The sequence below is a fragment of the Triplophysa dalaica genome, chromosome 6 (genome assembly GCF_015846415.1).
Source record: "Triplophysa dalaica isolate WHDGS20190420 chromosome 6, ASM1584641v1, whole genome shotgun sequence".
In the NCBI taxonomy this organism is placed as follows: Eukaryota; Metazoa; Chordata; class Actinopteri; order Cypriniformes; family Nemacheilidae; genus Triplophysa; species Triplophysa dalaica.
In genome coordinates, this window is record NC_079547.1 from 17724538 (window position 1) to 17785485 (window position 60948).

A 60948-nucleotide genomic window follows, 5' to 3' on the forward strand; every position below is an offset into this window, starting at 1 on the left:
TGCCATCTCGCAGGTTCAATCAAACGGTACGTCGGTGTGACCGTGATGTCATTGGAAATTGAAATTGTGCATGTATAACTTTAAGGCGAGGCAAACCAGAATATATGTCTGTTTTACGTTTAAGTCATTACATCTTTTTTTCTTCGATCGTTTATAAAAACGTAAAAGTTCATATTTTATATTCTGAAAGCAGTTGCTATAAATGAATTTGCATTCAGGGGAAAACAGTCGCTTAAATAAATACCCGTATCAGGCCAGTTCAAAGAACATAACAGAAGCCGGTAACAAGCATAATAATGATGGCAATAAGCCGTACTAAAACATTGACTTAGCATTCATTGAGTTCATTTGCGAAGAAAAGGAGGAGAACACAGACAGAGCAGAGCGAGAGACCTGGGAACAGAATGAAAGGCCGTCATTTGCTTCTTAGCAGTAAAACCTTGCCCTCCCATTGGTAAGCAAATGCAACAGTCCCACCCCTCCACATTGTGTGGGGTAAACGTTGCGTGGTGGGGTTCGTGCGGATTAGCAAACCGACCAGCGCTATCAATCCTGGTTAAGGAGGTTCTGTTGACAGGCCGGAGAAACGGGGATCCAGCTGCTCCCAATAGAGTCCATTGGGCTTCACTGAACCCTTTCTTCGCACATACACACTTACGCCCATCCATACCACCACGACAAGGCCATCTCTTGCTCCCCTCCCCCCGTGCATCACTCCAAATTAAATTTACATTAGGCCGTCCTCAATCAGGGGCCCGGCGGAAAAACCTGACACCATTAGACGGAGCGCGTGGCCGCCATCCATTACGCTCTTATTATACACATGTCTGTGGATTTTAGCAAAGTTCATGCATACCTAAGTGCAAGTTTGTGTTAAAAATTAAAGACTCTTTTAGGAGGACAAAGGAGTTTCTGAACTGTTGACTTTGAGAGAGTCTTCATTACCCCACAGACGACGGATCAGCGCCAAAGGACCGTCTTCACCTCTGTCGCATTTCTTATTTTTTACCACAAACTGGATTCTTCAGCTCTGTTTTTGTCACTCCCGGAACAAGAAGGCAGAAAGTGACTGCTAACAGGCATGCGCATACCTATGCAAACACATTTGTTTCCCCTAATTTCTCCATTAAAGCCATATCTGTGAAGTAAGACCTGATAGAAGGTGGTGAGAAGACGGTGGGACCGGGCACCTAAGTGCTTTACTCTTTAATTGCTTCATTAGCATCAACGCTAATCCCCCTCTAATTTCCACTCTCATTTCTCACAATCATTTATCACATCTCCCTCTTCCCCTCCCGCCGTAATCACATGATACCTATTTGCTTTCTAAGAAAATGATAACAATACACAACTCGGTAATGCTTATTTCATTGGACGTATTCTCTAGGCAAACACGAAGCCGGTGATAAATAGATAAGAACGGTGGGGTTTATTGCGCCAGAGCACAATTTTTCTCTCTAATTATGGTGTCATTATGGTTGTGGATGCTGAGACGCTAAACATTTGCACAAAAAATGCTCAGCTTCTACTTTTTTGCATGACGCAATGATGTTTTCCTTGTGAGGATGCAGTGTTTAGTTTCAGAGGTTTAGTACCAAACAAGTTTTCCTTAATCTGATTTTCCAGATTGTTTGGTGCATCACCCCCCAAAGAAAACTTTATATATTTACACTTAGTACACTTCCATAAGTTGGCATTTAATGTAGTCTTTAGAACTTATATTCACGGTGTCTCAAATCAGCACAGTTCAGTACACTTAGATCTTCTTAAGTTTATCTTAAAAAGTACTAAAAACTAATTTTTGATAGCATAATTTAAATTTAAATACAAATTTATTGTAGCGCTCTTTTTTTACCTGGGACAGCTTTTTGTAATAGTTTAGGCTAATAAAATGGAATGTTTGAGTGACTGTTTGACTGTAAGTCATGTTGGATAAAAGCAGGTGTAAAAAGGTGTAAGCTGCAACGTTTTTATTAAAAAAATATGATTTTTAATTGTGTCTGTTAAGTGCCAATTTGTAGGTAATGTCAAATTGGTTTCATGACTCAAGACAAGCAAGTATAGTAAACTGGAATATTATATTTATGTGTAGAAAGACAAAAATCACAAACTGCAGCTTTAATAAATAAATAATTAAATCTTAAAGATTTGTTTATATTTCAATGCTAACCTGTATTTCATGTCATATTAACTGTTTTTCCAACCTGTTCCTTTTACAAAGTTAATCAAACAGCATACTTTTTGCACTTTAGGGATATTTAATAGACCTTTTATGTCATTTTGACATTTGCCAGTCCTCATCACTTATGTACAAAATAAAAAAGTGGACAGGATTTTCTTGTATTCCACAAAATAAAAAATCACGCTGGTCTGAAAAAAACATATGGGTGAGTAAATGATCTGGCATAATAGTGTCAGCAAGCCCATTAAAACATTTATTTCCTAAAAACAGTAACTAACAGAAGTTAACTGCAGCTCTAGAGAGGTGACGAATTACTCTATAGGTCTTTGTGAGATCACACACCCACGTTGCACGTACTCTCCTGCGGTCAATGACCCAGCGTGAGGATTCGAACCAAGACGCTCATCCACACACCTCCATGAACTGCATGTCATTGAACCATTAACATACAAATGGCCCCAACTTAACACGTGATTAAGATTCCAAATGCCATCAAATGTTAAAGAAGTACCAACTAAAGAATAAATAACCTTAATGGAGTCCCATAACATGCAGTAATTTCTTTCTTATGCCGCCTTGGTTATAATGTCCAGAATTTAATTTCTCGACATGCGACAAATCATATAAAGCGAGTTGGGCAGGATTTCTTGGATATGAGCTCTTAAAGATCTTACCCTTATACATAACTAATAATGTTGTATGCTAAGTTAAGTCAAATGCTCAAACAGCATTATTCCGACTAATTGTCTATAATTGAAGAGATTGTTGAAGAGATCAAATTGTGAATGTGTAATGTATGTATTAACAAATGATTTATTTCGATCAAAACATCTTTGAAAGGGAAACAAAAAACCTCATAATCATATGGTTTGTCATGGAATGGAATGGATGACATAACTGGTCTCTGTTTTAAGACTTGATAAACTCCAGCTCACAGTCACAAGAACTGCCTGTTTATGTGAATAAGCGATGACTATTCTGGAAAATGAATGGTGACCACAATGAGAATACTGAAAGAACATGGACTGATTCATCTTCTGGTAAGTATCCGTCACCCATACATATCTAGAAAGATTAATGATCACAATTCTGTAAGTAATTGGAACTTATGTACATTCAAAAGCTAAAACATTTGGATTTATATGAATGTGATGGTGAACTAAATATCAAATTTCACAACAAATACAGCTCTTGATCGTACACCCTCTTTTAAATATATAGTTCTCTCCTTTATTTTCAGGCCCTAGGTGAGCTACAAGGGTCAAGTCAAAACAGGGAGGAAGAAAAGATCACCCTTCCCATCATTTATTTTTATCTTTCTCAGATGTCACACACAACAGCTTCTTGGGACGCAGCAACACGGATCAATATCTATTTAGTGACCTAACCCCTGTGTATGTGTACGTCAAAGCAGGCGATCTAAAGCGGTTTGAAGTATTTCATCTGGCACAGTCCTGCCCCCTGACCTGTCCAAAACACCAACCTCTCCGTCCTAAAGGCATCCTGCTCTCTCCAGCAATAAACAAGGCTGGGAAGTTGTTGCACACTTGTCACAATGTTGGTGGCAAACAACCCCCCCCCCCTCTGAATTGTCTCTTTATACACCGCACTCTTTCTCTTACTCTTTCTAATGTCTTACGCCGTGTCAAAATACAACAGAAACTCCTTAAAACCCATTATAATTGTACATTTTGTCCACACGGATTGTTTTAAAAGGTTTGTCGTGTCACGTCGGTCGCTTCCGGTGCAGAAACGACGTTAGAGTAGCCTGCGTGTACAGAGTGAGGTATGATGTGCCATATATTCCTTGAACTGAAGGTGAAAAATAGGGTAAAACAAATGAGACATATTTTTTTAGAGGGAACAAATAAGACGGATGCTATTAAACTTTGTCAAAGTGGAATTAAGTCGAATAATTTAGACTCAATTTAATGCAACCTAGTCAAGCACCAGAGCACATGCAACCTATAAAAATCTATTTTCAGTGTTACATGCATTGTTAATAGGTTCACTTATTCAAAACATCTGAAGTTTACTCGGTTGTACTTTGTGCATTTAGACATACACTACTTTTCAGAAGTTAAGGGTCACTTGACTGAAATTTTAAACAAAATACATTCATTTTACGGCCAGAAGTTGAAAGTTGGTAAGATGTGCTGAAATACAAAAACAAAGGAAGAACGATAAACACGTAATATCTCTGCTGGGCTTATTGCTCTGACAGGCTAAGGTCTGAAAGAGTAAATAAGCAGACATATACGCCAATCGTTCATTCAGCAGGCAGTCATCCATCCAGTGTGCACCTCTTAATCTGGCACTGCTAGCACTGGGGAAACAAAGACCTTCACCAGATAAAACAAATGATCCTACTGAAAATGGGAAACAACTCACAGACAACAGTTCCATTCTCAACATAAGTCAGTGCTTTACCATTACTGGGTGATTAAGCCATGTACATCCACATAAAAACACAAAACAAAATCTGCAATAGAAACATCTGTAACAATGTTTGCAACAGCTAAAATGCACACATGGTAAAATCCAGTTTAATCATTTCTGGTAAAATATGAAAATGATAGTAAACAGCAAATAAATTAAATTTTTGCGAGCGGTTACACATGAAAGGCCTTGGTATGCTAAATAATCCTGTTTATAGTTACACATTATTCAGAGAGAATGCCACAACATTTTAACTTTCATGCCAAACAGCATAATTATCTAGCATATCTATACCACATCTCCATGATGCCCTTTGAAAGAAACAACCAATCTGTTCATATGATGCATTATTTAATCCACTATAATGACTCATTTCCCACAAGGCAACAGAATAAAGAACCTCTAATACATATCCATCCACCCAACCCGATTCATAATTGTATGATTATATATGACTCTGATTTTCAATACACTTAATATTACTCACAACATGATTTAAATATCGGACACATTGATGCCCAAAGCTGCCCATATTGTGTTTTGAGGGTTTAAGACCGTGGCTTTTCATTTACAATGATGTCTCTTACCCGTGACCTATCCTAACTTTACTGTGGACATATCTATCTCATCCTCGCGTGAGGATGAGTAAGGCCCTGGTCACACTTGCCTTTTTACTCCATTGACTACCATTCATACACCGTAAAATTTTTCTGTAATTTTGCAGCAGGTTTGCCAGTAACTTACTGTAGATTTAATGTATAATTTTGTTTTAAGCATAAACTTATCTAGTTTATATACTTTTCTTTCATAAAACAAGACTAAATATCTTGGGTCACTTTTCTTGTTATGTAAATGTATCGTAATTTAAGAAGTCTTAAATATTTTTACCTAAAATAAGAGAAATAAATGAGAGAGTCGTTTTTTTTCAGTGTTGCTGTGCGAATGCCAGTCTCTTCTTGCTCATTTTGAATCTCAAAAGTCAAAGTGTTTTCATTTTGATTAAAGTAATTTAAAACAGTATTAATTTAAAAGTATATAAAGTAGTTATTAAATCTACAGTAAGTTACTGGCAAACATGCTGCAAAAACAACATGCAAAGTTTTACAATATATGCATCCGAATGCAACAGACTGGAAACAGAAGCCCGTTCAAAGATATTTTTGCTGCGAATTTGCGTTGAGACGTGAGACCAATAGAAGATCAAAACATCATCACAGGAAGAGAAGGAGGAAAATCTCCTGCACATTTTTGCAGCACCGTCGGAACGAATTTTGCATAGTCAAAGTCATGGTGACCGCTGGAAAAGGGGCATGAAAATACAGTATCAAGTAAAAGGGTGTGGTCGCCTTCCATTGGTGGCCAAAGCGAAGAAACACAAACAGCGCTGACAGACCTGAGGGTTTCGATAATGAATACTTTCAAAGTGCGATGCAGCGTATTCCAAATGCGACCTCGGGTCAAGAAATTGACTATGCTTGTACAACATTAGCAAGTGAGGGAAGCCACTCTAATTTTCTAAGCAGCTCTTTCCACATTTACTTCTTTTTAAACTGTGGACTCAAAGTATGTAAATCACAGGCCAGCTTATCTAAATGAAATATAAATGCAGTATGATCAAGCCGTAACACTAAATATAACTATGAGTAAATTGTTTACTCTTTCGGTGTCAAACCCAACTGGTGATATGATTCAGTGAGACAATGACACCTCTGTTATTGTTTTTCGCTCTGTTCACACTCTGCTAATAATCTTCTGACTCTCTGATGTATGCAGTAAACAAGTGTGCAATATTACATCCAACATAAACACTGTGAAATAACCTCATAATATCAGTATGAGTCATTCAATTTGTCATTACAGCTAAGATGAAGCACTTTTCACAACCTCAAAGTTTATAATGCATGTGTCAAAACATTATGTTAGTGTCTCGATGCAAATTGAAAACAATAACATAGTAAACAAATGATTTTGCGTGTTGAATCGGAAGCGATCAATCTAACGCTAGCAGGGATTATGAGGTCATGATTTACCATCAAGTGGCAACATCATCCCCTCTTCTATAGATTCCTAAAGGAAGTGGAACAAAACAGAATGACACAGTCAACAAAGCCCCGAATGTATGTAACTTCCTCAATATTATGCTTCACTAGCTTTCTTTGTGTGAGATGTGTGTCCTTAGCATGCACATGCATAATTGACCTACTGAGGAATTTCGCCGAGCGCTAAATGAAATGACTTATGCCAGGCAAATTTAATATGTGGCTTCCACAGACTGAAGTGATGGGGGGGAACCACATTGTTGCCCTTAGGCAGGGTGATAAAGAGAAGGAATACTGGAGGAAGAATGAGATCTTTGTAAAGCCAAAAATAAAAGATGAGCAAAAAGTTTAGATACACACAGTGGACTGGTACATTGGTTAATGCAGCATACCTTCCTGACATATGTGACAGGCACAATATTTCATAATGGTTCACAACCTGAAAAGTGAAAATGTTAAACATTGTACTGTTTAGTAGGAAAGTCACAGGAAATGTATTAACATACTATTTTTCAACCTACAAAAAACACTTACCTTTGACTGATATAGTAAGTGATGATGCTATAAGAAGTCAATCACAAAAAGAGCAAATAAACAACGTAGAAAACCAAACCAACCAAAAAAATGGCATTTCATTTTTCAAAAGACATGGTTTATTGAGCCATGCAATATTTGCTTGTGCTTAAATAAAGATCAAGGCATCTCGAGGCGAATGCCGGGTGCGGACACGGGCCCAAAAATCACTGCAGGCCTCACTGTTTGCATTTATCAGATTACGCACTTTGTAAACATTTGATAACAGTCAAAGAAGGAGACGGGTTGTCCTAAATAGAATTACTCGCAGATGCAAGTCATCTGACTGGAATAGTTGTAATTTCTAGTATAGATTGTTTTCGTGCAGAATTCTAACATGATAATTAAATTTGCTGTTCTGAGCCCAATGTCGAGTGAAGTCACATGGTCCCATTAGTCATTTAGCAAGTCCTTTGCTGGACCGTTGAGAGCCGCGGGATTTCAGGTCAGGGATCCTGACTGCCAAACGACAATTTGCCACGGCACTTTGATGATTTTATTATGTGTTTAAATAATACAAACAGCCTGATTCTCTACAATTTCCTGCACTTAATAGAAGACCACTCGAATGGGAACAACGTACGCAACACCCAACACATGGCCATTAGCAGCCATTCACAAAGTTACACTAAAAAGTTGATTTTTTTAAGACTGAGGCTCTAGAGCGCATGAGTGAGGTGTAGAGAGGATGGAAACCGAGAATCAGATGATTTCCATGGATTCTGAAAAAAATGCATGATGAGAATAAATCACACACACACATCAGCATGCACTGGCTGCACATTTCAAAACATGTTTTCATCTCACCGTCTTATCTCAATAATGGAAAGCCTAGAAAGACCTGCTTATCTACACCCTTCTTTCTGTTTCAGCTTTGTTTTCTAAAAAATTTTACTCATTTCCCATTTTGACCAACAGATGGCAGATAATGGTGAATCAGTCCAGTGTTGTTTAACTACTATGAACTGTCACACAGGTATTTGCACAAAACATTAGCAGGCTGGTTCACACAATTTATGGTCAACAAAATGATTTCCCCAATTAACAAATAATTTAATAGGCAGTCACTGTATTAGATCTGGAATTAATAAAAGGTGGATTTTTTTAAACACATTTTATTTGATTATTATGATACAGCCATGAATGCCTCAAAAACATGTTTTGGTATATAGCCTAGATAATCAATGTACTATTATTTGTAATATAATATAACGAATAAACAGATATAAATATGGTTAGTTGGAATAATAACAGAACTTTAGAGCTTCGATGAACTAGTTTTGTACTCACTTTACACAAAATATGTTTTTTATCTTCATTTCCTTAACGATTGAATGGCCTCAAAAACTGTGAAATGCACAACATAACCCTTTGGTCCGTATTATTTTTATATTAATGAATATGTGCTGTATAGATACTCTACCAAAAGCTCTTAGCAAGTAATATTCTCTACCCAAATATATTATACGCGTCTCTCTGGATGGAGAAAAGTTATTGCCCACCGTTTCTGTTTATTTGAATACAAATCACCTGAGAATTGGAAAAACATATATCATTAGCATTGTAAAAATCACTTATCATATTAGTATTTATATAAGCCCTTGCATTAATATAAAAATGTATAATGTATGCATATGTATACATGTTATACATATAGATGGAAACATTCGTAATTACATTTGCGTAACTTTTGCTTTTTTAAATTGTTCTCTTCATCTTTTCGTTCATTGACGCAACGTGAAAACCTCATCTTTATAACCCCGAATGGCTATAAATTATACAACTCTGAGATGAGGGCGACAGATCTCTTTGATTTGCTGGCAAGAGATGTGCAGAGGATAATTGAAAGAGCCGTTCTCCGGCAAGACAAAAAGAAAGTACACTTGTTATCTTGTGAACTCTCAACATATAAGATAGGAATCCAGTGAATGTCAGCATGAAAGATGGAATTAACAAGAGATCTTTTTATTGTTCTGGAAGGTCATTAGGCTGCCAATTGGGTAATTATGGAAATGCTCTGAATGTTTTCCCCCTTCCGTTATAGGATCTGAGACCCTTCAATCGGCCCCCTTCGTGGGAAAGTTCAACCATAACTCCAAGTGTACCAGCAAAATCAAATTAGTCAAAGATATTTCATTAGCATTTATAGCCAGAGGCATTTGTTGAAGTACAGAGAGAAGTTGTGAGACTCGAAAGGGTCAAAAAGAATGATTGGCTAATGACAAGGGCCATAGCCCACCTAAGCCATGCACTTGAGTGGACCTAATGAATTGAAGTCATTGATTGCATCGACTCTGCACAATTCTTTTAGGAAACAAAACGTTCAGTGAGCGAAGCGAACAACATAATAATACGCAAGAACGATGATAGTCACTGTTTTAACAGTTATATTAGACTGCATAAAAACACAGTTGAGCAAATGGAGTGCTGTTTTGGCACCACCATCTGAATTTTAATAAAAAAACGGTCCACTTGTATACTTATTTTATAGCTATTAAGCAGGCTTAATGTATTTATCTGTTATATTTAGATCTACGTAATACCTGCAATCAAATAATCTGAATGTAGATATATAGATAAGCAAGTTTATACAATTCCCAAATAAAAACAGTATAGCGTTTATTTTCCCCAGGTCTCTTAAACGCGGTCAGTTAATTGTGATTTAAGGTGCTTTTTGTTCTCGTAAATATAAGATCATTATAATACGAATAAGGTAAAAAATATCTAGCCAATAACCCATGCAAGATTATGGTAGCCTATTATATGGATCTTCGTACTGTTTTGATAGCATCCCGAGACACATCAATTCTTGTCGTTCATGTGGCTGCAGTGACTCTGTTAACCGGAGGTTGAGAGTCATGACTGAATAACAAGCAGCAAGGTAATTAGCCCCAAAACTAAGATAGGTAAAGTGAGCATCACTGCTGGAAAAAATGTTTGGGGTTAGGCACTGAGAAAACCTTGACTATACGAACGAATAAACCCTTTTTTTATTTTATATATAATTCCAGGGTTATTTTCGTTGAAGACATTACTCATTATAATAAACGAACTTTAGTTAAATGCATTTTACCAAAATGCAAGCCCTGTTTTCAGTATACAGAAACTATAAACCAATCTTCCAATTTTCTTTTATCACCAGTATAAAAATACACTGTTGTTTATGTGCGTATAAGGTAAAGAAAGAAGAGTTGGAAACAACGTTGAAAAATAAAGAATAAAACATTTATTTATTATTCATGGTGAATACAACGCAGCATACAAAGATAAGAAAAAGGACAAGAAAACGAATGGATCATACCAGAGATGGACTTGATGGAGCAGGAAGTTCGCACTGGTATTAGGAAAAAACCCAAATAACACCCCTCGTCGTGCTAATGTGCTACTTCATTCATCATCTAAATAACAATAAGTCGTACAAACCGAGTAACAGCACACATTCTTAACGTGCGCATTGGCATGTTAATCTGGGTGAAGGCGTCATTTTTGCACCCATCCTCGATATCATCAACAACCTCGTCTGCATGAAATCCACTTTGACTGATGATTTTGTAAAATTAGAAGACGTACAGTAAAACATAAAATAAACCATACACATGAATAAAGCATTCCGATTATTAGAGCCAAACCACATACATTACAATTAACAATTTACGACAGATTTCATCATTTAGGTTTTCAGAAATGAATCAGGAAAGCGTCGATATCCTTTACCAGTGATTTTTGACGCTATATCTTTTCATTTAATTATAATTTAAAATGCAAAGATATATAGGCTGTTGTTAAATACATGCATTCATTTAAACATTTAATGGGACTTTCAGAAAACGTATACACCCAATGTGAATTGTTATTTTATTGTGACAAGAATGGAATTTTGTCGCATATCCAAATCAGCCCGAATCTAAATTCAAGTGGATTCGTTCATCGGTTTTCCCCAAACTGAATACTGTTCAAATTCGTCTTGATATACTGTAGACACCGTTGTCATAGACTGTTTTGTATGCCTAAGAAATTATCTTATGTTCAACCGTATTTGAGGAACAAAACACTGATTTCCTGCCTTGGCTGCAATGGTGGGAGCCTGCAGGATGATAATACAAAAGGGACTGTTAAAAATGAGCAGGATCATATTGTTTGACAGAAAGTTGCAGGTTGATAGAGTGGATTCTTCAAGAGGGTGAAAATGCTGAATTCAGAGAGGAAAAAAAGCGGAGATCCTCCCTTCTGGTGGGTATAGCCTTGGGGAATCACGGTGTCGACCGTAGAAAATCCAATTAAGGATTGCATTTAAATGAAAAGTCATTTTTTAACCCGAGTATGACTTGGACACTTCCCTTTCTAGATTAGAGGAACAGTTTTCCCGCAAATGGCTTCTTTTTTATTAAATATGACGTGCTGATAATACGGAGTTGATGTAAAATAATTGGCACAATAACCGTAATTAAAAGCGCGCTAACAAAGCCATTAATTTATTACAGTTGTACAAGCTTTGCCCCAACTGTGCTTACATAACCAAATTATTATTTTTAGAGGGATTGCTTTGCAAAGACAGGACCATTACAACATTAGATCTATAGAATTATTGTTTTTATGTTTTACTTGCAATATACTTGAATAGATTAGGTCAGTTAGGGTGTGCATTAAAGATAATACAGGCTTTTTTCAAATCATACGCATAGACTCACAATTTAGATCAATTATGCACGAGTGCTGATTAAATGATTTAACTAAAACCTTTTTAACGAAATACTGGTCTGGTATTTACTATCGGAAACCAATACACGTCATTTCATTTTTTATTTGTTTTTTAAAAATCCATTCATCCGTGTTTGTAAGATAGTTTATTGTGCTGCAATATTATACCTTCAAATATAGCAGTAATAGGCTACGTTACGTATTCTCATAGTTCAAATTTAGATTTCTTCTATGCTGCATCCTTTCCACCTCTATTCTACAGAAACATTCAAGCCTGAATGGACATATTCCCTATTACGCCCTTCAATTTTCCCTTCTATCTCTTTTATTTCAGAGATTTAATTAGGCATAAATTCGATCCTGCTTTGCTATTTGTGAGCTATTTGTTTCTGACCTTGCTGGGTAATCACATTCAGCCACTGTATCCGCACCGTCACCTGCTATGCCTGCGTCCCCTAATAGGTTCATGCTGGAAAGAGTTAGCTTATTATTCTAAAAGGTTTTGTCGGGTTAAGCCGTGCATGTGTGCTTAAATGTACATTTCATTAACAAACTGCGAAGGTATAAAGCCGGATTTATGGAGCTTCAAAAGATCACAGAGAGGACGAATTTGATCTTCTTTTGGGTGATATCATCCAGGGTGTCTATCAGTGCGCACTGACTCGAGATATATGGTCTTTAACATTTTAAGCCGCTGAAGAACCATCATTCTACGAATACAGCATGCGATTGCCTATCATGTTTACTTATAATAAGATTATAATGACAATTAACATATTCCTGATGCCCAACCTATAGGAAGGAATGCCGTTATATTTTTATTAAATCGATGTTAAAAACAGACGTTCTTAAATATTACCCATCCTATTCTATTAAACCATTTTGTAGGCTGTTATTTATCACGGTAATGAGCAGAAAAGCACAATTTCCCAAAACAAATATTGGCTTTTGACAGCGTAAAAAGGCGTGTTGACTTCATCCTCTAAGTAGCCCGTATTGATAAACGGAACATCACACGGGTCACTGTCTGCTTGCTTGCGCTCTTCAATACCATTAATAACAACATTTAATTAATGTCGTTCATTTGCCACGCAAATTGCTTCAAAGTACAAGCACGTGTTTCTTTGTGAATTTTAAGAATGGCGAGACGGCTAAATAAAGGTAACGGTCTAGGTGAAAGGTGGTGACCTGTTTTTAAATTAAAACCCATCCTATAAAAATAAAACAATCACTGTATATCAAGCGGCAAGTAAATAATAAAAAAAAATTATTTACTATAATTGACGTTAATAACGCCTTTATATAACAAAAGTTAATTTGTACTGTTTTTACTACAAAATATTAAGCAGTGTTTTTGCAGCGCGTGCTGCAGAACCTGCAGCAAAATACAGAGATTCACTGAAGGAACGAGCTGTAGAATTATTAAAATTGAAAATGTGCATTCTTGCTTTTTAGCAGTTCAAACAGACAAGAAATGTTTATTGCCCATGTTGCTATCTGTAATAAAATAGTTGCAAGAATAATTGACTTGGATAGTGTCAATTAAACGGCCTTTATTTTAATCACGGCTGAGGAAGACGGTCTACGCTCCAGATCAATAAGACTTTATATTACGTGTGGCTAAATAAGTAATGAATTTGCGAAACACGTTCTTGGCATGGTTGGATGAATCACATCAATGTTTAATTTCGAATATTATAACAAGCGCACCCACATACAAACCACAAAACAGAACTGTTTTGCCTTTGCACGACGAAGAACAATGACGCCGAGAAACATTTTCTCACACGACGCAGGAAACGTTAGAAGTTTACATATTCCCTCTCCGCTTCTTATTCTTGGGAATATCCCACATGCGTCGCTCACCTGTGCGCGTGTGAATGGCTCGTATGCATTACCAGTGCGCTCATTTCCTATTTTATTCATATGTTAACTCGAGCAATGATGAGGGTCGTTAACACCTCTGCAGAAGCATCTTTATTTAGAGATTTCCATTGTGTTTTCAATTATTTCACACGTAACAAAATCGGCTCTGCGGACGTCCACAGAACTACTTAAAAGCAAGTACAGAAAAAAAGACGTTACGGAAACCGATGTGTAATAATAACATTTCTTAGCCATTTAAGTATGATTCCATGAATTATGTTTAATCATGCAATAGTATAAACACAACTTAATGACAAGAGATTCAGTTAACTTAGCTGTAGACGTTTTCGTTCAGCAGCTTTCAATATAATTGGTCTAAGAAAAGTTACATTCGGTTTAAGCGCGGGCCAGTAAATGCACATCAGCCTTGGAGATGATTTCAATCATGCAGGCCGATTTTCTTTTCTCTCTTCCCCCCTTCCGCCACCGCTAAATGGTCTATGACGGGCGAACGGAGACGACGTTACTGTTGTTCCCTTTGTTGACAAATCCATGCAACAACTTCAGCTCGGCGGTATAACAGTGCGACCTCTGACGTCAGATGGTCACGTGACGCTGCTGATAGTATATCTTTAAGTGAAAAGTAATCTATCAGACAGTCCTTTAAGCCTGCTTTTAAAAGCATGTGTCATCTTGACTCCTCGGTCCAAAATCACTCTTAAGGTTCGAGGAAATACAGGCGAACGGGGACGAGGTGAATCTACAAGCCAGCTTAAATCAGAAGCCACAGGAGTGGAGAAATATTTGACAAAGTTTAAGTTTTACTGGCAGGCCGGGAGTGACCTGCATTTATAGCCACCGGCGTCATCTGATCTGACCACTGCTCTTACCTTCGGTTGCTCCAGCGGTAAAGTGAGCGGTGATGACCCTGTCTGGAGGCACAAGTGCCAGCAACATGTCCGGTCAGACCGTGCTTACAGCTGACGATGTGGATATCGACGTGGTCGGGGAGGGCGACGAGTGTATGGAGCGGGACAGTGACTGCGAGAGCCAGTGCATGCAGGACCGAGGAGATGAGGTGGAGGAGATCGAGGTGAAAGAGCGCAGCGACAGCCCTTGCGAGAGCGCCGGCGAGGGTGAGTCCAGGGGGGATGTCCTGGAAAGCTCCCCGGGTCCCATGCAGAGCAAACCCAAGAACAGCCTGGTGAAGCCGCCCTACTCTTACATCGCACTCATTACCATGTCCATCCTCCAGAGTCCGCAGAAAAAGCTAACGCTCAGTGGAATCTGCGAGTTCATAAGCAACCGCTTTCCTTACTACCGGGAGAAGTTTCCTGCTTGGCAAAACTCCATTCGCCACAACTTGTCTCTCAACGACTGCTTCGTCAAGATCCCACGGGAACCGGGCAACCCGGGCAAAGGCAACTACTGGACCCTCGACCCCCAGTCGGAAGATATGTTTGACAACGGCAGCTTTCTGAGGAGGAGAAAACGCTTTAAGAGACATCAGCCGGACATTCTCAGGGAACAAGCCGCTCTCATGATGCAGAGTTTTGGGGCGTACAGCCTCGGGAATCCATACGGCCGTCATTACGGAATTCACCCGGCCTACTCTCACCCAGCAGCCGCTCTGCAGTATCCATACATTCCACCGGTGGGTCCGATGCTCCCTCCGGCGGTGCCTCTCTTATCCTCGGCAGAACTGAACAGAAAAGCGTTTAACTCGCAACTAAGTCCGAGTCTTCAGTTACATCTCAACAGCTTGAGCACCGCGTCAATTATCAAATCCGAACCTTCCAGTCGACCATCGTTCAGCATAGAGAATATTATCGGGGTGTCCAGCAGCTCCACGAACGCGCAGACTTTCCTGCGGCCGCCCGTCACGGTGCAGTCCGCCTTACTGAGCGCACAATCCCTGTCCCTAACCCGGACATCAGCTGCCATCGCGCCTATTCTCAGCGTCCCATCAAATATCATCTCCGGACAGTTTTTGCCCACAGTGTCCACAGCAGCGTTATCCAAATGGCCTTCTCAATGATAATCTTCATATTTTTTACACATATATATTTTAAGACGTTACAGCACGAACTATAGGCAGCACTGGACAAATCGTCCGCCCCAATGTAGCCATGTAAAGACTTTTGTGAAAAAAAAGAAAATTCATTATCAAAAGGAATGCTTTCGGTACAGGTAATGTTTGTAAATATTTGTACAAAGAAATTAATTTACACGTTTTACTTTTGTATTTCATTTCGTTGTTTAAACTGTATGACAGTAGAGTGAGCCTTGTTTTTCTTTTTTTTCATGGGTATCCTGAGATTCCACGAACAATGTTTTGCTTTGTTAATAAAATATTAAATTGTTCTCATTCAAAGACTGGAAAAAAAGTATGTTTATAAAATTTAAATATATGTATTCTATGTAGCTATTGTGTTGTAAATCAACTCCATTTGTTAATAAATATGAAAAACCATTTCAGACAAAATCGACTTCATGAAATTTAACTGCAAAAAAAGTATTACTGACATAAAAGATAAAACCGTAAACGATGATATAAGAAATGTAAAAACAATAATTTAGAAATTAAAACATGTAAAAGAAGACGATTGCAAATAACGCACTACATAGCATACTAAACAATTACACCATTTTTATGGTACAAGAAAGACTTTTTGAAATATATCTATCCTTCCTACAGTTTTGTGCATTTTATTATTCGCTATCGGATCATTTCATAATTCATAATTTTTTTATATCTCGATTAAATAAAGAGTCCATTAACACACGCACATATTTTCTTATAAAAGAAAGACTGCGAATAAATTATTGTGAATTCGTCTTGAAACTATTTTGACAGAATTTGCTTCAAGTTCATTTAATAATAATGCAAAACTTAAACATCTGCCATATTAGCTTTCATAAGCGCACCATCGTCTACAAGAATTTATAAATATAATTACTACAACCACCTTCAAAAACTAAGCATTCAAGCTGACGTTTTGGACTATGTAGGTTACAAAAATAACAACATTCTTTATAATTAAAAAGGTCAATCGCCGGTTTCCATTTACAAGTGAAAACGGATGCGACCTATAAATGTTTTGTAAGTTGTTCCCATTAAAGTAACACTCTCTTTCGCAGTTGTGTCTAGCTAATCACTTCTACTCAAACAGCAAATGGTATATGATGTGTGGCGTGCGCAAGAGTTAGGGCTATATTTAAGTGATACCCATGGGAAAAGAAAAAGAGCTCTCTTCTTAAATTCACTTTCAGGCTGAAGAAGCTGCTGAGATTGACCTTAACGGCACTACATTAAAGAGGGCCTACTCCACAACTGTCTCCATGGCTATACATTGTCCTGTCGAGAAGGAATTTGACGTCACATTCCTGAGTAATAAATTGCTGGATTATTTGGTTGAAATAAATCAGAATCAAAATGAATGGTTAAATGTTTGCTGGTGTTTTTGTTTCCTCCGCAATTGCAGGTACTGATTCAAATATAGTCTATTTCTAAAGCTTCGTAGCAAAACAGATCATTTTAAAAGAGAAGCGAAAGTAAAGAAATATTAAAACGACAAATAAATGCAAAAATAAATAGTGGACGCCTTCACCAAATGTCAATTAGAAATTCCTTACAATTGCAAAGCCTATCAAATAACGACCTTGATGTCTTCTATGAATCACTAGAGAGCCTTTACAGAAATAAATTCCCTAATAATGAAAAGTTTGTTTTTACTAATAAGGGGTACAGTTTTGATGCTACGGCAACAGTGCACTAAAACAAACATACTAAGTTTCTTTGCATCTGTTGGGGGGATAATGATCGCGCTCGTGGAGCAGTTAGATGTTATTTGTTTTGGACAAGAGACACCGTGAAATTGTTCAGATTCAACGGGTTTAATTGGGGATCTATTCTAAGGTCTGCTGGTGGGAAAGAGTTGACTCCTTAACGAGTGCAAGGTTATAACACCCCCACGCATATATAAATACGTTAACTAAAATAAATATGTAAACATGAATCAAATTATTGTCTAGGTCTATAATAACTGTAACTCAGTCACGCCATGAATAAAAATCAAATGCATGGCATGTGATATTATACAAGTCTAAAATTTAATATGAACAGTTAAGCAATTCGTTGTCAGCAGTATCACGAACATTTTAACTGAGTAGGCCTTACTGACGTTAAAAAGCAACTGTGTGAAGAGAAGTTTTTCTTAGCGTGTGAAAAGCAAGAGAAAACTCTTTGAGCGTTTCGAAAGTGACAAGTGTGCGGACGCACTTTTGAGTAAAACAAACAACGCTTTGACCTTTGTGGATGCACCTGCTCTTGCGCACTACACAGGTGTAGTGCCCTTGTGGTCCCACCGCCTTGCAACTTTCCAGCAGGGAGAGCAACCAGCGGACCTCCCATTGCATTATATTCATGTATTCATTTCTAAGTTTATACTGTATTTGAGAGTTCAAAAACAAATTAGGAACCATTCAAACATCTTTTTATTTACACATAAATAGGCTATCCATGCGCATCTTGCACGTTGCTTTATGAATTATTATTTACAATGAATGTTGTAATGGAATTAAAGTCTACAGTGAGTAAACAGCAACAGATGCCATTAGAATACAAAAAATATTTCCCACCTTTTCCCTTTTAGAAAAAAATAAACAACACTACTGTTAAGTGTCTTTGGAAACCCAACGAGGTTTTACAAATATGTATAACAGTGTAGGCATACGCACGGAGCAGTAGACCACTGACAAACCTAGGAGCTGATCGTCAACGGTAAATACAGTGGTTACTGAATATTTAAAGGGTGCAGACGAAGCAGTAAATGACAGAGATGGCAAACAGGGACATTAATGTGTCACGAAACAGAATGTGACTAATAGGATCATCATTGTAATGAAAGAGGCACTGCAAATCAGAAGTTGTCTATGGTTATCATTTATAAATATTTGATGGCCTTACCACAAAGGCTTTTATATCCAGCAACCGAAGGTGGATGATGCATCACTGCTCAGTTCATAGTAATACACCGAGAACATGACTATACAAAGAGAAAAAAGCTCCTAAAAAAAGATGGCATTGTAAACAAGAAACTGAGGTCACTGAGCACCGATAGTAGGTACGGAACCATTACAAATTTGCCAGCTTTTAAAATAAAAAGGTTATTTTACAAAGGGGGGGTGTCATACTACAGTAATTGTGCCGGATGTATTTTCATTAATAAACAAATAATGTAAAATATTCTGGAAATTGAGCTAAACGATAAGTACATAAAGACAAGCACACTTTAGATAGAAAGAAATGTGTGCATCTCATGATAATGAAGAACAACAAAAGGCATTTGAAGTTGGACCTGCTAACGTTTCAAAGGCACGTACATTACTCAGTTTAAATTGATGCCATAAAGGGAAACATTTATAGGCTACTTCCTGTATAAGGTTATACTTTAAAACTCGACTTGAATCAGAATGTCATATGAAAACACAATTGCAGGGTTAGATCATAACTACCGACAGAGTTTTTCGAATACACCTACCATGCGTCAAACCTGTTCAATTTATTCAACTAACGTGTTACGTAGGGAATGATGTCATCACGGCGCGCCACCCACGTCGCGTTGCTGACGCGTTGTTTAAGGAAGTGGAGCTTGGTCGATTCGGCTCTGCGGGGAAGCATGACAGATGATAAAGTCTTAAGTTCAAAATAATTTTAAAACAAAAGGTCTTGAAGGGTACCAGACATGGAGAACTGGAGCCTTATTTCACTATGCGTGTTGTTGGGTTTAACGACGAGGTGGGCTGTGTCTATAAACTCTTATTCAGGTTAGTTTTCAATGAACTAAGTTACTGGTAATGTTATCAAGTATGATAATATTAACTATCGACTCGTCTATATGTAAATAATAAAAGTCAACATGGCTAAAATGAGAGTCAAGGGGAAAAGACATAAGTTAACGTTACGTTTTAAAAGAATGTGATATTATTACATGTGATGTCATAGGCATTCATTCAATGTAATTGCATGTAATTGAATGTAGGTGCATATAAACCGCCGATGTTCGGAGATTATGAAGCACAGAGACACTGGCAAGAAGTAACCTACAATCTACCTGTCCACGAATGGTTAGTCCCAGATTTTCTTCTATGGCCATGCACCTAAACACTGGTGAAAGTGCATATTTCCTTGTCCAAGACCAGTATCATTGCCCTATATGCCTCGATGTGAAGCCTAATATTTATTTTCTCCAACCTAGGTATTTTAATACTACAAATAATGACTTGAACTACTGGGGTCTTGACTATCCTCCACTGACAGCCTATCATAGTCTAATGTGTGCATATGTGTAAGTTTGATTTGGTATTGTACATTATACACAAAAGTTGGTTTTGGAAGAAATATGATTATGGTCTTTTATTGCATGCATGTTTTTATAGAGCAAAACTGTTCAATCCTGACTGGGTGGAACTGCATGCATCTAGAGGTTATGAAAGTCTATCTCATAAATTATTCATGAGGGCAACAGGTAGGAATTTAATTAAATGATTAACAGATTAACAGATTTATTGATAATGAACCATTTATTTAAATTAATTGCAGAGATGACACTTTAAATTCTGTGCAGAAACGGATTTTAGGCATTTAAACCGTAAACTGTAAACTGAATGGTCTGTGTTATCTTGGACCATACTGTATATAATTGATACCCTACACACGTTAACATCCTGTTTGCAAGATGAGATGTAAATTATTATTATATTACATGAAGGCAAAGCTCACTGTAATCTTACAGTAAATTGTATATGTATGCCTCTGGTCATTAAAATAAATAGTCATATTTTGTTTCACTTACATGCTTTTGTTTTCTCTGGACACAAACTAAATATTTACACATTTGCCTTCATTACCCTGCCCATCCCAGTTCTTTTTGCAGATGTTTTGATCTACATTCCAGCTGTTTTGCTTTACTGCTTTTACCTTTGTGATGGGTCCCCAAAACAAAAGGTAATACATAGTTAACCTCAAATTTTAAGTTGTCATGTCTTTTGATCATTAAGATGCTTTTATTTGGTCACATTGTTTCTTTGCATTTGAATAGGTTGCCACAGCTCTATGCATCCTTCTCTATCCAGGACTTATGCTGATTGACTATGGCCATTTTCAGTATCCTTTTCTTGAATTCTGCTCCGGTATTTATTATTTGCCTTTGCACAATTTATTTGTCATGCCTACAGTCAGATTTAGTGCTAAAAAGTGCACTTTTATTTACACATAAACAATATCCTGGTGTTTACTTTGCACAGTACAGTTAACATTAATAAAAAAATTCGTCTTTAACTGCATTTTTAGATATAACAGTGTGAGCTTGGGCCTGGCCCTATGGGGCATTTTGGGACTCGGTTTGGGCTGGGACCTGTTTGGTTCCTTTGCTTTTACCTTGGCTCTCAATTACAAGCAAATGGAATTATACCACGCACTGCCTTTCTTCTGCTTCCTCCTGGGAAAGTGCATCAAACATGGCTTGACTGGTCGAGGGTGAGTCTTTAGTGTTGTTGTATTCAAACGTAATCTTAGTGGTTATGTATTTAAGAAAATCTTCAGATGTTCCAGAAGGCACGTTACAGTAATCTTGAGAATATTTTGATAAATTTAACATTGTGAATTTTGTTTTGACATCTAAAAAAGGCCTGTGGTGGACCACGGCAGGAAAGTGTCAAAAATATTTTGTTACATATTGTTTTGTATTCTTAAAAGAGGAATTGAGGGCATTAAAATTGTATGCAACATGCTCCAAATAATTTCAAATATCAGCATGTTTATATGGTACTACAGGCGCTCTCAGTACAAGCACTTGCATTTGTTTATTTAGTAACAATGTACCAAGGGCATTTGGGGGCAAATGTATTGGTGGATTAGTTGGCCTGGGAAGAGACATGTCCAGATGACTCTGTGGCAATGCCTGACCCTCCCTGCAATGCTTGTGCGTGCAACTGTATATCTACAGCTAAGAGGTGTTGTTAGCAGCTCCAATACAACAACTGAAAAACTGTGAAGATATGTAGAGTCTCTACTCAAGTAGTCAAGAGTCTTATTGCGATTTGCAAAACATTAATCATGAAGAAAAAAGTAGTCTACTTTTGATAATGAAATGCAATCGGGGTATCAAATTGCAGTTGTAATATTAATAGTAATTATACTAATGTAACTGGGTTTTTTAACACTTAAAATATAATAAATATAAATTCTGTCATCATTTACTCAACTGTTTGACTTTCTTACTTTATATTTCAAAGATATTTGAAGAATGATGTTAGCTTTCCTGTGGCTCAGTGGTTATAGTATGGAACTAGCACTACCAAGATCATGGGTTCGATCCCAGGGGATTGCACATTGTCAGAAACAAATGTGACCCCGGACACAAAACCAGTGGCACAGGAACATTTTTAGTAAAAGACAAACAAACATAGTATGGGTAAAAATGATCCGTTTTTCTTTTATGCACAAAAAAAATTAGGATATTAAGTAATGATCATGTTTCATGAAGATATTTTGTTAATTTCCTTCTTAAATTGAGTGGATGGCATGCATCTGATTAACAACTTCAAAGGCAATTTTCTCAATATTTAGATTTTTTGCACTCTCAGATTTGTGAGTTTTAAACAGTTTTATCTCAACCAGATATTGGTACATTGGTACAACTCGTACATCAATTGAAAGCTTATTTATTCAGCTTTCAGATTATGTAAAAATCTAAATTTCTAAAAATTTACCCATAAGACTGTTTTTTTGTCCAGGGTCACAAATGTATCATAAAATACAATGTAAGTCGCTTTGGATAAAAGCGTCTGGCAAATGCATAAATGTAGCTGGCCCCCAATCAATGGCATTGGTTTTGTGTCCATGCAACAGAAGTGAATGGGGGCCAGCGTTGTTTGGTTACCAGCTTTCTTCAAAATAAGAAAGAAAGTGTTCTGCGACAGAAAGAAAGTAATTAAGGTTTGAAATGACAAGATGGTGAGTAAATAATGACCGAATTTTCATTTGTGGGTGAACTATCCCTTTGAATGAGATTAAGAGTCAGTAGTATAGATAAAGCTATTATAGCACTGTATATTAGAGATCATGTGAGTAACGGAATGCTACTAATCATTATTGAATTAATCATCAATGCCAAATACAACATACCTTTGAATTTACAGTTGGCATTAGTGTGCCCCAAAAGTAACAATACAAGGCCCAGGGACTATGAGATAACATCCAGCGAAACATATGCAAAGAGTTACGGTGGATAAAAAACGGTATTGTTATGATATTTTACATTTAGCAGATGCATTTATCGCGACTTGCAAGAATAACGAAAAAATGAAGCAATTTATCATAGGGAGGCAATAATACAAATTATGACAAACACTTTTTGGCTTTGTTAAAATTTTCTTTTCAACTAATCCAAACAAAACAACAATTATAATATATTGTGCTGAATGTTTATCTTTTTGTGTATATCCAGATTTTTACGGTTGGCCAAGATCTCATTGACTGTACTGGGGACCTTTGCCCTCTGCTGGCTGCCCTTTTTGTGCAACCCTCAACAACCTCTGCAGATTCTTCATCGCCTTTTTCCCGTTGATCGCGGACTGTTTGAGGTATATGCAGCATCATAAACCATATATTGCCATACCCCTTCAGATCCACCTAAACAGGTTCCTTTATACTGATTGGACAATGTAACCGAGAATTTTCCATGTTTTGGGTGAATTGTTTGTTTCATAATCATTAAGTATGATTAACAACTAAATAACAAAAAAACACAAAAAGTGTTTCTAAACCAAATATTGAAATATTCAATTAATTGTGCTTAACTACATTTTTCCTACTTAATATGTAATTAGAATTATTCCATATCTAATCAATATTTTTATTATTTAATTAATTACTACACTATAGCTGTATAGTACTGTACCATATCTTTTTTACACAAATGGGTATGAGTTAAGTTGAAAACGGTGGTTAAATGTATGTTAATCAGCCTTATTTGCTGCTTAAAGATTGGGTTTTTAACACATAACAGCATGATACTTGTGATGCGTATTGAGCTCTGTGCTTTCCCTTTTATAAAATTTCCAATGCAGGGTCTGCTTGGAAATGCCCTTGAAATCCTTTTCCACATGCATTAGATTTGTCTATGAATGAATGCATGAATGCATAAATACAATGTTGCCAGAATATTATTTCAATGCAGATTCATGCATTGACACAATCCCATAAACTGGAAAAAAGTGTATTAAATTCAGGCTTTTAGTTGATGCTAAAGAAAGGGAGACCAACATGGTGCTTCTGCTATCACATCTATCTATATTAATATAGTCTCAATAAAAGACTCCTTGTCTCTAGAGCAGGATTTATCGTCTAGATCTGATTAGTAAACAGAGGGATCAAGATGAGTTTATTGGAAAACAAGAGCTCTGTCCTATGCATTGTCCAAAGCCAGGTCTCATCCGTGTAAGTCAATACCAAAACGGATTGTACGTGTACAGCGGCTCGCTTTTGAAACGTATCTGAAACTCTCTTGTCAGAGAGAAGTGAGTCGTGCCGTGTTGTGAGAAGTAATTGAAAATTCTGCGGACGGCTCAGAATATATTATGCTTTTGCTTGGCATGAGGCTAACATAATACACAAGGTGTGAGTAATTCTAACCTAGAGCCTTGAGAATTTGTGACGATAGGAGTGCTAAGCAAGTCTTGGCTGCCGTTCTGAGGTCTGCTAGCTTGCGTTTGACAAGGAACGCTAAAGCTAGGTAACATTTAGCCAAGAGCATGTGTTTAAATACGCGGGGTTAGCACTTCTGGGATGGCACATGTACTGAGTGGAAGTTCAGGACAAATCCCAAATTATTCTTACATATGAGTGGAACATACAGCTGTGGGAAAAATAAGAGACCATTCCAAATTTTCATTTAATTGGCATTTCTAGGTTGTGGCCATTTCAGTCAAGTATCTGTGAAATTTTAACAAAATCAAACCAAACAGAAGTGACAAAGTCATCTAACGTCAATGTGAAAGACTGACAGCATGACAAGACGCATGAAAACTGTAATAAAAATTGACCCCAATTTGACTTTTCCTAAATAAATGTACGTATTAAGTTTTATTGTTTAAAATTTAATATAAACTTGATTTGGTTGCAGTATTTGAGATCTGAAAAAATACAAAGCATATTTTCTGTTATCTTGACCGGTTTCTACAGTTTTCATTTTCTACAAATAAATGCAAATAGAAACAACATTTTTGTTTGAAATTTGGGATAAATATTTTTTGTTAATTTACAGAATAAAACAGAAATAATTATTTTAACTAAACGCATACTTATAAATAGCAAGTTCAGTAAAACTGAAATGTTCTTTCAAATGGCCTTTTCATTTTTTTCCGCCGCTGTGTATTCATAGACATTAAATACAAAATACATTTTATTTTTAATACAAAGAAATATACTTATACTGTTAGGAAGAATTTTAATAATTAAAATATGATAAATAAATGTGAAAGATAAATAATAGACCTTCACATAAAGGGTGACTAATAATAATGATTTATGTCAAAAAAAATTAATACACGGAATATGGAGATACACGGTTTCAGAAGGACAGTGGCGAAATACTTTCATATGCTTAGTTTTGTATAAAAAGAAATGCCGAAAACTGCTTGAAAAGGATTGTATTATTTATTAACATTTTCTACCTTATTATCATTATATACCTTCATTGTCCTTAAAAATCTGCTACCAAGAGCATAAGACCAGCGTTTACAAATATACAGTATCAAATAAAGAACCTCGACACCCAGGATGAATTACTAACCCAGTGTAAAGTATGAACAGTGTGAAACATGAAACAAGATATTCCTGGATTATTTACCCAGGGTTTAGAATGGCACCATCTTGAGACATCCAGAGAACTCTGGAAGTTTTTTCAAGTGCACCAATAGAATTGCTTTTATGTGCTTTCAGTATGAATTACTGAATCCTCAGAGCTAGCTCATCTTCAGCTGTAGTGTCCACTCGTACATAAACACAGCTGTGAATAGCAGCAGCTGTGTTTTCGAGGACTGAGCAGAATGCAGAGTTTCTCAGAGGCAGACCTGAAATTTTTATATCATGTCCTAATTCCACTGTTGCACAACTGCTAAAGGCCACCGGTCTTTGAGGAATCACATGGCGGTACCCCGGCGGAAAGGTCAAGGGGCACTCCTAGCGGATCGGTTTCCTAAGGTGCAATTCGGTCCGTGGCAAAACCGCAATCTTTGCTAGCTGGCTGTCGGTATAAATGCGCTTGGCATGCCGTTAGAAAGTCATAAGATTAGCATCATACGTTTAACCCCGTGTCTGTAAGTTTACAAAAAAGTGCATAGCTTTTTTGACGTCCCCGGTTCCTTGACGGGGTAATTTATGAGCGTGCAATACTTCACCCTTGCCCTTTGTACAAATGCCCACCAAGAATGCCCACAGGAATTTTTATTGCACTTTCAGTTGGGAAATGATTACTCGGAGTAATGTTACTTATGTGCTTTCTCTTCAAAAGTCAAATGCCATTTAAAGACGCTTACCTTATTTGTCAGTACTAATTTTGTAAGCATGATCATGAATCTTTCAGGGTTATTTCGGAAAATCGTAATATCTGGCTACAACATTTAAACGTAACATTATTATAACGTATTTAAAAAAACTCTTGTACCATTGGTGGTGTTGTGAACAACTGTGTAGGCTAAATTGTATTTGTGATATCTCTAACAAATATTACAGTGTGCCTGGGATGTGAACGATACGGCATGTGTTCAAAATACATCCCAGTGGTTGTTTTTAGAAAAAAAATCCAAATGGCATTTATTTATTATCAATATGATACATTTGTAATATTGAATATTAAGCTACAACCGAAGATAAAATCAGTAATTATAAGGTCAATCCATTTATTTATTACATTCTGCATTCGACTCTTGCACTTCCATGAAGTCCTACGTACATGAACAGAACTCGAATCCAGGTCTCGACCTAAAACGAGATTGACACCCTTGATTTACACCAATTCAAACAACTGTTTATAAAGAGCGGAAACTGATAGTGTGTGTATCATTCGTTCTCATTGTGTCATTCTGTCCGGAGCGCATTAGTGTGGTGACTTTGACAGCATGTGTTTGTTGACAGGATAAAGTGGCTAACACATGGTGCAGCTTGAATGTGCTGATAAAGATCAAGACCCTGCTGTCCAGAGAGACTCAGCTGTTCCTCAGGTAATCCTTCACCAGCCATTTACCCACCACCCTCACTTTTGTCTCTGTATGTATCTCCTCCTATCATGCAGCCTCTTTCAATCTACCAAGTTTGCAAAACACATCTCATTATAATGGAGACCACAGAGGGATTATGGGTAGTTAATGATATCAGAGATTTTGTGACTAATAATATGTGGACGCTAATCTGCAGGTGCAAGGGCTTGGTTAAGATTATTTCTTTGAATATTCTCGTCGTAAATTACGACAATCTGTTTGTCTCTGTTTTCAATCTGCAGGGTTAGTTATTTTATTTTTTTATATTTCAAACTTGGCATACAATATGTTGATCAAACATTAAAGCTGCAATATATAATTTTGCATATCTATTGCCATCTCTGTGTGAAATAGAAAATGCGGGTTACTTTATGTATTTATCTTTAAGTATGTCATAAAAACAACTGACATTTCCTGCCAAGTCTGACCCAACATTATTTTAAGCACTTGCTCAATAACTCATTATTATATCACTAACCAAAAAAATGTATGGATTGCAGCTTTAAGCATTTTTGCCTTTTAATTTTAAATATGAGCAGGGCACCTTAGGAAAGCACTGACCAAACAAAAAGCATCTGATGCTAAAATGTACTTTTATAAAAAAAATTGGGTCAGGTATACAGTATATTTGGCTCGCATGATGGACTATACTTTAATTTCTTAAAAAATTTCAGTCCTCAACTCAGAATTGTATGTATATTTTTTTAGTGACAATTTTTTTTTTCAGTTTGTTATTGGCCTATTTAAAGTTTAATAGCAAAAACACACACATCAATTTGAAAAAGCTGCTCAACCAAAAATTAATTGGATGAAAATTACAAAGTCGGCACACCAAAGCTCCAAAATCTCAAGTTTTAATCAACTTTCACAAAACGTGTGACGTTTCAAAATGCATACAATGCTAGCACACCAAAGTTTCAAAAATCTCAAAAGGTTTAAACGACTTTCACAAAACATGTTATGTTTCAAAATGTATACAAATTCGGTACACCAAAGCTCCAAAGATTTTTGGAATACATTTTTCACTTAGTTTAAGTTAAGCAATTTTAATTAACAGTCTGTTGCCATAAATGAACATTTGCAATTGCGCCTATTGGAAAATGTAGATTAGTCGCTACAGAGTACAAAGTCTTGAGTTGAGACCTGAAATCTTTTCAGTTGTAACGGAGGGTCCTCAGACCCACCCAGTGTTTGGCCATTCCAACCACCTTTCCTTTAAGACAGTGATGATTGAGGGGTTAAAGTCATTCTGTGAGTGCTGTGCCAGTATTTCATGCATGTACCGCATGCTGGGATCTTTCTTGTTTACTGTGAGGATGTATAAAAAGATCAGGCAGCCGCGTCCTCTGGTTCCATTGGATAGATTACGTTTTTGGCAACAGGGCTCCTGATCGTATTTCTTCACTCTGTTTGTGTGTATAGTAAATCATTGATTACTACATAAATGTATCCAATTAAATTGTTTGCTTGTTTGTTATTCTTGCAGTTTTGCGCTCACTGTTTTGTTCATCTTGCCTTCATCAATAAAACTGTTGTTCAGACCAACTCTGTGGCAGTTTAAGCTCGCTTTGGTAAGTGGTGTCATGATTGTGTTTGCCTGTGATAGGGTTTGTTTTTTTGACCACTGACGCTCTCGGTCTGTTTTTACTGTAGGTAAACTCCTCCCTGGCGTTCTTTCTGTTCTCCTTCCAAGTCCATGAGAAGTCCATACTTCTAGCAGCCTTGTAAGCACCTTAAAATAATTTATACTACTTGATCTAAGAATGCACAAACTGCATCCGAAATCACATTCTGCTGCAGTATGGCCTTAAAAAAGATGAAGCACCTACTTATTGACAGTTAAAACAGTACACTCTATAGTATGTTTGAGTGCAGTATGCATACATTTTGGACATAATATTGTACATCTGAAATGTTTTCATTGTCATGTGACTCTTATGTTCGTTCACCTATTGCAGGAATTTTCGAACTTTTTAGTCAGCCGAACCCCTATGACCTAAATGAAATAGTTAATTTGACAGTCAAGATTATTGTAGTTTAATAAAACATGTAAACATTTCAGTTATTGAAATAATAAAATATCAGTCTAAATATTATTTGAAAATATTTAACTGAATAAAAATGAGAAATGTATTAGCAATAAACTGAAACAAGTTGAGGCACTAAAATATGAACTGAAAATAAAAACGAATTAAAAATGAAATAAAGTAAATAAAACTTTTATAACAAAGTAAAAAAATACTAGCATAATATAAAAAACTGAAAATATTAATAAAATTAAAACATTTTAATAAAACTACAATAAACTGAAGCAAAACTACAATAACCCTGTTGATAATTAATAATAATATAGTTAAACAATTGCAATTTAACCACAACAAATATATTTCTTGGTACCAAGATTATACTTAAAAAGAGTTGCCCGGCTTAATTCTTTTCCAGTATTTTTCATTTCTAAACATTTTTTATTTATAACATTTATTAGCTCTTCATCTGTTGCCTAATTAAATAGAAAAGTGTCCATCCGATGCATACTGACAAATCTCCTGAAGCATTAAATCACATGTGTATTTCTCACATGGGCCTATATTTTTCTGCATATTGAGGTTTTAAACATAATATTCATTACGCATACTGATTTTCACCCATTATATAGTATTAACGTATGTAATTTTGAAAGCAGAGACAGTCACAAATGTAAATATTTTGTGACAACACAAACATAAAACAGTTTAGTTTATTGTTTATATAAAGTGTGTCATTTCAAAACATTGCTCCGTTTGTTTGGGTAGTCTGACTCGTGAATAACTGGCTCAACCAATGATGTGAGTTTAGAGGCGGAACTACCTAATTTACAAGGAAAGCAAATTTAAGGAAAGGCCTGTAGGAAAGTCTTTGGAAATGCTTAAAAAAAAACTTATTCCAAAACTTACTATTTTGTTTGGTGCTGTTGAAATTAGACACTCCACCCATACAGTAATTCATTATTCACTATGCTGTAGTTTCAACTTAAATATACTTTGTTATTCCTGTATGTACTGTATGACAGCAACAAAATAATCTAACATGTACATGCACACAAAACTGTCTAGTAACAGTATTGACACTACATATCTGCATCGGCTCAAATGTCATCATTGTGTTTTATAGACCAGTTTGCCTTGTCATCAATGAAATACCTCTGATTGCCATTTGGTTTCTTCTCACGTCAACTTTCAGGTAAGATAGCAAGCAATCTTTTACTTCATTAAAATGATAATACTATAAATAAATTCATGGCAAAGATAGCAACAAGATCAGCAAAGAAATGGCGAGAGGAAGTGTAGTAGCTGGTAGGGGAGTCCCAGCTGTCGAAACTAATTGTTGTGTGCATGGTTTAGTGTAAAGATATCACTGGCTTACATGACATAGCCCACATACCACTAAACCAAAGACCTCTTTGTATATACACAGCCCACCATTCTCTGCAATCATACCGCTCGCTTCCACAAATACAGATTTAATGCTGCATATTTATGTTTTCTTGCGGAAGACATGAAGCTCTTTGTTATGGAAAATAATTGGATTATATTCTATGACAGAGTAATTGTTCCACCAGTAGGAAATATATACACACAAGCATACAGAGACAAAACATTGCCACAATTTTCTATGCCCCAAACACACACCATTAATTTCAAGGCTTTTTAACTAATTATGGCGAAATGATGTGCCATCAAAATTCACAGCTCGTATTGTTTTGCTTCACCATAAGCTGTTCCGCTTACACAAAGATTCATTGTCAAGACGCTTGCTCAATGGCAGAATGTTTTATAATAGGATAAGGTTGGTACGCAAGTTATTGTTTTTCAGATAAGCGCCTATGAAACAGCTAAGATTTGACGGTTTACTTCTAGGCTTAATTGTTATGTTTGAACATTGCATCATCATTTCTAATGTATAATACTGCACAATTAATAAATAAATAAAAATATGTGCTGTGAAAAATAACGATGTAAAAAAAAACAGTAATTTTATGGAATTTTACTGGTTTATTTTACAGAATTTTCATGAATTTTTAAAAATGATGAAAAAAAGTAAAGTTACAGAAAAAGACAGCAATTTTTTTCAGTTTTTGTGGCGCCCCGCTAATAGAATATTACAGTTTACATATCCTGATTTGACAGTTTACTTCTAGGTTTAATGGTAATGTTTGAACATTGTATCATCGTTTCTAATGTTTAATAAAATATAAATAAATAAAAATGTTTTTTGCTGTGAAAGTGACCTATTAGTCAGATATGGTGACCCATACCCGAAATGTGAACTCTGCATTTAACCAACCCAGAAAGTAGTGAACACATGCACAGCAAGTGGTGAACACACATACATCCGGAGCAGTGGGCAGCTATCACTGCAGCGCCCAGGGAGCAAGTGGGGTCGTTACCCGCCGGCCCTGAGAATAGAGTCCGACTCCAACCATTAGGCCACCGCTGCCTCTTAGATGAAAAATACAATATAAAAAACAATAATTTTATGGAATTTTAATAGTATTTTTCACATAATTTTGAAATACAGTAAAAACAATCTTATTACAGAAATAGACCGCAAATTTAGTTTTATTTTATTTTATTTATTTTACAGTTTTTCTGGCGCTCTGCTAGAATTTTACAGTTTTTTTTTACTGTGCACATATCCCCATCAAAATTTACTCATTGAACAAATTAATCAATATTCTAGTCCATTCTTATTAGTATTAGTATTCTTATTCTCCCCAATAAATGAATGTGAACAGTACACATTAATATATGTTTTGGATATACACACAGAAGGACGTTATGAGATATGTGTATTGTTGGGACTACAACTTTCTCTGCTTGTCATCTAGTTAAGTTAATAGTTGTAGTATGAGTTCAAAATAACCGCAGTGTTCTGTAAAAGATAGAATCAGAATACTGCTTGTATTTCTTATGTCTTATGAATTTTTTGTTATTCTCCTTAGCATGCTCCCCCTGCTGTTGAAGGACGGCCTTCTGCTGCCATACGTAGTGACCTCACTGGCGTTCCTCTTTCTGAGCCTGTATCTGCTCTCTGCTTTAGAGAGGAGTGTAGATAAAGAACTAAGTCTGGGCATCCTTCACAAACTCTCACAGCACTGTCTCCCTAAACTCAAACTCGGCCAGATCATTAAAGCAAAGGTAAGTTAACTCTGACAGTCACGGCCCATTACTCCACGCCACTGACATTATTGAAATGGATGCTCCTGAAGAAGTCAGCTCAGTGTAGAGTCCCCACCTGAAAAATTGCCTGTAACTTTAAGATTAGTTTGACCCCTTGCTCTTCTTAGCGCTTTTGAGGACTGAACGTTTCAGCAGGTCTTCGCGTGAACGTACCAGGCGAGGAGATGTGCTATTTAGGTAGCGTGAGTCATTAACACAGGTTTGCCTAGATATATTTATTTACACAAGAGACATAAATAAGGGGGCCCTAGGATTGAGCTTGAGTTTCATAGAGGGTCTTGTTGCTCACACCAGCATTTCCACTGATCCTTCACTCCATCTGTCCTAAATAGACATGTTAATGTTTATACCTCCGAAACAGAATGGAAAATAGGCGTAAGGCTTTGATCAGACAGGTAGCAAAAATCTGATTTTTTTTACCGTTTGCATAGTTGCTTGTTTAAAAATGATGCTCATAAACCCCAAAACCGTCAATCACTTACATGTTACACAACATGTAACACCTTATTGTATGGAGTTGCAATGCGGATAGTTACACTGCGGTGTCTTATTGTTAAGTAAAGTATCTCAAATAATGTTTCTTCTCTGTTGTTGTTTACAGTTCTGGTTGTCACTAGTGGCCATGGCTGGTCTGAGCTTTGCAAGCGTCTGGCTGGAGCCACCGGCCACGTTGCCCGACCTGTTTCCAGTGCTTGTATCCGTTCTCTCCTTTCTACATTTTCTGGGCTTTGTCATATATTTTAACTACATTCAGTTGTGGGAGCCACAGAAGCAAAAGAGTCAAAAGAAAACGAACTGAAGGGAGAACCATGACTAGTCCTGTCAGAAGACATGAACAGGATGGGAATAGTTTGGGAAAATTCAATTTCCACTTAATGAGGTTTGCGGAACTTGTTGAGAACAGTGAATCCAGTGAAAGAAGATACAGTTCTGCCAGAATTTCTCTCACTTGTTTGTCATGAAGGGATACTTCACCGAAAAATTAATATTAACTCACCTTCGAGTTGTTCAAAATCTGTTGAAATGTCTGTGTTCTGATGAACACAGAGAAAGATATTTGAAAGAATGCTTATTACCAGACAGATTTTGCCCCCCTATTGACCAACATAGTAGGAAAAATACAATGGTAGTCAAAAGTGCCCCAGAACTGATTACTGTCCTACATTCTTCAAATTGCAGTATGTAAAAGTAAATTTTCCTACTGTGGGAGACAATGGGGGGCAAGAACTGTTTGGTTATAAGCTTTCTTCCAAATATCTTTCTCTGCGTTCATCAGAACAAAGACATTTATACATATTTGGATCAACTCGAAGGTGTGTAAATGATGATAGAATTGTATGCTTTTAAGAGACAAATTCAGTGGGATATTGGTATTGTGTCAATGACCAGACAATAAGGGACCAGTAGTGCTTTTTTGTAATATTTTTGATACATTATTAAATGTTTCTTTTTTTACCATATTTGTTAACATGGGTATTAGTGCTCTTCTAATGACCCTACATTGACATTGAACAAAATGTGATGCCAAATAAATGAAGATGGGGAAAAATGAGTATCACTATAAATGTTTGATTTTCATGAGGTAATTGAAGGAAAGATGAATTAAACACAACAAAAGTGAAAAAACTGATGCCACAGCTACGCATTGAAACATTTCAAATCTATGGGCTGTAAAACAAAAATGATGGAAGGAGACGTATATGAACACAATGCTGTAAAGCTGAAACACCGGCGAAAAAGTACAAGCAATCTTTTTCACCCCTCTTTGTGCGAGTTAATGACGGCCATTAAAAAAAATCCATTACAACTATAAATGTTATCGGGTCACAAAGGGGCTACTGTGTTACGGCGTGCTCCAGCTCTACAGCCACGCACACAAAATGAAAGAAGGAACTGATTTTGTTTAACTGTTTTACACATTAGAAAAAAGGACAGCAACACACAAAAAAGCCTGATGCTAATGTTGAAAAATAATATCCATCAAGATCAAATTGTTATTAGATCCTGGCTGCTGATCTTAAAACTCTGATTCTCTAAACTTGACGGTCAGACTTTACAGCCTACAGTTAACAGACCAAATAGATGAACCATGAGTTCTTGGGAACAAGTTCTTGCCAACTGCTGTCCTCTGGGTTGGATGTGACAAGTGTGTGTTTTGTTAGGTCAGCTTAAGCTTTTGTCCTTCACGTGGCCTCTAGAAGTGATAAAGTGACAGTTACGTGATCCACCTTGGGCAGAAATAGGAAAATGTTTGAGTGGGCACCAGCTGCTACCCAAGTCGGACACCAAGAGAAGATTCCTCAGCGGCTGCCAAAGTAAAGAAACGGATCAACAATTAGTTCTTTTAACTTCAGTACATCTTTGTGGATATGTATGTGTGTGTATTTGCTTTTTTTTATACCCACACACACAAAAATGTATATATGTATCAGAAATGGGTGTCTAAAGATTTCTCTCTGCGTCAGTCCTAATGGGACAGTATACCAACAATAAGAGCACTATTTTGGCAGCGACGTGTATTACAGAATCAACATTTTGTCAGATTCCCGGTGAAAGGAAGGAAAAAAGCGTTCGGCGAGTGGATTCAATGTAAATGTGTCTGAGATGAGATGGCAAGATGTCTGGAGCGCTGTCTCATTTTACCTACGTTGGAAAGACTGACAGCCTCCTCAGACATCTCACCGCTTCCAGACTGACAGAATGTTCAGTGTACATCAAATACGCTGACAGAGAGCTCCAGCCTTGCCAAACGGAGATCTGTTCCATTTGCAACTGCGCACCCAATTGCATAAACAACTTTGTGAAACGCACGATGTGTGTCTTTTTAAATCTGTCATATTTCAATATGCCATGTCCATTTAAATAGACATTAAATAAGATGGGTGTAAAAGTATCTTGTGATAGAAAAATATGTGATATGTATTGTATACCTGTGTGAATTTTTTTTAGTTTATGACAACTGCTTAATAATATTGGTTGACATGTTTCAACATATCTTTTTTTCTACTTTAACGAAACTCACTCTTAAGACAATACATTTCTTAATTCCTTAATACTATTTTTTGTGTGTGTAAAATACATTTTTATTTCTCCGTCAGAGCTCCACTGTTTATTAATTCACATAGAGTAAGGTTTGTCTGGATCTTGAACGCTGTCACTTTCCTAAAGGAATAGTTTCCCCCAAAAATGAAAATGTATTTATTATTTATTCACCTAAATGTCCTTCTAAACCTGTTTGACTTTTATTATTCACAAGAACATGAAAGAAGATATTTTGAAGAATGTCGGTAATCCAAACAACAATGGACCCCATTGACTTCCACTGTATGTACACAAAACTACTGAGACATGTCTCAAAATAACTTGTGTTAAACCATATTTAATGGAATATATGACTAAATTAGGACACCGCATTTGTCAATAATAAACAAAAAAAATTTGGATACTGATGTACTAGCAATCTTATTTGTTAGTTCTGTCATTTTTTTGCATAATAATGAGGTGAGGTCTTTAATCCATCAAATAACTGTCCGGACACGTGAAATCACAAACCATTAGAAGATCTGTTAAGTGTGATGTTTGTCTACACAAAACGCGCCCCCACAATGCCAGAGAGCATGTGTTGTTTAAAGATCATCTTGCTGGGCCAAGTAAAAAGAGGCCAGCCTTTAAAACAATTTGGTTTGATCAAAAAATACAAATGATTGTAGAATTCACTTACAAGACAAGAATGTAACAAGACAAAAATGTAGAATGTGAAGAATACCTTAAGAGTGCTTTCAGAAATTCATAAGAGCTGCTGGTCTGTGTTAAACCTGTAAAAACAACACGCATGAACACACACACTTTATTTTTAACATCTTTAAAGCTGGACACTACATAGAGTATGCATGAATATGTCCACGTCCAGTCTAACTCCAGAGGCTCTTACCATATAAATCATCCCATCAGTCATGAATTTTGTAGACTGCTGCAGCTGCCATTGTTAGATGATCTAAATGCAAATGATCTGAATGCAGCTAAAATAACGTTACCTCACATTTCATTCCCCTGCAGGACATGTGTGACCAAAACACAGCATGCAGAGAACTGCTGGCTTCAACCCACCCCACCCAAAACCTTCAAATATACAGCAGCCCTTTAATTGTGCTGGTGTTTTCCATTAAAAAGACTCAAATGTAGCCCAAACAGACCCCATTTATCCTTCAGCGGTCGAGGATTGATGTGATATTAGCAGGGTCTCTGACCCCGTCCCAGCCAAGAACCCAAAACCTATTTGTTTTATTACATTTTAAGGAATTTTTAATACAGTCTATTAAGGCTGTCTTACAAATCTCCCACAGCTCGACCCCATCTGGTGTCTGATCAATTTTTATACTGCTGATCCACTCCCTTCCTTCTCATTTTGTCATCGCAAAATTCATATTATATAGGATTTTCTTATGGAAAACTTGCCATAAAAATCTGCTTGGACGTGTGCTGATGCGCACGCGAGGCCACCTCGCGAAGACGGAGAGGGCATTTGTTTCAGCGGTAAGCAGAACTGTTTAAATGTTATTTATTTTCATGCTCCAAAGAAAATATATTGTGAAGTGCAACATTGATTTAGAACATAACAATGTCTCTGTATGGGCGTCGGAGAGGCGGAGGCAGGGCCCGATTTATGAATCCTTTGCTCAGCTCCTTTAATTGAATTTTCCAAATCTCTCGCCACACAGAAATAATCAATACCCCCGTACCAGGCGACAAACCTGCCTCAGAATTATTGCGCTCTCTCTTTTTCCATTTTGCGCTCATCAGCAACATGCGCGCGCGATGCTGTGGACTTGGTAATGCCTGAATAAGCGAGAATTTTTATGGTGGGACTGATTTAAGAGAGATGGCTTCTCTAGAATGCTCGGGAAAACTTTCGTTGTCCTATAGGGGTTTCGCATAAACGTCGTGCTAAAAGTCCCCTTAATGCTGCCATCTACCACTGTAAAGAATATTTTAAGTAGCATTTAAAATGCTGAGGGGGAAGGCTTCTGTTTGGGGGATGGATTCAGCGGTTTGCCTGTCAAAGTTAAAATATCCATGTGGATTTTCTCAGCTGTCTTGGCGGTATCACACAGCTTGGCTTTTACATCGAGTAGTGTCATATCCTCACCATCATGTGTCATCCGCAACGGCTCTTAGGCAGCTCAAGTGACGCTGTGAGTGTATTTGCGCGAGCGGCTGAGAACTCTAATGGCAATGATGTGTCTCTCTGAAATCCAGGGTATTAGTGATCTGTGCCAGAATCTAATGGTGTCTCGGCGTTCTGTTTTTACTCGGAAACTGTTTACAGACATCTTAAACTAACACGTAAACGAATGACAAATGTTAGGTGTCATTTTAAAGCATCATACCAGAGGGTTCTGGCCTTTCAAATACCATTCACAACTATTAGAAAATGTAAAGTTAAATCAACATTAAAGAAAAAGTTCTCCCAAAAATGTAAGTTTCTTTCAGAATTTTCCCAACCTTATGCCACCCCAGATGGATATGGCTTCCTTCAGCCAAACACAAATGCATATTTATTTATTTTATCATTTTATCTTATGGTTCTTGTGTATTGTGAATACAAATTAAATATGAGGAGGACAACTAGTCACAACACACCAAAAATAACAAATTCAAACAATGCACTCATTTTTGGGTGAACTATTCCTTTAAGAAACTTTAATCGTGTAATTTCAGACTAACATGAGAAAAATCATTTGATTCAGATGTACTCCGATGCTTCCCAGAGTTTGATATCTAACGCATCTTGCTTAAACATTCCATATTTAGTTGTGCTTCTGGGAAAATGTTTCTTTTTCATGGACAATCACAATCCTTTCCCGGAGACGACAAGTAATTCAATTTTTGTCGCTAGAATCTAATTCACAAGTTTTCAATTCCCCCACAGAAAGAGGTCTTTCATGACCAAGTAAATGAAAAATATTTGGCTAATTCAAATTTTGAGAACCTAAACACATTTCTCCCTCTTTGCGTTCTATCTTCTCATGTGTGAAAAGATACCCATATTTTTATAATAATCCTACAGTGTTTTTTAATTAAGCACAATTATTATCCTTACAAAGTATTTAGCTTACTATCTGACCTGAAAAGTTAAACTTAAATATAAATGTTTTAGTCCTGCTTTGATGACAACATACACAACCCTGATGATACTTGTTAGTCCAGCATGATTCGAGGCGGTTTCAAAAAGCATCATGTGAGCCGCAACGAAGGCACAAAAATCTGACCTTTACTTGGCTAAAGTAACATGAATAATGTAGAATCTCCTTTTATAGATGTTTTTTATTTGTAAAAATTTCAAAATGAACACTTTTAAGGTTTATAATAAACTCTAAATGTAGACATCTAAAGCCCACACTACAAGTCTATCCAAGATACATCAATGTCCACCATGCTAAACTTGTAATATTCCTGAGGCCTTGATAAACAATTTGTTTACTCAATGCATCTCATCAAACAACAAAGGGCTGATTCTTATCCACAGCCGTCAATGTAAAAACTGTGCTGTACTGTTGTTGTTTCCACATTTATAATTTTCACGCTTCGCCATGTGATCAGAATCGTGACATTCCTTTGGTGTCAAACTCCAAGCAACATATACACAGAGGTTTTTGAGTGTGACTAATTAAAACAATTTCAGGCGACCTTATCTTAAAAACACGCTGAACTTCATCACAATCTGACCATTGAGTCGCAACAAATCACCATTGTGCGATTGAATCACAAGTGCAGCTTTGCTGGGGGCAGAATGTGCGCTTGAAATAATCGAATTAATTCAGTCCCATGAAGACGAGTTCTTGGTTGTTTGTGTTAGGAAAATGCAATATTTTTCTTGGAAAAAGAGAACCTTTTATATTTGCCGAGATCATAACAAATGTTTATGAACACGCTGCATTCAAAAGCCAAATCTCAATTCGATGTCTCATGTGACCAAGACACAAAACTTGAAATCAATCACGACTGGCATACAAGCGTAAAACAAAATGTTTTCTTTCTTTGCCTCTTTCAAGTAAAGCAACAGGGTCACAATCATCATACTGTAATTGGAATCAATTCAATACGGGACATAACTTATCCTTGTGTCAGGGCCCAACAAAGACCGTTTTGTGATAGGGAAATGTTTTCTGTTTTTGAACTGGTTGCTATCTGATCTGAAATGTTGGGTGTCAACTGTACATGGTATAAAAGTTAAATCAACATGTGAATTAAAGTCTGAACATTCATTTGATTCACTCACCTCTGACATGACCCTTGTTTGTGTCTGGTCTGTGTGCAGAAGATGCAACTTTGGACGCTGAAAAGCAAATCGCATGTTTGTTTCAGCTGAAACATCTTGTGCAAATATGTTATCGATGTATGTAAGGGACAGAGAGCTTAGAGAAAGAACTCACAAAGATCTTCATGCCTCTTGAGTTCAGTTTGTAGGTCCGCAGGACCCATCAGCAACAGACTCCTCAGCTCACTACTGCCCTCTACTGGCTACATCCACAGACAAAAACATGATGGCCAAGCAAAGAAGGGCCCATTTCTTTATCTTACATGACACTTCAGCACTACAGAACCAATAAGATGCTTTAACTGTCGGTGGCTTCGCACATCAATCCCGTCTAAACCTGTACTACAAGTTCAGGATTGCGGGAATCGTGTATAATAATAAATACAATAATAAAAAAATATATCTGTGAAAAACGAATAAATCACTAATAATCAACGTCGTCTAGGCGGCTGAAATCACAATAATGCCCATGATGGTTATGGGTCTAGTCTAGTCTGGCCACTCTATAAACATTCCTGCATAAAGGCAGAAATTGAGAAAAGTGTGGTAATGCAACCATGTTTAATATACATACCATTAATGTCTCCAGCTTATGCCTGTTTTTCATTATGTCTTTGACGGATCTTCTCACCTTAGATCTGAGGAACACAATTCTGAAAGAAATTGCAGATGTATTTTATCATTAAACTGCTAATCAGACACGTACAGTACAATGACAGTTGTGTGGAATATTTGCTCGGTAAAGACACAGGCTTCCTGCTTCGTATTCAATATTCAAGCACGGGGTCTGTGAGGCCATAACTAGCTGACTAAGAAAAAGATATTAATACATTTTTAATACATATTTAAAAATATTGGGAGAGAAATTTAAAAGTTGGCAAAATCTTCCACGAGCCCCTCCGCCCCATCACGCTCAAGGTCTTTCCGCACAAGATCAGTTCTCTCGCTTTGACTCCCCAAATGAATACTTTCTTAAATGAATCATAAGCCCGCTCTCTTTATTGATGTTTTTATATATATTTAACTAGCTTCCTCTTAAATGACTGCACTATAAAATTCAAAACTAATGCTTGTCTTGATGGATCGCACGGAGCTCTGTGTTAGTATGCGTTGGAAAGGAAATAGGTCTTTTCTTAAACTCTCCTTATCCAACTATTTTTAGTGCTGTGTAAATCAAAGAGGCTTTTTGCTGGGGATGAAATTCCCTCCATGTCCTGTCATTAAATTCTGATCAGTCATAATGGCTATCAGCCAAGTGGGACAAAGGAAATATCCAGTAATGAGGAGAAATTTCTTCTTCTGTTCCACTGCTCCAGTTAAACCAATGTTAGTAACCTCATGAAAAAACACTTTGGTGGCGCTCTCGTTCTTATACGCCTTCAATTAAGTTATTGGGGTGTTTTGTTATTTTTCTAAAGTAGTGTTGGGATGTTTTTGATTTGCAATTGTTAGCATCCTTACCTTTCTTCATCTGTCATAGGCTTTTTTGTTTTAGGGGTATTCGTTTTCTTTCCATCTGCTTTGGAAGTACCTGCTGATGAAGCACTAAATGTCAGTGATTTATCAAATAAGCAAGGGTAAATACGTCATTAATGCTGCTACGCAGAAAGCTGATCTAAATGAAAAATCGATAAGATTATTCCTACAGTAAAATATCAGGCAACGAGATGAGTAGACGATTGTGTATATAAATAAAAAGAACAGCATTCACACACATGACTTCACAAGAAAAAAAGTCTCAATAGATTGTGGTTTCCAGTACCTCCAGGTTTAGTTGCAGGACTCATCAACCGCGTTCCAGTCATAGGGGAATAATTTTGGTTTGGTGCATGCCTCTTAGCAGGGCTCTAATATAGAAATAATGTTAGAATTATGGTCCTTTAGATGGTATAATAATCTACTGTATATTGTTATTTTAATAAACAAATATATTTAAACCAAATAGGAATTATAGCTACTATAAAACACTGAACAGCAATGGTCCTTGTAAAGTGAACTTAACACTACTACTAAAGCACAAAAGTCTTCTATGATTAAAAACTGCAATGAATTGAACTCACGTTTTCTTTGTCGTGTAACTGAAGGGCTCTCTTTACACTGTGGGGGAATCAGAGATGAAAATAAGGAGGTTGTAAAACACCGCACCAACACTTTTGCTGCGTTCAAGATGCCTCAGATTTCGGATATTTCCCACCACAAACCCCGGAAATAATGTCTGGATTTAGAAACATGAAACGCATTTAGTATTAAACATTAATGACACAAGTGATTTAGTAGTATTAGAACATTAAGAGAATGTATTAACATTGACGCGGAGTTCTGACATTATTTCCGGGTTGAGGTGGAAAATAACCTAAATCCGCAGCTAAAGTGTAGGTACAAGAAAGGGCAATAAACATAGTCAATGCATACGAATAAAGAAGCCAGAGTCCTTAAACCCGTTTACAGAAATTGAACTAATATACGATGCTATTATTACGGTATTTTTCGTGGTAACTTACGGCATTTTGAATGTTTTTCTACTTCTGGCGCGTTTATTTGTAGTTCGGAGCGGTGCGACAGTAAATTAGTTCCCCGGAAACACTTATCGGTCACTCTGCTTTAACACACTTCTACCAGTGTTTTAACCCTATTGTGACAAAACAATTTCACGCTACATGTTTGAAAACACGGTATAAAGAATATCCTCGCGTTATTTCACACAAAAACACAAATAACTAAATATTGTAACAGACCATTGAAGAGCATTTGTTTCCCGTTTTCTATTTCAAGTGCGCACCGTTGAACAGGATTTGTTTACATGGCAGTCATGGCAATCAGACGTGATAGTGAACCAACAACAATATACACACGGATCTTTCTAGATCAAAACAAATGTTTTAGTTTAACAATATGCAGTAACACATCTGTCAGCGATACAGTCTTTTCATAATGCAGCGCTCGGAGGAAGAACGCTTTTATATGACATGCAGGGCTGCGTATCTGTCTGTATTTAGATCCAGTTTGGTGAACATTACTTCGAAAGACCAACTGTGCACTGGTGAGCATAATCCAATTACATTAATACCTGCATATTGAACATTGGAACAAATATCCCAATGCACACTGACTAGTGTGTATCCCTTCACCTACAGAAATATCACTGAATGATCATATATGTCAAACCAGGTTATTTTCAGTGGTCAGAATTATTGCCCATTTCTCTGATGATTTTTTTCTCAGTTCTTCAGCAAGCAGGTCGAAATCCCTCTCAGAAGGCTTTAGACAAATATTGGCCCCCCGGAACCAAGAAGCTGAATTTTGATGATTTTTGTGAAATAGTGAAGAAGGAAAACCCTGCAGAATCAGATGAACTTATGAGGATTTTCAAGAAGTTCGACATAAATTGTGATGGATGCATCTCACACGATGAGCTCAGTAAAGTCCTTACTTCAGTAAGTGTTTACTCTGTTAAAGAGTTTGAACAAAAATAAAAACACCTTTATTGCTTTCTTTTTCCTGAAGATAACACAGAATATATTTTGAAGAATGGTGGTTATCGAACAACGTCGGACCCTATTATCTTGCATTGTTTTTTTGTCCGTACAATAGACATTAATGGGTACCGGCATTGTTCGGTTATCAACATTATTCAATATATCTTTTTTTGTGTTCTGCGGGAGAAAGAAAGTCATGCAGAGGGTGAGAAAATGATGCCAGAATGATCATTTTTGGGTGAACTATGCCTAGTAACTGCTGTCTTTTTCATGAATGAATTTGACAGACATTCATTTAATCTGAGGTATTCTTTAAGTATGTTGGGAGTCGAACCCATGACCTGCACTGCTATTATCCCTTTTTTATGTTATGGTTTGGTCATTTTAGACTGGAGAAAAAATGTCACCCGAGGAAGTGGATGAAATCTTTACTTTAGCAGATATTAACAAAGATGGAAAGTTAGACTATGCAGAGGTAAGTTCAATGCAATAATTGCACAGAAATATACGAATACACGTTTGTATTGTAAGCCAGGCTGCTATTCAGTTCTGCAGGCTTTTTGGGTCTACAGTAGAGCAGTGTCAGACCGCAGCGTTGGAAAAGATCGAGGCTGATGCCAAACTGAAGAAACAGAATTTTGGAAACCAGCTGGACAGCTCCCCTCAGAGTAAAGAGTCCCAGCCAGCCCCAGAGACACAGCACAGGACACAACTAGACACCACACACAGGAAAGGTATGATAGCGAGAGTTTAAATAGAGTTGGTTGATCCAAACTCTAACACGCCGTAGAATCAACATCAATATTTTAGGATATTAATGAAAGCATTAATAAAAGAATACATGATTATTGTAAGTGTTTTCATTTTAATGTGAGATTTGTAAGATTTATATAAAATGTGTATGAAAATATATATAAAGTGAGAGATTTCTGGTTTGGTTTTGTTCTGGTCTCATCAGATCAGGTGGTCTCTTGTATGGGCAATGTTAAGTCTTAAATTTGACGTGCACAAAAAACAAACACACACAATTCTGTTTTTATTTTTCACACTGGAGGCTGTTAGATAGCGACTAATGGTTTAGCTATTGATTTCCCCGCCGGTATGTAATGACAAATGGTCTCATTTGGATTTGTGCCATACATCATAATGTGAGCTCAATAGAGGGTTTGTGGGGGGGGGCGGGTCTTTTAAAGCCTTTTGATTAAGGTAATCATAGTTGTCATTATTACGGTATATTACAGGTCTAGTGAAGATGCAGTACAAATTCAATGAAAGATGAACTCAACATTAAACATTGTATTACATAACTGAACTTCATCAGAGCTGTGGCCAAATGTGTAACACAAGGGTTATGATATAAAAGAGTTTATCTTGTACAGTCCAGAATGTGATCCCATTCCTTCTCTGCCCCCCTGCTCTATGCTATCCTATAAATATGACCAAAAAACACAAGACTACTTCACTTGAAGGTGATATACACATTTTCTTTTCTACTAATGACACAAAACCAAAGTGCTGTTTTAGTCCCCAATGTACAGTAGGAATCAACCAGTTGCTTTTTTGTAACCCAGTAATATTAGCATTTACATTGTAAAATGTGCATTGTTTTCTTTATTGTTGAAGTGCATTGTGATGCCACTGTTCTAATGAAAAACCTGCTTTAAGGTCAATTTTTTATGTTTTTTTTTTGTGGCAGAAAGTCGCTCTTCTTCCAGACCATCCTCTGCTCGCAGTCGCCGGTCATCTCTATCCACTGCCATCACTATGTCCACTGGCGGCAGCAAGTCTGGCAGACTGGCAGAGCCCAAATCTATACAGGTACTAAAAATGATGATGGGGAATGTTTAAACAGTGTTAGTTTCTTAAGGTCTGTGCCCACTATAACCAATAAATGCATACCAGTGAGTACACTTACTGTTTTCATGAACCAAGAATAGGGGACCGTTTGATTGTAAAAATGCAATTCTGTAAATATTACAATATATATTCGGAGAATGTGTCAAAAATGTATTTCAACTATATTGAAACAATATAAAATTTGATTATACATAACTTTTTAAAGAAATAAAATTATTGGGTCATTGCAAACCATTGCGTACTACATATTGTAATTATATAATGAGGAGCCCCAAACCAAGAGCCGTCTATTCTTGGCAATCATAGAAAGCCCCCATGTGAAAATAAGGAACTATATTATTTGATGGAACTAATATTTCCCAGTTCTTTTCAATAATATTTAATAACCAATATAACTGTTTATTGAACATTGGAATGATTTCTTATATCACTGTTTAACACATTTGTTGTGTCTAAGAACACTCCTTAAAAATGGTTAGTTCACCCAAAATAAAAATTCTGTCATCATTTACTCTCCCTTTTGTCATTTCACACCTGTATAACTTTCTTTTCTTTCTTCTTTCTTCCACAGAACACAAAAGATATCTTGAAGAATGTTGTTAACCCCTTTCACTTGCATTGGTTTTGTGCCCATACAATAGAAGTGAATGGGGTCCAGTGCTCTTCGGTTACCAAATTTCTTCAAAATATCTTCTTTTGTGTTCTGCGGAAGAAAGAAAGTCATAAAGGTTTGAAGTGACAAGAGGGTGAGTAAATGATTACAGAATCTTCATTTTTAGGTGAATTAAATATTTGTCACGCAATGTCTTCCATGGCGTGTAGCTTTAGGTTTAGTAAAGTAATAAATATGTATAATCAATGCTTTTGCAGTGTCTAGCAAGGTCAATTCTGGCCACAACGTAAACTTTGTCCAAACTCGAGTGCCTTACGGGCAGCCATACATTTGCTTTGTTTTTGTTGTATTCAAGCCTAGTGGTAGCAAATTATCACCTGGTCGATATGAGTGGAGCTATTCTATTGATCCCTTTCCCTTTGTTTGCACTCTTTTTGACTTTAACCTCAGCTGGTTTGCTTTACCCCAGAAAAATAATGACCAAACTCGTCAAAGCAAAAGAGTATGGAAAAAAACGACATGCTCCTGGGTGAAGAAAGTTCTATCGTCTCAGTTCCAGCTTGTTGTATTACCTGGACCATGAGCTTGATAATTGGGTGTAGGGATTGGAAAGGGTCAGGTTGTGTGTTTTTATGGTAGCTGGCGGTATGTGCGCGGGCCTTTAAATTACAGAGGTTTCTGGGAGGTGACAGGGCAGTGTATTAGTCCAGCCGAGTGACCCATCTCCTTGGGACACTACATCAGGGCCTTTTAAAGTAGACACTTGCCTTGGGCGCTTTTCTTCATTTTGATTCGGGGTGGACAAACCACCCAAGTGTTATGATTTGATCCTTAACACGTTTCACAACCCGGCATAAATTCTGGGAGGAAATTGCTTTTGTTGAAGAAGTGTCATTTCAGGAGCATGTTTTTAGCACTCGGAAAAGAAGCATAAACCAATTCTAAACATTAAAAGGCCTCTGTGGCACCCCAGGACAAGGTTTATTTCCAAAAACTACCCTCTGTTGGGTCCGAAAAGAGGCTGTTTGACTCCAAGTTTTTGATTACTTGATGATTGAGAGTATATTTGCTGTAACATTTTAGATGGACCCAAACAACAGCAGTTAAAAGAACAAAAAGACTCGGTTTAGACAAGAATTATAGGCTTCCTCAGACCTTTTTTATTTACATTGATATTGCGTTTGATATGATTTTCTTTGATGTTTATTGAAATTTCAGCCCTGATACAATCATTATATTGTATAGTTTTAGACTAAATATCTTTCAATATTGAGGTTTCCACCCAGATCTTTCAGTACCTTTTTTTAAGCAAAACATTTGCAATAGCGCCCCCATGTGGTTGCATGAGTTTCCTTCTGATTTGCCTCATTTTTGCTGCCGTTTTTATTTGTAACACAGTTGTTACTGTTTATAACAGAAATATTTTTTATTTTTTTTACTTTTAAAAGAGATGTACAATATCAGCAATGCCTTGTTCAATGTATTTCACCAGGACTGGCATCACACACTTATGAAAGGCTGTTTTTATGTGGAGGAAAACGGAATGATTGTTTCCCTCCAGTATCGTCTACATATCCCGCAGACAACCAGTGTCTACCTGACCATACAGCCTCTCAACCTCAGTCAGAATCCTGGTAGGCACCAAAGTCATATACTGCATTGTGCATTGTTTTTGAGTTATTTAAATGCCTCAATAAGAAGATTTTGGCTTTTCGTAACTGTATACCTCAGAAAAGCTTTCCCCCTGGATGTGTGTGGACACGGCTCTCTATGTGGTGACGGGTAACGAGACAAAAGAAGATTCAAACTTAGTTTGCTTCACTGAATTGAGAGATAAGGAGGTTAGTAAGGCCATAATATTCCTTCTAATAACTTCAAATTTGCCCTTCTGACAGTTACTACAGATAACAGTACTGTAATGTATGCTTTCAATTAAGGAATGATAAAATAATATAAGATCTTTCTATAAAACTTTTTGTTGAAAAATTGCTGTCCCAATATTGTATACTTGTTAAAATACACCTTTTAATATAGTTATCTTAATACAGTTTTGGTTATTTCAAATTATATTATCAGTGTAATTATGGAATACCAATCCATAACAAGTTTGTGCAAAACCCGATGATTCATGCAACCCAACTATGATTTGAGAATGTTCTTTTGTAAAAAATGTTTAATGCAGACTTTGAGAACCCTGCAGTGTGACAGTATATTGTGCCTTTAGGAAGTTTACAGGGTTGAAAGGGTTGTTGCAAGCTACACAATACTTCTGAGAAAGAGAAATTAATAATTGTATTTCTGCAAACGTACACTATTTAACTAACATTTGTGTGTTATACAAAATCATGGCAACAGGGTGGACAAAAAGATTTTTAATAAAACAATAAGTCAACTTAAATCCCAATATATAGATACAAGACATTTGCATTCATTCTCTGTGTTTACATACCAAAGACACATAAACTCTGGGGCAGGCTGAAAAAATAATTCACATCATAAAAGTATTTATTGATAAATTAAGATTCACGTATATGTTTGAGAGAGACATTAAGCATATTTTGCAGAACAGCGACGTGTGTATATAGCTTTATAACATGTAAAAAAGGATGTTCATTAAGTCCACTTAAAGGGAAACCTCACCCAAAGATGAGAATTCTGTCATCATGCACTCACCCTTATATTGTTCCAAACCTGTATACATTTCTTTGTTTCGCTGAACACTTAATAAGAAATTTGGAAGAATGTCAGATCCCACCCACCATTTAATCAATGGGACAATCTTCCAGATATATTCCTGTGTGTTCACCAGTTCAAAGAAATACAGGTTTGGAACAAGATAAGGGTGAGTAAGTATGTTATGTAAATATTTTTTATTTTGGGTGAAGTATCCCTTTAATTGTAACTCAGAAGCTAAAGTTATCTGGTAGTTATTGTTAGCTTTAATTATTGCCTCGCTGGTATTGTAATCAAATGTGAAACAAACAACAATGAATAAGTATAATGCATGTGTTTGATGGACAGAGGTTTGTGTGGAGGGGGGAGCTCAACGCCGGCTCATACCTCCTCCTGCCGTTCACCACTGGCTGCAGACTGATGAAGAAGGCGAGGAAGACCACCACTAAAACAGTTCAGATAGTCAACCGTGACCAGTCTGGAGAACTGGAACTAACCAAAGAGTTCACGTGAGTCAGTTACAATAAATGTATAATAAAACTTTGCTGGTCACCGTTAAGATTATTTGATACATGGAGGTCATACCTTTTCGTTCCGCAGGGCGGCGTTGTCTGACATCTTTGATGTAATAGATTTGGATGGAAATGGTCTGTTGAGTCTTGAGGAGTACAACTTTTTTGAGCAGAGGACGAGTGGAGAGAAATGCGATGAGGATGCCTGGGCTGTCTGCAAAGGTTTTTACTGTGTATTTTACACACTGTATACACTTTAAAATTTAAAGGTCAGCCATCTATCTACCTAAATCTATCTAAATACAAATTTATTTATAAAAAAATTATGTCTTACAGAATTATAACCATATTGTAGAAATTCGCAATGCAAGGAAACTGCAAACAAATCACAAAACAAAAACACGGAAGTAAAACATACATACAACCATAAAACATGTTTGCCCTTCGTCGGCGCTGCCCGAACTCTCCGGCACCGCTCTCCGACAGCATGTCTCTCCTTCCTCCCGGGTTTCGGCACCAATGTAGAAAGTTTGCAATGCAAGGAAGAAAGGAAACGGGAACCGGAAGACATTTAAATAAAGGTTTAATAAAAATAATAACAGCCGGTGGCCCCTCACGGCCGACCGCCAGCGAACAAAACAAATCACAAAACAAAAACACCGAAGTAAAACATACATACAACCATAAAACATGTTCGGGCCCGGTCCTCTCTCCTCGACGGTCCGGTCGCTCGTTCTCTTATATGCTCCCGATCTCCTACGTGATACGAGACCGGTGCGCGCACAGCTGGCGCTCATTAACAATTACTCACCAGTCTCGAACCACGGTCTCGCCCCGCCTACTCCACTACACACATTAAATATGCAAAGTATAACAATCAATTGATGTGTTATAATGTATCAACTGTAGTTTAATGTAGTTTAATTTCCTTTAAGACCTGTAGCATTATTTTAATATGGCAAATTACAGGATTGGTTGTCAGATCAACTTCCTTAGGTTTCGACTTTTGTCAAGACATTATGTTTACTGTTTTCTTCCTTCATGTCATGTCTATTCTTGGTCTTGGGCAGATTCATGACGAAGTCTTATGTTTTATGTGAGAGAGAGATTTTGACCCCTCCGGTCTTCCATATACTCTCTCTCCGGTCTGCTTCTTCGTGCCCCCCATCTCGTTCCTCGTTATCTTTCCCAGAGTGTTTCATTACCCACACCTGCCCCTTGTTAATTATCCTGTCTGTCTCCCTATATAATATCGTCATGTCTATTCTCCTTTGCTCGTGCGTTGAATGTTCTTGAATGTACTTTGTCCATGTATATAGAGTCTTTGTGTACGCTCGTGTTTGCCTTGCCTTGGAATTGTATGTATCGTGTTTTACCTTGCCTTGCCTTGCCTTGTCTTGTTACCCTTCCGTGTTTTGTGAGAAGTTGTGTTACTGTTTATAATAAGACTTATTTTTCCCTGTCCTTATGTTTTGCCCCTATGTGTGTAGTCTTTTGTTTTGTAAACATTCTTAACATATTTTTCCCCCATCAAGGTTGTTTGTTTTGTGTAAGTAAAGTCTTTGTCATTCCTGTCTGCATCGCTGCTTGCATCTGGGTTTTTCTTCCCTGATCCCTGACAGTTTACATTTTAAAAATCACACATTAAACCTTTTCATCTTGATGTGTTGTCCTGTAGAGAACTTTGATACAAAGAATAACGAGTTGACCAGACAAGGCTTCATGGAGCTCAATCTGATGGAAGCCAATGATCGTGAGGGTGACCCCAGAGATTTATGGCTCACCCTGGAAGCCATGGGTTATAACCGCAGTTTAGAGATGGTGGAGGTACAGTTTGAATATGTGAACATCTCAATGTGATTACCTTTTTTATCTTTCTCTGAAGTCAATCCAAACACACAAAGCTCAGACCACACATGCATATCTTATTTTTTCCAATCAGGCATGTCCATTTGTTATTGAAGTCTACTGTCAGGACGTCAAAGCTACTCAACAGCCTGTTCAGTTGGATTCTGGGATTAAGATGTTAAATTCAGCTGTACAGAGGTCTATCACTTCTAAAGCAGAGGCAAAATCTCTGAAGGGTCACGAGAGCGTCTTGGTTTATACATACAAAGGAGAGAGCAGAATCTCATCGGTCATTGCCAATAAGGTATGTATGTCGGTCCGTGGTTATTAGTTTGCAATCCTTTTAGCTAATGTTTTTAGATAAAGTGACTGTTTTATTATTTTCCCTTTAAACTGTTTAAGCCTACATTCTTTGTGTTTCAGTACTCTTGTCCTTCATTGCAGTCACATATATTGACTGCTTGTTCGGTCTTTAAATATGAACAAATATCTCCCATTTCTCGGTAATAAAGATAATCTTAAAAGGATGGTACACCCAGAAAATGTTTACATCTTTGTTTTACCGACATGTCATTCCACACCTGTATGACTTTCTTTCTTCATCAGAACATAAAATATATTTTGAACGACATGAGGGATTAAATCAATGGTTCTCAAACTGGGGGCCCGAAGATGGATCTGGGGGGCCACCGATTTTGTGGCATTTAATGAAATACAGAAATTCTTCATAGATTTTATGCAATCAAACATAAAAAAATAAGACCCCCGCCAACTGAATATGTTTTTGGTTTAATTAAAATTCTAAGTTTTAGATTATAAATCTTTATTTTGGGGGCCGCAAAGCAATGCATTCTACACAAAGGGGGCCTTACAACAAAAAAGTTTAAATGACAAGATTATTTTATTTTTAGGTAAACTATAACCTTAATGTCTGTATGCCTCTCACATTCACTGAGTGTTCAATAGAGTGTACTCTATTTGTTTGGATTGCTTTATATAAAGGAACTCTGGTCATGAGTAGAATTCTAATGTTCTTTGCAACCATTACATAGATGAACTCAACTGAAAGGACATAATGTGACCAGAGGAACACATCAATCACTAAAGTTTTAAAACGATTTCATATGTAATGTAATTATATTAGTGTTAACTACATATATTAATGAGAAACAAAAGTCTCTCATACTCTATAGCCTGTTGTTCAGATTTCTTGGATCTGTTGTTTTAATGTACTTTGTACAATTTTCTATTTTTTTCAATGTATCAATCACGCTCCATATCAACAGTCCAATCAGAAGGTGACAGTGCACATTAACAATGAAAACAGCAAGAACTGTGTGAGCAGCAGGGCAATGAGTGTGTTTGCTGTTGAGGTTCCAGCTAGGACTAAAATGGTGAGACTTCTCCCTCCTGCTAATTCCTTATTATGGGATGCATTTCATTCTAAAACCGACAGAAACTAAAAATAAGTCTCAAAATCCGAGTCAGCGGTAAACGTATCAAAATGTCTGTTTTCCTTTCTATTCAGGTGTGTCAGCACGTCATGTCTGTAAACAGCCAACAGGAGTGGACATACAACTGTGTTGAGAGCATCATACCAAGTCTGTGAATCGTGCAGGTGTATGATGGTTTAAGATGGTTTTCAAATTATATGTTAAGTACTGTAAAAAATATTTCGCCTGTCTATGCCTTTGGGAGACAAATGTGTTTCTATTTACATTAAATAATAATCAGTTGTCAGTAGATCTTATTTTCAATATTATGCACCAAACATTATTAAATGTTTTAGAAATTATAAAAAACTGCCATTTATGTTTCACGACTCATCAATTCATGTTTTTAAGAAATTGAACTATTTAAATGGGTCATATGGCGCAAAAAGAAGTGTTTCAAAATAGCAAAAATTTAAGTGTCGGAACAAAATCTCTAAAATCTCTAAAAGCGAATGCTCACCCAGACCTGCCTGAAACCACACCCCCACAAACCTACATCAGTTCGTGGTATGATTTGACTAAGACCGCCCAAATGTATATGCAAGTAAGGTGGGCATACCTGTAAGTACAATTTCTTTGGAACCTGATGTTCCAAATATGTTAATAAGCGTTACATTTCCGTTACACGCTTGCAGTATTAGAACCAATCACTACACACTGGTTAATTGGCCAATCATAGCTCACCTCGCTTTTCAGAGAAATGAGCTTTGTAAAAAATCTGCACATATCGGAATGGCGGGGCAAAAAGGTGATAAAACTTCAAAGGCATGTGGAAAATACAGCGTTTATTATCCTTGAATTATGTATACACATTACATTACATCTTAAACAAACCATAATATTCATTTGTATAGCTCATTCTGGGTATGGGCCAATGGGCATAGTCCAGTTCTGTTATTCCTCCTTGGCCTTTAACACCACATGTAGGTTTGAGAATCTATTAATATCTTTCGGTCAATTATTTTGCCCTTTGACTTTCACTACTGTAACTGTAGAACAAGACACTAAAGGTCACATGACATGTAAGTAGTACACTGTACTTATTCTCTACCTCTCCTTCACCAGCCTAAATACTGTAGGTTCACTTTCATTTGAGCTTTGTATTCAAAATGTATATGTTATAATAATAATAAGATATTCTTGTGTCTCCCACATCATTATTTTTGACGTCTGGGACATAAAACTGCTTAATTTTGGCTTTTGACCTATATTTTTGAAAGAAAATTGCAACATCACGGTAACATGCAAACCTTGCATCATGGTAAACTTTGTTCTCGTTTGAATGAAGCCTGAGTGAGACTTGATGCAATAGACAAACAAAGCTCTGACCCAGAGGACCTCTAATACTATTATTCTTTTCACATATAATGAATGTCTTAAGTCATCCTAAGTTGCATTAGATAATAGCAATTTCTTTTTTTCATACTACACATGTGGATGGGGAATGGGTCTGCCCTCCTCATTAAAGAGACAAAAAGCACCATAAAACAGTCAACATTACTGTAAGATTAACGAAGGTATTTGGAGGATTTTTACAGCGCTGTCTTCTACTTTTCAAACCACACTATACATTGTGCAGTAATGCTGTCCCTTTAAATGTGGGCGTGTCAGTGAAAGCCCAATGTGTTAGCAGGCAGGCTACGTGGTCGTGGACACACACGTCTAAACGGAACGTGACACCCGGACAGGGACAGAAACCCACCGCTGCTGCAAGATGGTGAAAATTACAGTAATCAAGACCAAACCGTACACCGATCAAAAGCCCGGAACCAGCGGTTTAAGAAAGAGGGTGACCGTGTTCCAGCAGAATCAGCATTATGCGGAAAACTTCATCCAGAGTATTATTTCCACAGTTGACCCTGCTCAGAGGCAAGAGGGCACTCTGGTAGTGGGAGGAGATGGACGATTCTTCATGAAAGACGCTATTCAGTTGATCATCCAAATTGCGGCCGCAAATGGGGTTAGTTTGTTGACTGTCAAGTGTTGATGTCTATGTACACCTCAACGACTTTGAATGGAAGGGATCTGTCACATTGAGTTTTACATCAACGTAGCTCGAATTAAACTGTTGCTCTCATTTTGTTTGTAAGTTTTATTTGTTTTTTTTATCATTGAATAAAGCACATCGTTGATATTTCGAGCCGAGATTGTTTAGAGGCACCTTTGACATTTCACGCGCTGCCAAAGTAAGCTCTGCTGCGTGGTGACGTCATTACGTCCCCTGTTATCATGTTGCAGGCTGATCTTTTAATAAACGAAGCTAGAACTTTATTGTTTTATGAAAAAGCGAGAATTGCTTTGACATTGGAGGTGTGTCAGATTTTATATAGCGTTGCGTATGACATCAAAGTACCGTGATAGCGTTGAAGAACCATCGTTCTCGCGGTATTTAGATGTCATACGACGGTCGATCTGCGCAGCGAGTCAAGCGATGAGATGGAGGCGTGTCTGAGGTCACGTTCTTCTGCGTGCTTACTGCATTAGGGCTGTATTAGTGAACATTTTTATTCACTACAAAACTCAATGTGTATATCTTTTAATGTCATTTTACACCTTTGAACCGCATTGAATTCATTTGAATGTCCTGTCGCATTGATTGCGATGCATTGTTGTGTAACAGTCCTTAGCATGTATGCATCATACAAGAGGACACATCAATAGGGTTGAGGTTATGTCAACATTAAACTCAAATACCAAATACAGAGCACTTATCTCAAATGGTTCAAAGTATGGTTTTCTGATCAATTTCTTACTTAAACCAGCAAATTGCGGTTTCTCTCATCTATAATCTCACAGATTGGCAGGCTGGTCATTGGTCAAAATGGAATTATGTCAACACCTGCAGTGTCCTGTGTGATCCGTAAAATCAAAGCCATTGGAGGGATCATCCTGACAGCCAGTCATAACCCCGGCGGGCCCAATGGAGACTTTGGCATCAAGTTTAACATTTCCAGTGGAGGTTAGAGATCTATACATTGAATTATTAAAGTACATGTTTGAATGTTTAAGTATTTATTTATACTTCATGTAAAGCGATTATGTTGTTTTTCACACTCTCTTGTATATCGCTTGGGATGAAAGCATGTGCAACATGTAAAGTAATATTAAGACAATGCATAATGTATGTCTCTTCCAGGTCCAGCACCAGAGGGCATCACGGACAAAATCTTTCAGATCAGCAAAAGCCTCCAGGAGTACCACATTTGCCCTGAGCTCAAAGTGGACCTCTCAACCATTGGGAAACAAACCTTTGAGGTTGACACGTTCAAGCCCTTTACCGGTATCATATATTACTTCACACAGGGATTTTTCTATTGAGTTTTTGTGTTTTTATGTCTAAAATCCTCTCTTGTGTCTTTTTGCAGTTGAAATCGTGGACTCTGTGGAATCCTATGCTGTGATGCTAAGAGAGATCTTTGACTTTCCTGCTCTGAAGGAGTTGCTTTCAGGGCCCAATCACATCAACGTACGACTGGACGCAATGCACGGAGGTGAGGATTTCATTCCCATAAATATGCTTAGGCTTAAAGGAATAGTTCACCCAAAATGTCATTATTCACTCCCCTTTATGCCATTTCTTGAGATTTATAAATATAAAAAAAAAATTGTCCATACATAATTCCCAGTTTGTTGATGCTCCAATCTAAACGATCGTGCGGAAATTCCTAATTGATAAGCTGCTTTCCTGTAACTCAACTAGCAGAGCATATTACTAGCAAAACAAACTGTTTTTTACATCCTTTATAATGATATATAGGATTATACTTGTTGGAACTAATGTCTTATCATGTTTATGAGCTGTTGTGTAAAAATAAAGACTTATTTATTGTCTTGATTAACTAGTGGTTGGTCCATATGTAAAGAAGATTGTATGTGAAGAGCTGGGATCCCCTGCTAACTCTGCGGTCAACTGCGTCCCCTTGGAAGACTTTGGGGGCCACCATCCTGATCCCAACTTAACATATGCTGCTGACCTGGTCAACACTATGAAGGGAGGAGAATATGACCTTGGAGCAGCATTTGATGGTGATGGTGTAAGTTCTAATGATTACCTCGTAGAAAGTGTGAAAATAGCGATGCCGAGATCATGCGAGTACTTGCATACTAAATGTATATTTTAAATGCATGGCAGTAGACATAAATGAGGCCCAGACCTCAGTTACTTTTCATTTACAAAAAAAGTGAAGCTCTAAATGAATATTCAGCTGTTTAAACGCTTCGTTACACAGTTAAGACTACACAGTTTACAAAGTTATTTCTTGTCCGTGGTGTAAAAGATGGATTCATTTCAATTGATGCGGGAGGCTGCTGTTGTCATCCAATTGAAAGAGTTGTGAGTGGGTGCGTGCGTGGGTATGCAGTATTTTCACACAATGATACACTGTAGGAAGTTAATATAGTGGGGAGTTGCATATGGGAACATTTTCCATGCTTAAATATACTGCTTGAATGAGCAAGATTATTGTAAAAGTATATATTTAAACATGTACAATATTGTTCAACTTGCACAAAAAGTCAATTCTATAAAAAGTTTAAAACAGAAGCATCCTCATTACAAAGTATAATTTTTCTCTGCTGTTCTGCTTGCAGGATCGAAACATGGTTTTGGGTAAGAATGGATTCTTTGTCAACCCCTCAGACTCCGTGGCAGTCATCGGTGCCAACATTACATCCATCCCTTATTTCAAGAAGACTGGCGTAAAGGGTCTGGCTCGCAGTATGCCCACTAGTGGGGCTCTGGACAAGTAAGAAATACTTGGTTTTAAAGTCACTTTTAAATCATATGCTATTCTGAGGTTTTCTTGTATTTTTCATTAAATAAAAGCTAAATTGATGGACTGTTTGCATTAGCAGAGCAAAGGTCATGGGTTGAATCCCATAGAATACACATACTGATACAGTAAAATGTACCTTGAATGCTCAAAAGAATCTTGCAATTGCACAAATACATCTGCTAAAAACATAAAATGTAATTTCCTCAAACTAATCTTAACCCATGTTTCACAATCCCTTAAAAGAGCTGAAGGCCATACTGCATATGGAATCCCACAATTTGCGCCGATGTATATATATTATCTATGTATCAGATATATTTTTTGTTTTTGTACAGTGTGGCCAAAGCTTTAAAGATACCCCTTTGTGAGACACCAACAGGCTGGAAGTTCTTTGGAAACTTAATGGATGCAGGCAAGTTATCCCTCTGTGGTGAAGAAAGCTTCGGTACCGGTAAGTAGCTTTGAAGCTTCTAGTGAAACTAAAACTATTTGTATTTATTTCCTCGTGAGGTCAAAATTGAACATATTTACTTTGTTAGCGCACATTACTATTTTTGTGATGTACAATTCATTCGATTATCCAAAAAAAAGTTTTTAATCAAAGTCTGTAAATGTTCTTCTCTGGAGGGACGAAGCTTCTCTGATGATGTCATTTTGATGGCTTGGGCAATACATCATTAACTCCTCCCCTCCATTTGTCAGTCTGATGCGAGTTCCATATCTGAATAAAATGGCTACTTCTAATAAATCCCCTCAATTTGTAGTGGAGACAACAAGCCACACCCTCATTTGATTTTCGTTTTCAAAATCTTTTTTTACCATCTTTGTTTAAAACACTACATGTTACTTACTAACCTTTACATTGGTTTAATTCAAAATTATATCAATGACACAATTGCACCATATGCTGCTTATTTTACTGACAAAATCATATCTGACAGCTCAACTTTTATATATAAACTTTTTTAAACATTATATAACTTTTATTGTATTATAAACTAGAGATGTACCAATATATCGTCCAATAGTCTGTATTAGCCGATAAAAGCTATTGTATTGGCCGATAGATTAAAAACATCCAATGATCAGGGCCGATGTATCCTGTCAATCAAAATATGAAACCGAAATATGAATTTGGGCTCTGTGTATGGAATCTTTTTTAAGTTCAATATTGAAAAATCAGTATATGAAGGAATCACAGGAAATTCTAAATAATCTTCAGAATTAAGTTCATAATCGGCTATCGTTATCGATGAAGAATTGTAGTATTATAAAGACAGAGTTGCAAATCATAGTATTTTTAAACCATATTTTTTTCACGTAGGTTCCGATCATATCCGTGAGAAAGACGGTCTTTGGGCGGTGCTCGCATGGCTCTCAATACTGGCCACTCGCAAACAGAGTGTTGAGGACATCATGAAAGACCATTGGCAGAAGTTTGGGAGGAACTTTTTCACAAGGTACCTGAAACATTTCACAGGAATGTTTGGCCAAGTAAAAGGAATAGTTCACCCAAAAGATGGTCACCATTGACTTTTCTCAGTAGGAACACAAAATAAATGTCAATGGGGACCATTTTTGTGTGAACTATTGCTTTAAGCTCTGTTTACGTCATTTGTTGCATTATGTTTAAAGGAGGATTGAGGGTTGAGTTTAGTTTACGCCCAAAGAGAGGATATAAAGGCTAAAATTTAAAGGTTGTATTTTGGTTAAACTTTATTATTGGTGGAAGATAAAAGGTTGCTTTCTGTAACTGGACTGCCCTCTGCTGGTTAGCCTGTAGATGAAACCTGACGATGGGATACCATACTGGACAAATGTAGGTTAGTACATTCTTAATTATGTTTGTAACGTTGTTGCAAATCTCTCTTTCAGGTATGACTATGAAGAGGTGGATTCTGATGCTGCAAATAAGATGATTGAGGAATTACAGACAACTATGTTTGATAAAGGCTTTGTTGGGCAAAAGTTCTCCTCTGGGGATAAAACGTATCAGGTGGAGAAGGCTGATAACTTTGAATACACAGATCCTGTTGATGGCAGTGTCTCAAAAGGACAGGTGAGATATCAGAAAACTTGGGGCATCTCGCCCCAAAAATAAAATTCTCAAGTACTTTCAAGTCATTCTAAAACCATACTGTACGACTTTTTGTGTACACTTTGCTTTCTTTTTTTATAATAAAAATGAATGGGGTCCAGGGACCCATCAAACAAAAAATCAAAATTGTCTAAATAAATCTCCACCCTGAACAATACCAAAAGATTATTCTTAACATACGAACCAACTGAATATCTGCAACTCCATTTGCCAAAAAGCATGCAATATTTGATGACATCATATTGAATTGACGGGCGATCTTCATTACTGTTTTGAAAGAATAACCTCATCATCTTTATTGTGTTTGAAACATGTCGGTATGGGATAATGGACAACAACTGTTTTAGCCTGAACATTTCAGTCTAAACACCTAACACAATTTCATGGTACTTTTGCATACTTTCCAAAACACGGTTTTGCTCATCATCCCTGTTTCCTGTCTTCCCGATGGTCAGGGTTTGAGGATCATCTTCTCAGACGGCTCACGGATCATCTTCCGGCTCAGCGGGACAGGAAGCGCCGGGGCAACCATCAGGCTTTACATTGACAGCTACGAGAAGGACCAACAGAAAATCTATCAGGACCCACAGGTGAAACCATTGTTGATGACAACCACCACCTTCCATTCTTTTGCCTGCCACGTTACCGTCACAAGAACGCATTCTTTTTTTTATGTTACATGAAAAAGCAGATGAAGCTGGAGTAGTAATAGTTTGTGGCATGCTCAACGCAGCATATATGGTTTATGGTTCCAATTTCTCAATTCTATCTGATCACAAGCGTATCGATCTGTCTAAAAGAATCACACTCAGTGATGCTCAGAATTATGCTACGGTCACTTTTTAGTTCTAGGAAACTCTTTGATCTAAATTTAAAGGCTTGAGTTGCTGACATTAGCGTCATCCGTTTCCATTTAACCCCAACTTGTATGTAACCTTATTGTATTTTCTCTTTTTTGGAAACGGCATTATTAACTGAATGTCTTTCAACTGTTGTTTAAAGGTCATGCTGGCTCCTCTGGTGGACATTGCCTTAAAGATCTCGCAGCTGCAGGAGAAGACTGGCCGCACCGCTCCGACTGTGATCACATAATTAGCCAAGACCCCATATTCATCTCATCCAGCCCAGACATACTGTATTGAGAAATGCCTTACTTTATGATTATCACCATCAACCTTGTACCCCAGTCATTATGTGTTCAATGCGTCTTCTAGAAAGTATCATCTCAAGTCTCTTGTTTCTTGTGTTCCACAAAGTAATGTAAAACACAGCTTATAAAAATATAAAGTATTAAATATAACTAAAGAACTACAAAATTGTTTTGCATTTTGTGATCTGACCTTAAAGGGATATGAAAATTCTGTCATCATTTACTCATCCTCTTGTCATTTCAAACCTGTATGACTTTCTTTGTTCGGCAGAACACAAAAGAAGATACTTTGAAGAAAGTTAGGGAATCGGACAACGATGGCACCCTTTTACTTGCATTGGTTTTGTGTCTGTAAAACATAAACTGAATTGGTACCGTCGCCACTGTTTGGTTAGCAATATTCTTCCAAATATCTTATTTTGTGATCAGGAAGAAAGTCATACGTGTTTAAAATGACATGAGGGAGAGTAAATTATGACAGATTTTTTTTTTTGGGTGAATTATCTCTTATTTTAATTAATTTCATGATGTGTTTAGAAAAGGAATTTAAACAGTTGCATAATATCCTTTTATCAGAGTGTTTGGTGCACAATGTTGAAGATAATATTTTTAATAGTTTAAAATTCTAACCTACATGTTTCAAATTCCTTCTGGGAAAAGCATCATTACAACTTTTGAAATTGTTCAAACATGTTTAACTGTTGCAGTCATAAAAACAAATATGTTTTTGTAAACCATTGCGATATAAACATTACGATATATCGTGCAGCTTTTATGTTTAACTTGTTAACATTGG

At 37.0% G+C, this 60948-nt stretch overlaps 5 protein-coding genes across 9 annotated transcripts; 4 read left to right on the forward strand and 1 right to left on the reverse strand.

The window, feature by feature from the left end:
* The first annotated feature begins 14472 nt into the window (after nucleotides 1-14472).
* Nucleotides 14473-16362, forward strand: foxd3 (forkhead box D3). Its single transcript, XM_056750877.1, has one exon. It carries the CDS (start codon nucleotides 14720-14722, stop codon nucleotides 15833-15835), a length of 1116 nt encoding a protein of 371 aa, XP_056606855.1. The 5' UTR covers nucleotides 14473-14719; the 3' UTR covers nucleotides 15836-16362.
* Nucleotides 16363-19437: 3075 nt separating this feature from the next.
* On the forward strand, nucleotides 19438-33891 carry alg6 (ALG6 alpha-1,3-glucosyltransferase). Its single transcript, XM_056750328.1, has 14 exons — nucleotides 19438-19626; nucleotides 19842-19926; nucleotides 20058-20147; nucleotides 20239-20327; nucleotides 20724-20806; nucleotides 20901-20965; nucleotides 21152-21337; nucleotides 23310-23445; nucleotides 26999-27084; nucleotides 28607-28691; nucleotides 28774-28844; nucleotides 30271-30339; nucleotides 32102-32297; nucleotides 32941-33891. The coding sequence occupies exons 1-14, from the start codon at nucleotides 19545-19547 to the stop codon at nucleotides 33136-33138; spliced, it is 1521 nt and encodes a 506-aa protein (XP_056606306.1). The 5' UTR covers nucleotides 19438-19544; the 3' UTR covers nucleotides 33139-33891.
* A 1-nt stretch (nucleotide 33892) lies between these two features.
* On the reverse strand, nucleotides 33893-42573 carry itgb3bp (integrin subunit beta 3 binding protein). Of its 5 annotated transcripts, XM_056750332.1 has the most exons (10): nucleotides 42393-42564; nucleotides 42159-42286; nucleotides 41718-41754; nucleotides 41420-41504; nucleotides 41119-41191; nucleotides 40232-40310; nucleotides 39773-39860; nucleotides 39619-39675; nucleotides 36106-36154; nucleotides 33893-34646 (listed from the first exon to the last, which is right to left on the reverse strand). In XM_056750332.1, the coding sequence occupies exons 2-10, from the start codon at nucleotides 42161-42163 to the stop codon at nucleotides 34640-34642; spliced, it is 480 nt and encodes a 159-aa protein (XP_056606310.1). In that variant the 5' UTR covers nucleotides 42164-42286; nucleotides 42393-42564; the 3' UTR covers nucleotides 33893-34639. The 5 variants fall into 5 exon arrangements, with proteins under 5 accessions (XP_056606310.1, XP_056606311.1, XP_056606308.1 ...); XM_056750333.1 differs by having other exon boundaries at nucleotides 41119-41188; nucleotides 42159-42573; XM_056750330.1 differs by having other exon boundaries at nucleotides 42159-42564.
* On the forward strand, nucleotides 42565-52451 carry efcab7 (EF-hand calcium binding domain 7). Its single transcript, XM_056750329.1, has 13 exons — nucleotides 42565-42697; nucleotides 42880-43091; nucleotides 43522-43608; nucleotides 43681-43867; nucleotides 44830-44951; nucleotides 47096-47237; nucleotides 47335-47444; nucleotides 48625-48785; nucleotides 48877-49010; nucleotides 50467-50615; nucleotides 50731-50940; nucleotides 51923-52030; nucleotides 52165-52451. The coding sequence occupies exons 1-13, from the start codon at nucleotides 42589-42591 to the stop codon at nucleotides 52243-52245; spliced, it is 1812 nt and encodes a 603-aa protein (XP_056606307.1). The 5' UTR covers nucleotides 42565-42588; the 3' UTR covers nucleotides 52246-52451.
* Nucleotides 52452-53747: 1296 nt separating this feature from the next.
* Nucleotides 53748-60318, forward strand: pgm1 (phosphoglucomutase 1). Its single transcript, XM_056751401.1, has 11 exons — nucleotides 53748-54089; nucleotides 54926-55088; nucleotides 55266-55409; nucleotides 55495-55620; nucleotides 55973-56163; nucleotides 56720-56874; nucleotides 57240-57355; nucleotides 58229-58364; nucleotides 58780-58963; nucleotides 59458-59592; nucleotides 60005-60318. The coding sequence occupies exons 1-11, from the start codon at nucleotides 53844-53846 to the stop codon at nucleotides 60092-60094; spliced, it is 1686 nt and encodes a 561-aa protein (XP_056607379.1). The 5' UTR covers nucleotides 53748-53843; the 3' UTR covers nucleotides 60095-60318.
* The last annotated feature ends 630 nt before the right edge of the window (nucleotides 60319-60948 follow it).

Coding starts and splice junctions, on each gene's coding strand:
- foxd3 (XM_056750877.1), top strand. CDS start 14,720: ATGACCCTGTCTGGAGGCACAAGTGCCAGCAACATGTCCGGTCAGACC.
- alg6 (XM_056750328.1), top strand. CDS start 19,545: ATGGAGAACTGGAGCCTTATTTCACTATGCGTGTTGTTGGGTTTAACG. Junction 20,148..20,238: donor AGTCTAATGTGTGCATATGT/GTAAGTTTGATT, acceptor ATGTTTTTATAG/AGCAAAACTGTTCAATCCTG. Junction 28,845..30,270: donor TCCATACTTCTAGCAGCCTT/GTAAGCACCTTA, acceptor TGTGTTTTATAG/ACCAGTTTGCCTTGTCATCA.
- itgb3bp (XM_056750332.1), bottom strand. Junction 39,861..40,231: donor ATAAGCTGGAGACATTAATG/GTATGTATATTA, acceptor CTGTGGATGTAG/CCAGTAGAGGGCAGTAGTGA. Junction 36,155..39,618: donor AAACAAGGGTCATGTCAGAG/GTGAGTGAATCA, acceptor TTGTTTTTACAG/GTTTAACACAGACCAGCAGC.
- efcab7 (XM_056750329.1), top strand. CDS start 42,589: ATGCAGCGCTCGGAGGAAGAACGCTTTTATATGACATGCAGGGCTGCG. Junction 42,698..42,879: donor GAAAGACCAACTGTGCACTG/GTGAGCATAATC, acceptor TTTTTTTCTCAG/TTCTTCAGCAAGCAGGTCGA. Junction 43,609..43,680: donor GAAAGTTAGACTATGCAGAG/GTAAGTTCAATG, acceptor GCTGCTATTCAG/TTCTGCAGGCTTTTTGGGTC.
- pgm1 (XM_056751401.1), top strand. CDS start 53,844: ATGGTGAAAATTACAGTAATCAAGACCAAACCGTACACCGATCAAAAG. Junction 57,356..58,228: donor TGAAGAAAGCTTCGGTACCG/GTAAGTAGCTTT, acceptor TTTTTCACGTAG/GTTCCGATCATATCCGTGAG. Junction 58,964..59,457: donor GCAGTGTCTCAAAAGGACAG/GTGAGATATCAG, acceptor CCCGATGGTCAG/GGTTTGAGGATCATCTTCTC.